Below are 72089 nucleotides of genomic sequence, written 5' to 3'. Positions count from 1 at the left end.
CCTGTGTCCCTTGCCTCCCTCAATATTCTGGGGTAGATCCCATCAGGCCCTGGGGACTTATCTACCTTAATCTACCTTTTCTACTTTTTCAGAAGCCCAGCACCTCCTCCTTTTTGATATCGACATGACCCAGATGATCTACACACCCTTCCCCAGACTCATCATCCACCAAGTTCTTCTCTTTGATGAATACTGAGACAAAGTACTCGTTTAGAACCTTGCCCATTTCCTCTGCCTCCACACATAGATTCCCTCCTCTAACCTGGAGTGGGCCAATCCTTTCCCTGGCTACCCTCTTGCTATTTATATATGTATAAATTGCCATGGGGTTCTCCTTAATCCTGTTTGCCAAGGATTTTTCATGACCCCCTTTAGTCCTCTTGACTCCTTGTTTAAGCTCCTTTCTACTTTCTTTATATTCTTCAAGGGCTTCATCATTTCCCAGCCTTTTACACGTTACTAATGCTTCCTTTTTCTTTTTGACTGGGTGACAATAATCCTCATTATCCAAGGTTCCCGAAACTTGCCATACTTATCCTTCATTCTCTCAGGAACATGCCAGTCCTGAATTCTAATCAACTGACATTTGAAAGACTCCAACATGTCAGATGTTGATTTACCCTCAAACAGCCGATCCCAATATGAAATTCTTCAGTTCCAGCCGAGTATTTCTGTAATTAGCTTTCCCGAAATATAGCCACTTCCAGAGGGAAAGAAAATGGAATGTTAGGCATCATTTCAAGGGGAATTGAGTTTTAAAATAGAGGAGTCGTGCTGAAACTGTACAAGGCATGAGTTAGATCACACCTGGAAGATTGAGAGCAGTTTTGGTGCCTTTATCTAAGGGCTGGCATTGAAGGCAGTTCCGAGATGGTTCACGGGTGTGTAGGGATCTTCTCATGAGGAGGGGGAGAGTAGATTGTGTCTGTACTCGTTGGAGTTTAGAATAATGTGGTGACCTTATTGAGACACATTGGATTCTCAGGGGTTTGCCAGGGTAGATGCTGAGAGGGTGTTGCCTCTTGTGGGAGAGTCTAGGACCAGAAGGCACAATCTCATCGTAAGGGATTGCTCATTTAAGACAGCAATGCAGAGAAATATCTTCTCTCAGAGGATAGTGAATCTGTGGAACTCTCTACTGCAAAGAGCTGTCAGGCTGGGTCGTTAAGTATGTTCAAGGTTGAGACGGACAGAGTTTTCATCAGGGTTATGGGATAAGGTGGGAAATTTGAGTTGAGGATTATCATTTCAGATCAGATGATCCCATTAAATGGCAGAGCAGACTTGATGTGCTGAATGGCCTACTTCTGCTCGTCGGTCTTACGGTCTTAAGGTATTGGGACCAATGTCCTTCCTGATTTAATAGCCTGGATTTAGTCACAAAGTTTGCAGATGATACAAGACTTGAAAGTGTATTGAACAGTGAGGAGGATCGGACCAGTCTTCAGAAAGAGATGAATAAACCGGTATATTGGGCTGACTATGACAGATGAAATTTAACACAAAGAGGTGTGAAGAAGATTTGCACTTTGAGTGGAAGAATGAGGGATGAATGTTCATCCGTCAATTTTATAGTGGGTGGAGGAATAGAGCAACCTGGGGATGTCCGTACATAATTCACCTGGGAATGTATGTACATGATTGACACTGAGGTGTAAATTATTATTTATGAAGGATCGATATTCCTCTGGCTTAAAATATCCAAAGACTCTGCTTCCCACCATTTGAGGAAGGCAGTTCCAAATACTAACTACCCTCTGAGAAAGAAATGTCTCCTCATCTCTTTCTTTATTGGGCAATTCACAATTTTGAAGAGAGACCCTTAGCTGATGACCCACTGCTCAACTCCACTTTCCTGACTGCCCTGCATAACACTTGACTCCCTTGTTCCACAGACACACAGTCTTCAGAGAAATAATGTCCTCACATCTGCCTTAAAAGGGAGACTTTAGGCCCGGTTTTACGGCGGTGTTGCGCTTAAGCAAGAGCGGGACTTTTATCTACAAAATTATGAGGGGCATGAACAGAGTGGACAGTCAGTGGCTTTTCCCCAGGGTAGAGGAGTCAATTACTCGGGGCATAGGTTTAAGGTACGAGGGGCAAGGTTAGAGGAGATGTACGAGGCAAGTTTTTTACACAGAGGGTAGTGGGTGCCTGGAACTCGCTGCCGGAGGAGGTGGTGGAAGCAGGGACGATAGTGACGTTTAAGGGGCATCTTGACAAATACGTGAATAGGATGGGAATAGAGGGATACAGACCCTGGAAGTGCAGAAGATTTTAGTTTCGACGGGCAGCATGGTCGGTGCAGGCTTGGAGGGCCGAAGGGCCTGTTAATTGTTCTTTGAGACAAGGCTGTTAAATGACAGGAGATGCAAAAATGAGAACCGCGCCGGGTGCCACTCTGTTTACGATCCAATCGCAATCTCTATATAATTAAAGCCAATCTCTGTATAATTAATGGGAGCAACCCTCTATCTAATGACCTCCCATGATCTAACCCCCTCCCCAGCAAGTGGTCACACAGGTACCCATTAGTATTTCATTTTAAAAATGTGAAGTTGGTAGAAGAGGTGCTGCGGGGACCCAGCGAGGTGAGTAACCAAATTCACTCACAGGCAGAGAACCTCAGTGCCCTGAGGGTGGGGGTCGGGAGTAGACCTCAGGCTCTCAGTCTCGGTCAGGGTGGGCTGCCATTGGTGGTGGGGCTTGTGGAGCGGGGATGGGGGTGGATAAAGAGATGTGTGACTCAGCACCCACGGGTCCACCATGCCAATCCCTGGATTGTGTGCCTTGTTCCGGGTGCATCCCTAGCCAAGCCTACCTGCCCGACCGACTATCCAAAACCCCCACTGACCACGGAGGCCTCAGTCTGTGCAGCTGAGGGCTATTGCAAATAGGGAATTGGCAATCGTAGTTAAGTGAGTATTTCATACCACCCAAGAAGACCCCTGTGGGTAGGCATGCCATGTAGCATCTGGGGGTTCTTGTCTAGTAACCCAATCAGACTGTGATGCCTGGACACTGTGCCTGGAAACTGTGGGAGGCAACACCCCTGTTTCAGCGGCCAATATCCAAGCACTCAGGGGCTGTGCACAGCACTGGGGATAGTTCAACGACCAGAGGGTGATGTGTGCACTGTGGAGGGGCCCAGTGCCAGGCCCAGATAACGTTATGTGCTGGTGCCTGGGTTCAGGGTCTGGGGCCTGATGAGCAGGGGCCCTTGCAGCGATCAGGGGTACACGGGCAGAATGTGTGAGATGACAGGGGACGGGGGAATGGAGGGACTCGGGTTAGAAGACACCACTGGTTATCAGTCTCATCTCCAATTCCTTGCAGCTATCAGACAGAATGGATGATATTTTGGACCCAGTGGAAGCTGCCCTTGTGATGCTGCTGGCAGTCTAGACAGCCAGACGCCGAAGGAAGCGGCAGCAGCAGCGTCGACAGACGTTCGAGGCAGCGGCCCATGTGCAGTGCCCCACCCCACACCTTGAGGACCTGGCCGCCCATCAGGCCAGGGAGGGACCCAGAGGGGGAAATCAGCAACTAGCCAAGGTGTACAGACACCGCTGGACATTCGAACAGATGGCCGACAGTGTGTGCCACAGGACCTGTGGGCATCTCACAAGCTACAGCCCACAAATGTGAGGTCACAGATGCCCTGTTTGCCCTGGGCAGTGAACTTTGTCATGAATCAGGCCCAGCAAGATGCCTGGGCAGCAGCATTCTCCATCATTGCTGGGATGCCCCAGGCCCAGATGGTAGTGGATAGCACGCATGCCGCCTTGCACTCGCCGTCTGGGAGTGCCCAACATCAACAGGAACACTTGCGACCAGTACTTGAAGATCATGCACGTGTGTGCACGCTTCCCAGAGAGTGTGCACAACAATTACATCCTGGGGCAGTCGGACATCCTCGGACTCTTTGAGGACCATCCGAGAATGACTGGTTGCCTCTTGGAGGATAAGTGCTACCCGCTGAGGACCTGGCTATTGATGCCAGTACGGGAGCCGGTGACCAAACGGAGACCCGATACAACGAGGCTTGTGTGACCATCCGGGCTGTCATTGAACGGTGCATCGGACTCCTCAATATGCGGTTTCGAAACCTCGGTGTTGCACTGCAGCACACACCCCTCTCACACCCAGAGGACCACCCGCTTTGTGGTGGTCTGCTGTTTCCTCCACAACCTGGCACAGCAGCAGGGCGACATGCTGGAGGTGGAAGGGGAGGAACATGTGGCCACCTCAGAGGAGGATGACAAGGATGAGGAGGAGGAGGCATCGGACCAGGAGGGGCTGGAGGACAAGCCTGTGGATGACCCACAGGACCAGTCTTAGGGTGGAGGTCAGACGGCAGCGGTGAGGGACCAGCAGACTGGGGAGGCCTCATCCTCGCACACTTCACATAGGACCTGGCTTTGTCCGGCCTCCCCACCCACCCCCCAAATGTTTGCCCACTCATTTAACCGTCCATATCTCTTTATAAACTTTTAAACTCTCCTTGGTAAACTGGTGGTTTCAGATAATTTAGCAACCATACATTTGGTCCCTTCATCTAAATCGTTGATATAGATTGTAAATAGTTGTGGCCCTGACAGTGATTCCAGCTTCACAATCCATCGAAGACTCATTTATCCCTCCTGAAGTCTGAAATGTTAGACACAGTCATAGGTGTATAAGGAGTACAGTGGGGGGGGGGGGGGGGGGGGGGGGGGGGGGGGGGGGGGGGCTGAGGACACAGCCTTGTGGGGCACCGGTGTTGTGGATGATCGTAGAGGAGGTCTTATTGCCTATCCTTACTGATTGTGGCCTGTGGGTTAGAAAGTTCAGGATCCAGTCGCAGAGGGAGGAGCCAAGGCCCAGGCCACGGAGTTTGGAGATGGGTTTTGTGGGAATAAAGCGTTAAAGGCTGAGCTGAAGTCAATGTGGTGATATAACCACTGTAGTTATGTGTACTTGCAGTAGGGGGATGTATGCCTGCACCTGTAATACAGGTTCCTCCGGTAAGCCCCTGCCGGCTAGCTCCGCCCACAGGGAGCTTGTGTATAAATATGCGTGCGAGTCACTCAGACCTTAGTCTACAGTTGCAGATGGAGGAATAGCATCGCACAGCAATAAAGCCTCTATTGTACTAGTCTCTCGTCTTTGAGTATAATTGTTAGCGCTACAATTTATTGCTGTGTGATTTTCCGTTCACCATGGACATCAGAATCAAGCCTGACCGTCTGCAGCTGGATCCGCAGTCGCCTCATGCCAGAAAATACTTTGTTCACTGGCTTACAGTCTTCGAGGCCTACATCTCTTCAGCGGACCCTCCCCCGACGGAGGCTCAGAAAAAGCAACTCCTGTACTCCAGACTTAGCTCAAGTGTCTTTCCGCTAATTCGAGATGCGACTGACTACACCACAGCAATGGAACTGCTCAACGAGAACGATGCACAGTCGGCGAACACCCTGTTTGCGAGGCATCAACTCTCTACTCACGTCCAGCAGCCGGGTGAGTCGATTGAGGACTTCTGGAGGGCCCTTATACCTCTGGTACGAGACTGCGACTGCCGGGCCCTCACAACCACAGAACACTCTGACTTACTCATGCGCGAAGCCTTTGTTACAGGCATTGCATCGGACCCCATCTGGCAACAACTGCTGGAAGGGGTCGCTCGCGGCCGCAAAGGCTCTGGCGCTTTCCATGACGGCCGCCTCCCGTAGTGCGCGATCTTACTCCGTTAGCTGCTCGGCCCACCCGTCCTACCCCTCGTGGACCCCGCAGACGGCCCCCGAGGCCCACCCGTGGTACCCCTCATGGACCCAGCAAATGGCCCCCCCCCCCCCCCCCAGCAGCCGCCCCCACGCACTATGCCTGTGCTGCCCGCCGCACTGCGCTCCCTGGGGGTCCCCACTGTTACTTCTGCGGTCAGCAGAAGCACCCTCGCTAACGCTGCCCGGCCCCGCACAGCGACCTGCAAAGCTTGTGGCAAGAAAGGCCACTTTGCAGCGGTGTGTCAGTCCCGGATGGTTGACGCTATCGCGCCCCCGGTCCCCTCGCATCAGCCGCTCGCTCAGTGGGCCCCGCCGTCCGCTTCCCCCGACCCCACGTGCGATCAGTGGGCGCCGTCATCTTTCGCCGCCCCCGCCATGTGCATTCCATGGGCGCCGCCATTTTGTCCAGACCCCACAATGTGCGCTCCATGGGCTCCGCCATTTTACCCACAGGTACTCCAGATGCCGCCATTTTGTCCTCCCCGGGACGGGGCCACAGGACACGGGTCGCTACCGCTCCTCGTCGGACTCATCTGACTCGACCGCCGATCGCCCGCTATGCGCCTCCGTTACGCTCAACCAGTCCCGTCCTCGCAACCTGGCACCCTCTTCCACATCGGTGCTGGTCAACGGCCACGTGACCGCGTGCCTCATCGACTCCGGGAGCACCGAGAGCTTCGTCCACCCGGACACGGTAAGGCGCTATTCCCTTGCGGTCCATCCCGCCGACCGGCAGATCTCCCTTGCCTCCGGTTCCCACTCTGTCCCGATCCGGGGTTTCTGCCTGGTTAAACTTACTGTACAGGGCGTGGAATTCGACTGTTTCCGTCTGTACATTCTCCCCAACCTCTGCACTTCACTCTTACTAGGCCTGGATTTCCAGTGCAATCTCCAGCGCCTCACCCTCAAATTCGGTGGACCCCTACCTCCCCTCACCGTTTGCGGCCTCGCGACCCTCAAGGTCGAGCCCCCCTCCCTCTTTGCCAATCTGACTGTGGATTGCAAGCCCGTCGTCACCAGGAGCAGACGGTACAGCACCCAGGACAAGGCCTTCATCAGGTCCGAAGTCCAGCGGCTGCTTCGGGAGGGTATCATCGAGGCCAGCAACAGCCCTTGGAGAGCCCAGGTGGTAGTGGTTAAGACCGGGGAGAAGCACAGGATGGTCATGGACTACAGCCAGACCATCAACCGGGACACGCAGCTCGACGCGTACCCCCTCCCCCGCATTTCTGATATGGTCAATCAGATTGCACAGTACCGGGTCTTCTCTCCTATTGACCTGAAATCCGCCTACCACCAGCTCCCTATCCGTAAATCGGACCGTCCCTACACTGCCTTCAAGGCAGACGGTCATCTGTACCAATTTAACATAGAACAGTACAGCACAGAACAGGCCCTTCGGCCCTCAATGTTGTGCCGAGCCATGATCACCCCACTCAAACCCACGTATCCACCCATAACCCAACAACCCACCCTCCCCCCCCCCAACCTTACTTTTATTAGGACACTACGGGCAATTTAGCATGGCCAATCCACCTAACCCGCACATCTTTGGACTGTGGGAGGAAACCGGAGCACCCGGAGGAAACCCACGCACACAGGGGGAGGACGTGCAGACTCCACACAGACAGTGACCCAGCCGGGAATCGAACCTGGGACCCTGGAGCTGTGAAGCATTTATGCTAACCACCATGCTACCCTGCTGCCCCTTCTTAGAGTTCCCTTCGGCGTCACGAATGGAGTCTCGGTATTTCAACGAGAAATGGACCGAATGGTTGACCAGTACGGATTGCAGGCCACCTTCCCGTACCTCGACAATGTCACCATCTGCGGTCATGACCAGCAGGACCATGATGCCAACCTTTCTAAATTCCTCCACACCGCATCTCTCCTTAATCTCACGTACAACAAGGAGAAGTGCGTGTTCCGCACAGACCGCTTAGCCATCCTCGGCTACGTAGTCCAAAACGGACTACTGGGGCCCGACCCCGACCGCATGCGCCCCCTCATGGAGCTCCCAGTCCCCCACTGCCCCAAGGCCCTCAAACGCTGCCTTGGGTTCTTTTCTTATTATGCCCAGTGGGTCCCGCAATACACGGACAAGGCCCGCCCACTTATCCAGTCCACACATTTTCCCCTCTCGGCCGAGGCACAACAGGCCTTCGCCCGCATTCGATCTGACATAGCCAGGGCGGGGATGCACGCAGTAGACAAGACACTGCCTTTCCAAGTAGAATGCGATGCTTCAAATGTCGCACTTGCCGCCACGCTGAATCAGGCAGGCAGACCCGTGGCATTCTTTTCACGCACCCTCCACGCCTCCGAAATTCGGCATTCCTCTGTTGAAAAGGAGGCCCAGGCAATCGTTGAAGTGGTGTGGCACTGGAGGCATTACCTGGCTGGCAGGAAATTCACTCTCCTCACTGACCAACAGTCGGTAGCCTTCATGTTCAACAACACGCAGCGGGGCAAGATCAAGAATGACAAAATCTTGCGGTGGAGAATCGAGCTCTCCACCTTTAACTACGAGATCTTGTATCGCCCCGGCAAGCTCAATGAGCCCCCAGAAGCCCTCTCCCGAGGTACATGTGCCAGCGCACAAGTGAACCAGTTCCGTGCCTTGCACGAGAGCCTTTGCCATCCGGGGGTCACTCGCTTGTACCATCTAACCAAAGCCCGCAATCTGCCCTTCTCCGTCGAGGAAGTACGGACAGTCACCAGAGACTGCCAGGTCTGTGCCGAGTGCAAGCCGCACTTCTACCGGCCAGATCGAGCGTGCCTGGTGAAAGTGCCCCACCCCTTTGAACACCCCAGCGTGGACTTCAAAGGGCCCCTCCCCTCCACCGCCCGCAACACCTACATCCTTAGTGTGGTCGATGAATTCTCTAGGTTCCCCTTCGCCATCCCATGCCCGGATGTGACGTCTGCCACCGTCATCAAGGCCCTGGATTCCATTTTTGTTCGGTTCGGTTTCCCCGACTACACCCACAGTGACAGGGGATCCTCATTCATGATCGATGAGCTGCGTCATTTCCTGCTCAGCAGAGGTATCGCCTCCAGCAGGACGACCAGCTACAACCCCCGGGGAAACGGGCAGGTAGAGAGGGAGAACGGGACGTATGGAGGGCCGTCCAGCTGGCCCTACGGTCCAGAAGCCTCCCAGCCGCTCGCTGGCAGCAGGTCCTCCCTGACGCGCTCCATTCCATTCGGTCGCTACTGTGCACCGCAACTAACAGTACACCCCATGAACGTGTTTTTGCCTTCCCTAGGAAGTCTACATCCGGGGTGTCGCTCCCGACGTGGCTTACAACTCCGGGCCCAGTCCTTCTCCGTAGGCATGTCCGGCACCACAAGGCGGAACCCCTGGTGGACAAAGTACGCCTTCTCCTCGCCAACCCTCAGTATGCCTACGTGGAGTTCCCCGACGGCCGCCAGGACACAGTCTCGCTCCGGGACCTGGCTCCCTCAGGTGCCGATCCCATGGACCTGTTGCAGCGGTAGATGAACTGCAGTGGATCAAGGCAAGAGTTGATTTGTGCCATGACTAACCTTTCGAGGCACTTCAAACCAGGGCAGCATGGTAGCGCAGTTAGCACTGGGGCTTCACAGCACCAGGGTCCCAGGTTCGATTCCTGGCTGGGACACTGTCCGTGCAGAGTCTGCACGTTCTCCCCGTGTCTGCGTGCTGTTAGGTAATTTGGACCTTCTGAATTTGCCCTCTGTTCACCTGACCAAGCGCCGAATGTGGTGACCAGGGGCTTTTCACAGTAACTTCATTGCAATGCAAGCCTACTTGTGACAATAAAGACTATTATTATATTGCACTACTGCTCAGGAGGAGATTCCAGCCTCTCATTTCTAAAATTGTCTTTGGTTATCTACTGATCTCTGTGAGGGGAAGTTGTCCTGGGACATATCGTGTCAGGAATGTCCCACCTTTAGCGGGCAGCACGGTGGCACAGTAGTTTGCACTGCTGCCTCGTGGCGCCGAGGTCCCGGGTTCGATCCCTGCTTTGGGTCACTGACCGTGTGGAGTTTGCACATTGTCCCCGTGTTTGTGTGGGTTTCACCCCCACAACCCAAAGCCGTGCCACACTGAATTGCCCCTCAATTGGAAAAAATGCATTTGGTACTCTAAATTTATAAAAAATAAAAGAATGTCCCACCTTTACTCTGCAGTCTGTGCTGACTTCTCTGATCTCAACCTGCTGGCAGCTGGGTCAACAACAGGTAGTTTATTCCTGGTCTGGGAAAGGGAAAATTAAAACAGCAACGTTCCTGCTCCTGGTGGAATCCACCATCCTCTGCTCCAAAAACACCATGGACGGAATTCTCCGCAAGGCCCGACGCCGTCGTGAAACCCGGAGAGGTTCACGACAGCGTCAGAGGCCGCTCCTTGCCCCCAATTCTCCCCCCCCCCCCCCACTTCCGGGGGGCTAGGAGGGCCGTGCCGTGAATCTCGGCTGCGGGGGCCTTGTCGCTGGCATCAAGGCCCGGCATGGCGAGAATGGCGCGGCCGGCGCGCCTAATGACGTCAGCCGCGCCTGCGCAGGTTGGCCGGCTCCAACCCGCGCATGCGCGGCTGATTCACGACGGCTGATGGCTCAAACCCGCGCATGCGCATTTGCCGTCTTCCCCTCCGCTGCCACGCAAGACGTGGCGGCTTGATGTTGTGCGGCGGCGGAGGGGAACGTGTGTGTCCCGTTGAGACGCCGGCCCGACGATCGGTGGGCACCGATCGTGGGCCAGTCCCCTCCCGAGCACGGTCGTGGTGCTCACTCCTCTCTCCGCCCCCCACAGCCACAAAACAGCTGCTGGCGCCATGTTCATGCCGGCAGCGACCAGGTGTGGTTGCCGCCGGTGTAAACCGGTCGGGAACGGCCGGCCGCTCGGCCCGTCCGGGTCAGAGAATCGCGGGTCGCCAGAGCGGCCCTCCGCGATTCTCCCACCCGGTGTGGGAGCGGAGGATCGCGCCCCATGTGTGGAGGTTAAATGAGGACAGGATTGGGATCAGCTGTGCCGGTATCTCAGCAACAAAGAACATTACAGCCCACCAAGCCTGCCCCGAATCAGATTCCTTATTTACACCTACTACTTATTGCCCAAACAATCTGTATCCCTCCATTCCCCACCTGTTCATGTGTCTATGAAGATACATCTTAAACATTGCCATTGTGCCTACCTCCACCACCTCCACTGGCAACGCATTCCAGGCAACCAGTACACCAATTTCTGTCACCTCCGACAGAACCCTACACCCACTAACCCCACAATGTAGGTACAGGGTGTGTGTGTGCGCAGGAATAAGGTTTGTTCGAGGTGAAAATATTCACACGTAGACCTGTTTGAGTAAGTAAAGAAGCAGTTTATAATTTCAGATCTGGGAGAAAGATTTGGAGATTTTCTCTTTCTCACTTGAGCTAAGGTTCGCAATGGGTTAATATGCAGATTCAAGGGGTGGAATTAGTTGTATTCTCATTTACATACAATCAATCAACTATATCCACGTCACAATTCATTACATTGAGTCAATCAATTTTCTTAGCATCCCAGTTATCACATATATGGTTAAAGTGGGTCAAGATACATCTTAAATATTGCTATTGTGCCTGCCTCTACCACCTCCAATGGCAACACGTCTTACCCGCCCTGAACCATGCAAAGGGGCTGCTTTAGCTCACTCAGCTAAATCGCTGGCTTTTAAAGCAGACAAAGCAGGCCAGCAGCACGGTTCGATTCCCGTACCAGCCTCCCCGGACAGGCGCCGTAATGTGGCGACTAGGGGCTTTTCACAGTAACTTCATTGAAGCCTACTCGTGACAATAAGCGATTTTCATTTTTCATTTCAAAAGTTACTCAAGACTAACATAAGGATATGTCCTGTCTGCAGCTGGGGCCCTTGAGCTTATTAAGGATACATTGCATTCCTTGTTCTGTGAAGCTGTTATCAGAAGCTGTTCAGATACTCCCAATACATAACCACGCCTGGTTCTCATGAGGTAGTTTACAGAGTTTGTCACTTATTGTTCAGGAATATGGCTGGTTCAGCCATTTTGTGTCCTTTCTGATATTAACAAGCATTGTGTATACACTATCTATTTCTACAAATTGCCTCTGCTAAACAGGCATCTAAGCCAATGAGTACTTTTGTCTCAGCAGAACTATTCAAAAGTAATATAGGAGCACAAATGTAGTTATGAAAAATGAAAATGAAATGAAAATCGCTTATTGTCACAAGTAGGCTTCAAATGAAGTTACGGTGAAAAGCCCCTAGTCGCCACATTCCGGCGCCTGTTCGGGAAGGTTGGAACGGGAAGGCTGGTTACAGAGCCACCTCTAATTTATATCATAGTCCAGTATCAGAAAATGTCCCACAACAGGTTGAAAGAGAAACTTATTGACTCGCTGTCGCTCCATTCCAGGCCAAACCCCATGTTAGCTTCACCAGCAGAGGTAGGCAGGGTCCCCTTGAACATTTAAATGCTGGGGTCCGGGGACATCTATTGGAGCCTGATGCTGGTTAACTGCCAACAGTGACAACGAGGCAGTGACACCATTTGTGAGATCAATAGGGGCAAGCCTCCCAGAAGTTATATTGTGGTTATATTGTGGCTGGGAGAAGGTCAGGTTTTACAACTTTTTAATGTTTTGAAAGGCACCTGTTGGGCAAAGAGGGCAGAACAGATAGTTCAACCCCTCCCGACTGTCTGTCCATTCAGGGTCCCCGGTCTATTCGAGTGTCACACAAGGACAACATCGAAACACTGGACCATCCTTTGGTACAGAATTCCCTTCACCTTACCAGCTGCAATAACGTCCAGATATTTTCCCTGCAACTTTTCCGATGCCAGGGGTCATTCCCTGCAGCCTCTGGTGGTGTCCTCACGCTGTGTGGAATCACACTCACACCCACCACCCACCTCCTCATTCCTGTTAGATTCTGGTTTGATAACAAGCTGTGTAACTAATCCCGGGAATAAAGAGTCAGGGAGAACTACAGGTACTTTTTGATGTCACGTTAGAAAATGTAAAGTTAGTTACATTCAGGAATTTAGTTTGTCCAGGTGCAGCTGAAGTCACTTTGATCTTGTGACTGTGTTTTTCTTCATCTCCCATGTGTTCAACATCAAAAGGTGCAAAGCACCATGTAAATGTTATTGTGAAGAGAGGCCAAGAGATGGTGTGGGACTCTGTCAATGCAAAGTAATCAAATCAGCTGAGTGCCTCACTGAAAAACAAGGTCATTGGAAATGTCGGTGAGATCTGGACCACCCAATGACCACTGAAGTAAAGCTGCCTCCAAAGGCAGATCTGAAACCTCATTTCAATTGTCCATCAGGACATTTACAAAGACCACATTTCAGAGCAATAGGTGGAGCTGATTTTTATATTTTAACTTGTTCCATTGCTCTTCAATCCTGTAGAAAAATGAAGCTGTAAAAAACTTTAATCAGGAACATATTTGGTTGAGCCATTGCAGATTGTGATCACATGGTATTTATTATTGCTTCTTGGGATGTGGGAGTTGTTGACAAGGTTGATATTTATTACCCTTTCCTTGGTGTCCCAGGTAAAGTCGCCATAGTCCCAGATGACCACAGGCTTCTTTCCCCTTTGAGGGGGGGAGAGCTGAGTGCTGGTGGTTTAACCTGAGGGTCACTGCACCTCAGACAAGGGCCGAGGTGGGGAAGGCGGGGCATTCATGATCAACCTCAGTGTCCTAACATGTTGGTGAGGTGGCAGCAGGGTAGCGCAATAGTTAGCACTGCTGCCTCACGATGCCGAGGACCCGTGTTTTATCCCAGCCCGGGTAACTGTTCGTGTGGGGTTTGAGCATTCTCACTGTGTCTGCATGGGTCTCACCCGCACAAACCAAATATCTGCAGGGTCAGTGGATTGGCCACGCTAAATTGCCTCTAAATTGGAATTTTTTTAAAAAATGGGTGAGCCCTCTTTTTGAACGCTGCATTCCATGTGGTGCAGGTAAACCAACATTGTTAAGTTGGCAGTTCCAGCATTTAAAGCCAGCGACAGTGAGAAAATGGAGATTGAGGTTTTAGAGGAGAACTTGGATTGTTCCCACTTCCCAGACCATAGAGTCAGAGAGGTTTACATTCTGAAAACAGGCCCCCCAGCCCAACTTGTCCATGCTGCCCAGTTTTGACCTCTAAGCTAATCCCAATTGCCCGCATTTGGCAAGTAGCCTGCTCCAGCCATCTTACCCATATAACTGTCTAAATGCTTTTTTAAAAGTCAAAATTGTGCCCACCTCTACTACTGCCTCTGGCAGCTCATTCCAGACACTCACCACCCTCTGTGTGAAAAAACTGCCCCTCTGGAACCTTTTGTATCTCTGCCCTCTCACCTTAAACCTATGCCCTCTAGAGTTAGACTCCCCGAGCTTTGGGAAAAGATGTTGACTATCTACCTTATCTATGCCTCTCATTATTTTATAGACCCCTATCAGGTCACCCCGAAGCCCCTTATGCTCCAGAAAAAAAAGTCCCAGTAGCATCCCAGTCAATCTTTTCTGCACTCTTTCTGGTTGAACAATATCCTTTCTACAATAGGGTGATCAGAACAGGACACAGTATTCCAAGTGTGGCCTTACTAATATCTTGCACAACTTCATCAAGACGTCAATGTTATGACCAGGAAGGTTAATCTGCCTGTTGTAGCCTCATTGACATCTAGATGTGATTGGATAATGTGGCGGCACAGTAGCACAGTGGGCAGCAATGTTGCTTCACAGCGCCAGGGTCCCAGGTTCGATTCCTGGCCTGGGTCACTGTCTGTGCGGAGTCTGCATGTTCTCCCCTTGTCTGCGTCTGTTTCCTCCAGGTGCTCTGGTTTTCGCTTAGAAGTACCGAAAGACGCTCTGTTTGGTGATTTGGACATTCTGAATTCTCCACTGTGTACCTGAGCAGGCGTCAGAGTGTGGCGACGAGGGGCTTTTCACAATAACTTCATTGCAGTGTTGATGGAAGCCTACTTGTGACATTCAGAAAGATTATTATTATTATAACTCAGTCGAGATTACAGCAGGTGTTTAAATTTATCTTGGACAGGAGCACAAAATGTGTGACCGTCACCAGCCACCGATTTGACCAGCTGAGATCCAATAACACAGCACAGGCTGGAGGTTAAACCAGGGACTGAAAACCATCCTGGGCAGCATTGACTCTGATGGAATGGATTGGAGTGTAAATCAGGTGCTGATCTGCTATTACCCAATCTGGCATACCGCCCAAAACAACTCGACTCATAATCCAGAGACCCACGGTAATGCTCTGGGGTCCCGGGTTCAAACCCCACTCTGGCAGAGGGTGAAATTTGAATTCAATAAAAATCTGGAATTAAAAACTGACCAGGAAATCATTGTTGATTGTCGTAATAACCCATCTGGTTCACTATTGTCCTTCATGGAAGGAAATCTGCCGTCCTTACCCGATTTGGCCTATGTCTGACTCCAGAGCCTGACAGCAATGTGGTTTCCTCTTTACTGCCCCCACTGTAAAACCCCAGCAAAAGTGGCCAAGCAAGCTGCTCAGTTCAAGGGCAATTAGTGATGGGTAAGAAATACTGGCCCAGCCAGCGACGCCCACATCCGAATAATGAATAAAAAGAGTGGAGCTGGAATAGATCAATCAGCCCCTCGAACCTGCTCCATCATTCCCGTACCAGCCTCCCCAGACAGGCGCCGGAATGTGGCGACTAGGGGCTTTTCACAGTAACTTCATTGAAGCCTACTCGTGACAATAAGCGATTTTCATTTTCATTTAATTTTCATCATTCGATTAGATCAAGACTGATCTGATTGTGGCCTTAACTCCACTTTCCTGCCTGTCCCCATCACCCTCGACTCCCTTTCGCATCAAAAATCTGTCCAACTCAGGCAGGGAGGTCAATCCTGATTGTGTGAACTGGAATCAGTAATGGAATGGCTGCCCTGAGCTGTTCAGATTGCCCAGAAACCAGCACTCACAGGGTTAATGATTTCTAAATTCAGGGCTGGCACCAAAAAACCTTTCCATAGTTAATTAGCTGGGGCATTTCTTCAACACCTGATGTTCCTGTGGCTAAACTTTATTCAAAATCATCTCCCAAAAACAGTATAAAAATCTCTGAGCTCTCTGCTCAAACTGCAGATCGAGCTGAAGGTGCTGAGAGTCATTCAGTGGATTCACCAGTGATCTGAGCCGACACCAAGATGCTGAGAATCTTCTTAACCGTGTCTGTCCTCTTCTGGAACCAACTCGCTGCACAGGATCCGGCAGAAGAGGTGATGAACGTCTGTACAGAAGATGACTGCATTCTACCCGCAGTAGTCATTAAGGACAAGGTCAGTATAGTTCAGAGTTTACTGCATTCTGTAATGTTTGAACAAGTGAAAATTATTTAATGCCTGTATTTTTGGGTCTCAAAAATTTTACTCTCTTTACTGTCGAAACTCTGTCTAACTCAGACAGGGAGGGTTGTCAATCCTGAGTGTGTGAACTGGAATAAATAGTGAAATAGCTGTCCCGGGCTGTTCAGACATCCCGGGAACCGGCACTCACAGAGTTAATGATTTCCAAATTCAAGGTTGGGACCAAGAAAGAATTCTGAGGGACAGAATATATCTGCACTTTAGACACGGATTAATCAGGGATAGTCAGCATGGATTTGTTAAGGGAAGGTCTTTCTTGACAAATACAATTGAATATTTTGAGGAGGTAACCAGGAGTGTTGATGAGGATAATACATTTGAAGTGGTCGATATGGACTTTAGCAAGGCTTTTGATAAGGTCCCTCGTGGCAGACTGATCAAGAAAGTCAGGGGTGATGGGATCCAAGGCAAAGTGACACATTGGATCCAAAACTGGCTGAGAGGCAGGAAGCTGAGGGTGATGGGAGAGGGATGATTCTGTGACTGGAAGGGCTGGATTCTCCGTCCCGGGATGCATGGAATGTGTTCTCTGAACGGATGGAGAATTGGGAGTCAGGGCAAAAGCGGGGATTGGTGGCAACGCAAACGCAATGCTCTGCCCCCCCCCCCCCCCCTCTCCCCCACTGGCAGCATGAACGCCGCACGCCAGGGGGAGCAAGTAAATAAATGTAAATGGATCGTAATGCCCCTGTGCTCCGCCCTCCCATGATTCCCTGGTCCCCGCAGCCGGGAACCACGTGGGCACGGTTCACTTGTGGCCTCTACCATCGTGGACATCACAATGGGCTAAGGGGGCAATGGTTGCCATGGCAGCCATTGATACCATTCGAGTATCTCGTGCCTGATCCGCCATTGAGAACTCGATTTAAATTGCACTTTGTCTGGTTCCTCCCACCCGACCTTATCATCATGGGTGACTCCCGGTGACATTGCTCTCGGGATTAATGGAATGTTCAAGCCTCTCCACCACGGCAAGGAGGCAATCCAAGGAAAAGAGAGCGAGAATCCTGGTGTCTTGTTCCAATTTCCCAAGTCTTTGCTGAGACCACACCTGGAGAATTGCAGGCAGTTTTCATCTCCTTGTGTAAATTTCTCTGATTCGCAGCAATGTAAACACGAACAGGGCCAGAGACTAGTCATCCAGCCAAAATCAAGGTCCACGTCCGGGGCCGATTCGGGGGGAATACTCCGCTCCTTCGCTGGTGGCGATTTACTGCAGGTATTTGCAAACGGGGACTGGGTGCCATGTCTGCTGTAGGGGAGAGAGAAAGTTAGCAAAGTTGGAAAAACTGTTCAACATTGTACCAATTGCTGGGGGGTGGAGGTGAGTAGTGGGAGTGACTTCCTGACAGCTCCGTGGATTCGGGGCGTCCCCCTCGGGATCGGGATGGCCTGGCTCAGGCTGCTATTGCTGCAGTATTTGTTTTAAACTCACCCATTTGGTACAAGTTCCAGGCCCCTGGCTGCTCACTCTGCTGACTGCTCACTCTGTCCTGTAAATGTTGGGCCACCCAGGCCACCCCGCTGGAAACCCTCAGACCCCAGCTGACCCGTCACCGGGATGGGCGTGGCCAAGCTCAATCAGTGTCACACCAGGTGCTGCCATTCCTCAGCGCCCTCATCAGAAGCTCAGCCCCACTGCAGGGGAAGCAGGGTAATAGCAGAGCTCACCCCAAACAAAGGACACATGCACCGTGGCCTTTTGTACCTTCCCTGGCACACTGACCCTCTCAGGGCAGAGCCCACACCAGTGACAGTATCAGCGAGCCCACTCTGCCGGCCAGCAGCGTCCCCAAGCCCTGCCTGCCCACCGCGCCCCTGCTGCCATCCATCCTGCCCCTGGACAGTTTGTCACAATCTGTGTGTCACACCCAGGACCCACATCACACGGCAGCTACACTCCCAGCAGACGCACACTTCCCTGCCTCACCCCCATCTGTAGGACCTGCCCACACACAAGCCTCTAACACGGAGGCAATCGAGGAGATGCTGGAATGACTGTGCCACCAAAGAATTTGGAAACCAAGGAGGCCATGGATCACTTGTGCTAGATGGATAAGCTGTCCTACAGGCAGCCTCACACTTCGGATTTTCGGGTGTCACACCCTGTTCTGCCCACTGCTCCAGTGTCAGGTAGACGGGGGATTCAGAAGTGCTGAGGAGTTCCAGCACATCCCATGCGGGAGGCTCCTGCATGGGCCCCAGGCTACTCCATGGGATAGAGATGAGGCCGGAGTAGGATCCGGAGGCTCCACCGTCATCTGGTGTTGCCAGTTCTGGAAGCCGCTCTCTTCTCATCCAGGATCTCACTGCCGTCAAAAATGGATCACAGAGAACAAAGAACAATACAGCACAGGAACAGGTCCTTCGGCCCGTCAAGCCCGATTCAGTCCCAACGTCAACGTTAGTCTCCCAAACGGAGAATTTCACACCTGATCGAAGGATGTCCATTCCTTGGAGATGATGCAGTGAAGATTCACTGGATTGATTCCTGGGTTACAGAGTTGCCCAATGCTGAAAGGAATCATATTGTTGCGTACTGTCTGAAATTTAGGAAAATGAGAATGATCTCATTGAAACATACATGATGACAAGGTAGGAAGGTTGTTTCCCCTGGCTGGGACATCGAGAACAGGGCAGCACAGATTCAGGAGAAAGAGTTAATAATAATAATAGCTTATTGTCACAAGTAGGCTTCAATGAAGTTACTGTGAAAAGCCCCCAGTCGCCACATTCCGGTGCCTGTTCGGGAATGCTGGAACGGGAATTGAACCCACGCTGCTGGTCTTGTTCTGCATTACGAGCCAGCTGTGTTAGCCCATTGTGCTAAACCAGCCCTTAATCAAACAGGACTGAGGTGGGGAGAAATTTCTTCGCACAAAGGGTTATGGAAGCTTCATCATTGAGTTTACTGAAGGCTAAGATAGCTGGAATGTAGGATTCTAGGTTCATCGCAGGTATAATATAATGGAGGATATTAGGAATAGTCCTGTGAAGGGTTAACCCTGTGATGTCATTGGAAGGAAGTGACATATACTCGTGATCTCAGAGTCTCGAAGAAAGCAACATGAAAAGAAGCTCATGTCGGGGAATGTTCTGATAACTGTAAATGTGTTACAATAGAGTTAGAATGTCTGCAGCCAGCAGTCTTTGGGAATTATGGAAACTTCTCCAACCCAACAACACAATATAACAGCTGGGGATTGTGTGGCAAGTAGAGTTGGGGTTAAAGGTGAGGCATGATCTTGTTGATTGGTGGAGCAGGCTTGAGGAGCTGTCAGGCCTACTCCAGTTCCTATTTCTTATGGTCCAATTACATTTTTTTTTCTTTTCATCCTGTATTAGTGCCTGGATACATAGAACATAGAACAGTACAGCACAGTACAGGCCCTTCAGCCCACGATGTTATGCCGACTATTTATCCTAATCTAAGATCGACCTAACCTCCACCTCTTCAATTTACTGCTGTCCATGTGCCTGTCCAAGAGTCACTTAAATGTCCCCAATGACTCATCCAAGTCATTAAACACAAAGAGCAGAAGTCCCAGGACAGATCCATGTGGGACACCACTGATCACCGACCTCCAGGCGGAATACTTTCCATCCACTACCACTCGCTGTCTTCTTTCGGCCAGCCAATTGTGTATCCAGACAGCCAGATTTCCCTGTATCCCATGCCCCCTGACTTTCTGAATGAGCCTACCATGGGGAATCTTATCAAATGCCTTACTGAAATCCATATAGGTCCAAAAAGGTTAGGTGAGGTTACGGGGATAGGTTGTAAGTGTGGGTACTCTTTCCAAGGGCCGGTGGGCTGAATGACTTCCATCTGAATGACTTGGTTCTCCACTCTGCAACTGGATCCTTGACTTTCTGACCAACAGACCACAGTCAGTAAGAATGAACACCAACACCTCCACAGTAGCCCTCAATACTTGTGCCCCGCAAGGCTGCGTACTTAGCCCCCTACTCTACTCCCTGTACACACACGACTGCGTGGCAAAACTTGGTTCCAACTCCATCTACAAGTTTGCTGACGATACGACCATAGTGGGCCGGATCTCGAATAACGACGAGTCCGAATACAGGAGGGAGATAGAGAACCTAGCGGAGTGGTGTAACGACAACAATCTCTCCCTCAATGCCAGCAAAACTAAAGAGCTGGTCATCGACTTCAGTAAGCAAAGTACTGTTCACACCCCTGTCAGCATCAACGGAGCCGAGGTGGAGATGGTTAGCAGTTTCAAATTCCTGGGGGTGCACATCACCAAAAATCTGTCCTGGTCCACTCACGTCGACGCTATCACCAAGAAAGCACAACAGCGCCTATACTTCCTCAGGAAACTAAGGAAATTCGGCATGTCCACATTAACCCTTACCAACTTTTACAGATGCACTATAGAAAGCATCCTATCGGGCTGCATCACAGCCTTGTATGGCAACTGCTCGGCCCAGGACCGCAAGGAACCTCAGAGAGTTGTGAATACCGCCCAGTCCATCACATGAACCTGCCTCCCATCCATTGATTCCATCTACACCTCCCACTGCCTGGGGAAAGCGGGCAGCATAATCAAGGATCCCTCCCACCTGCTTACGCACTTTTCCAACTTCTTCCATCGGGCAGGAGATACAGAAGTCTGAGAACACGCACGAACAGACTCAAAAACAGCTTCTTCCCCACTGTCACCAGACTCCTAAATGACCCTCTTGACTGACCTCATTAACACTACACCCTGTATGCTTCAACCGATGCCAATGCTTATGTAGTTACATTGTATATCTTGTGTTGCCCTATTATGTATTCTCATGTATTTTCTTGTATTTTCTTGAATTTTGTTTAATTCCCTTTTTTAATGATCTGTTGAGCTGATTGCAGAAAAATACTTTTCACTGTACCTCGGTACATGTGACAATAAACAAACTCAATCAAATCCAATCCAATCTGCACTGTAAATTCTCTGTGAACATTCTCTATATTTGTTTTAAATCAAAACCCAAGGAGAAGGAATGAGGCCCATCGTGCAGGACATCTCTAAAGTTGAAAGAGTGCATGAGAGGGTAAGGAAAATAAATCTGGAATAGGTGAAGCCTAGACTTCCATCAAAAACTCCAAACTCTTTAACAAGGTCAGTCCATCCAGGACATGAATACTGCTCCCACACCTGGGAACAGAGGACAGTCCTCTCAACACTGATGTGTTTTGGTGCTCGTTCAGTTGTGTCATTTGGTGATAGATTTTATTTTCTTGTTTCAGAATTACATTGAAATGGAATATAGATTTCACCGAAGGGTTGAAACTGAGGTTCATGCAGTGAATTTTCAAAGTGCGATAGAGATCGGCCTGGAGAAACTTTTCAATTATTCACGTTGTGGTAATGTTGCAGGTATGTCAGATGTTTCTTCAAAGTAACAACAGAATATAAAACAACCATTCACTCTTTAACCTGTCACGTTTGAACTTTCTGGACAGACTGACACAGGGGCTGGTTTAGCTCACTCGGCTAAATCGCTGGCTTTTAAAGCAGACCAAGCAGGCCAGCAGCACGGTTCGATTCCCGTACCAGCCTCCCCGGACAGGTGTCGGAATGTGGCGACTCGGGGCTTTTCACAGTAACTTCATTGAAGCCTACTCGTGACAATAAGCGACTTTCATTTCATTTCATTTCACACTGACCAAAGAATTCCACCATTGTCAATCCCAGAGCGTTCCTCGTTCACATGTGATTAGTGGGTTGAAGGGCCATTTGGGCTCCCATCCATTGGGAGGCCATTTGGGCAGCAGGGTAGCATGGTGGTTAGCATAAATGCTTCACAGCTCCAGGGTCCCAGGTTCGATTCCCGGCTGGGTCACTGTCTGTGTGGAGTCTGCACGTCCTCCCCCTGTGTGCGTGGGTTTCCTCCGGGTGCTCCGGTTTCCTCCCACAGTCCAAAGATGTGCGGGTTAGGTGGATTGGCCATGCTAAATTGCCCGTAGTGTCCTAATAAAAGTAAGGTTAAGGGGGGGTTGTTGGGTTACGGGTATAGGGTGGATACGTGGGTTTGAGTAGGGTGATCATGGCTCGGCACAACATTGAGGGCCGAAGGGCCTGTTCTGTGCTGTACTGTTCTATGTTCTATGTTCTGAGATACCTGCAGGATTTATGTTCCCAGAATCTGGGAAGGTTTCCCACGTGTGCTGGGAGTGAGATTCCAAACTCATGTTCTGACTCCAGCTGTGGCTGTTGAATTTTCCGAGTATAATAAAGGTTCTTTGTCAGGCATGAATCCCACTATTGGAGTCGACATGAACCCGTGTGGAAGCTGATAAACTACATCTCTCTCAGTTTACTGGATGCTGCGAGAATGCTGGCTCCTGGCTGAACATAGAGCATACAGTACAGAAGGAGGCCATTCAGCCCATCGAGTCTGCACCAACCCACTTAATCCCTCACTTCAACCCAATCCCCTTAACTCAATAATGCCTCCTAATCTTTTTTTTGGACACTGAGGGCAACTTAGATTGCCAATCCACCTAACCCGCACGTCTTTGGACTGTGGGAGGAAACCGGAGCACCCGGAGGAAACCCACGCAGATATGGGGAGAACGTGCAGACTCCGCACAGACAGTGACCCAGTGGGGAATCGAACCTGGGACCCTGGTGCTGTGAAGCAAGTGTGCTATCCACTATGCCACCATGCTGCCGTCTCCTGCTGAGACTCAGTGGCAGGAAATTCTGCTTGTTCAAGATGAATTGTGATTGAATAACTTCATCCAGATATTTAATGGTTTAAAGGGTGTACAGTTGATGTTATGTCTGTGCACTTTCAAAAGGTGTTTCACTAATTACTATATTTATAACAGACTGTTAACAAAATTGAAACTCATGCGATGGAAGGGATTGGCAGCATGGAGACAGAATGGATCCAGTGACAGAAAGCAGAGAATAGCGGAGATCAGTTGTTTTTCAGACTGGGGCAGTAGACAGTGATGAATTTCAATCATCTAGATTTGGGTCAGCAAGGTATAATGTCAACATATGCAGATAATCTCAGGGTTGTAATCTCAGGATTACTTCCTAAACTACGTGGCAGTGAGGTTAGAAATACGAGGATGGTGCAGCTAAATACGGGCTAAACTGGTAATATAGGAGGGAGAGTTTCAGATTTCTGGATCATTGGGATCTCTTCCGGGGCAGGTGGGACCTGTACAAGAAGGAAGGGCGACATCTAAACTGGAGGGGCACTGATATCTTGGCTGGGAGGTTTGCCAGAGTCACTCGGGAGGATTTAAACTAGTATGGGGGGGGGGGGGGGGGGGGGGGGAGGAGGGCGGGGGAGAGGAGGGGGGGGGTGGGGGGGACCAGAGGGTTAGCTTAGAAGGTGTAATAGAATTAGAATTAGAATTAGAACAGTACAGCACAGAACAGGCTCTTCGGCCCTCGATGTTGTGCCGAGCAATGATCACCCTACTCAAGCCCACGTATCCACCCTATACCAGTAACCCAACAACCCCCATTAATCTTATATTATTTAGGACACTAAGGGCAATTTAGCCTGGCCAATCCACCTAACCCGCACATCTTTGGACTGTGGGAGGAAACCGGAGCACCCGGAGGAAACCCACGCACACACGGGGAGGACGTGCAGACTCCGCACAGACAGTGACCCAGCCGGGAATCTAACCTGGGACCCTGGAGCTGTGAAGCATTGATGCTAACCACCATGCTACCCTGCTGCCCATTAGCTGAAGGGAAAATCAAGAACAAAAATAAGAGAACAACATCACCCTCAGCAGAGCCAAAAAGAAGGAAGGTGGTCAATGCAGGATTAAGGGTGTTGTACCTAAATGCGTGCAGTATAACGAACAAGTAAATGAGCTTGTTGCGGACATTGAAATTGGCACGTATGATGTTGTGGACATCACAGAGACATCACATTTGCAAGGGGATCAGGAATGGGATCTAAATATCCAAGGTTATGTGTCCGATCGAAAGGGCAGGCAGATGGGCAGAAGGGCGGTGTTGCATTGTTAGTAAGGAATGAAGTTAAATGGGGTGAGAAAAATATCAGCCACGATTGAATGGCGGAGCAGACTCGATCAGCCGAGTAGCTGAATTCTGCCTCTATGTCTTATGGTCTTATAAACCTAGCATGCAGGTGCAGCATGTAACAAAGAAAGCGAATGAAATGTTGGCATTTATAGCTACAGGAATTTAATTTAAAGGTAAGGCTGTGTTGTTGCAACTTGACAAAGCATTGGTGAGACCACACCTGGAGTATTGTGCACAGTTTTGGTCCTCTTAATTGAGGAAAGACATCGTGGCATTGGAGGCAGGTCAGAGGAGGTTCACTAGATTGATTCCAGAGATGATGGGTGGGATCCTCCATTGCTCGACGCTGAAATCGGGAACAGCAATCGGGCGGAGAATGGCTCCTGGTGCCAGGATCGGTTTGACGCCGGGTTGCAATGCTCCGCTCCTCCAAATTGGCCTCATCGGGATGCCCGCCGCGCGCAGTTGAAACCCCATTGGTATGTCATTAGCCGACCCATCCGTGATGCTCCGCCTCCGATGGCTGAGTTCCCGCCTGCGTGGGCTATGTGTAGTCTCAGCGATCGGGATCCTGGTATGCCAGCTGCGGAGAGAAAGGGTGTGCGGACGGTGTCTAACACTGTCGATTGGGCAGCACGGTAGCATAGTGGTTAGCACAAATGCTTCACAGCTCCAGGGTCCCAGGTTCGATTCCAGCTAGGGTCACTGTCTGTGTGGAGTCTGCACAACCTTCCCCGTGTGTGCGTGGGTTTCCTCCGGGTGCTCCGGTTTCCTCCCACAGTCCAAAGATGTGCAGGTTAGGTGGATTGGCCATGACAAATTGCCCTTAGTGTCCAAAATTGCCCTTAGTGTTGGGTGGGGTTGCTGGGTTATGGGGATAGGGTGGAGGTGTTGACCTTGGGTAGGGTGCTCTTTCCAAGAGCCGGTGCGGACTCGATGGGCTGAATGGCCTCCTTCTGCACTGTAAATTCTATGATATAACACCACCACACGCAGCCGCGATGCATGCCGCTGGCTGGGGGGGCTTCCGCCAGGGCTGGGGGGAGCAGTGAGAGGTGGCCAGGAGCTGGGCTGTGGGGTCGAAGTGGGTGGGCACGCGGTCCAGCATGGCCTACGCCATCTTTGCCGGTGTGATTAGTTTGTGTGTGGGAGGTGTAGGCGTACGTGGGGCTGCAGCCTGTCAGCCCTGAGCATGTGTAGCACGGTACCTGCGATTTCCCAGTTTTCCACATGTTCTGCAGGTTTTTCACGTGGCGCCGGTGCTAGCCCCTCACCGGTAGCAGAATCGGCAAGGGTTTGGCGCCAATTTTCTCATCGTGAAACGCCACCTGATCCTCCGTTGGCATCAGTACTTAGCCTCAGGAATGGAGAATCCAGCCCGAGGGGTTTGTCATATTAGAAGGCACTGAACATTTTAGGCCTATACTCTCGAGAGTTTAGAAGAATGAGAAGAGATTAAATTGAGACATACAAGATGCTAAAAGCTATGGAGAAAGTAGAAGTGTATCAGATGCTTCCTCGTGTGGGTCATTCTAGAAGGAGAGGTCATAGTCTCAGGATACGGGGTTGCAAATTTAAAACAAGGTTGAAGAGAAACTACTTCTCCAAAAGGGTTGTGAATCTGTGAAATTCATTACCCCAGAGTGCGGGGAATGCTGGGAGAGTGAGTAAATTTGAGGAGTGAGACAGATTTTTAAATTGGTAATGGGTTGAAGGGTTATGGAGAACGGGCAGGACAGTAGAGTTGAGGCCATGATGGGATGAGGCCATGATCACATTGAGGGTATTAGACTTGGGAGGATAAATTGCCTGCTCCTGCTCCTAGGCCATGTGTTCCAGGGAGGAGATGCTCTGGCTGATTTTGCCACCCAGCTCTTGGTCTGTAGCATTGTAGGTAACAGATATCAGCCATGATCGAAAGGCGGAGCAGACTCGATGGGCCGAATTTGGATCCAATTCACCATGTTACCCTATATCCCATGGGTATTTACATTTTTGGGACTACCACCGAGGTAAGACTAACCGGCCTATAATTGTTTGGCCTTTCCTTTGTAAACTTTTAAACAATGGAACCGCACTTGCATTCCTCTAGTCCCTTGGAATCTCCTCCATGTCCAGTGAATATTGTAAAATAATCCTCAGAACATCTGCAATTTCCTCCCTGACCTCTTTTTGATTTCCCTATTTCTATTTTTTCTTGACCCCCGTACTTTCGATCCTCTTGTGTTGAGTTTTTTGTCACTAACAGAAGCTTTTGTTTTCTGTTTATTCTTCTCCTGTATTTTTCTAGACAACCATGGGGGTCTAGATTTGGCAGCACAACTCTTATTTTTGGAGGGGCATATCTGCTTTGTACCCGAAAGATCTCACTTATTACTGCTTCCCACTGGTTTATCCTTTAGCAGTCTTGTCCAGTCCACCTCAGACAAAGGGTCATCTGGACTCGAAAGGTTAGCATTTTTCTCTCTCTACAACTGTTGCCAGACCTGCTGAGATTTTCCAGCATTTTCTCTTTGGTTTCAACCAAATCACTTCTCCGTTTTGTACACTTTGCCTCACCCAAGTTTAATATTTTTACTCCTGATTTATCTCTGTCCTTTTCCATAACAATTCTAAATCTATCTGAATCATGATGTGGAGATGCCGGCGTTGGACTGGGGTGAGCACAGTAAGAAGTCTTACAACACCAGGTTAAAGTCCAACAGGTTTGATTCAAACACGAGCTTTCGGAGCGCAGCTGAGGAAGGAGCTGCGCTCCGAAAGCTCGTGTTTGAATCAAACCTGTTGGACTTTAACCTGGTGTTGTAAGACTTCTTATTATCTGAATCATGGTCACGACCCCAGATATGAACACCCACTGTCACTTCACCTACCTGCCTATCTTAATTCCCAAGAGTAAATCCAGAATTATGTCTCCTCTCGTTGAGCTTGTCATGCATTGTTTTAAAATAATTCCTTGGATACAACACATGGAATTTTCACCCTCAGTCCCCGTTATATTATTTGAAAACCAGTTGATATTGGGATCGTTAACGTCTCCAACTATTATTGCCCTCTTATTCTTGCAGGTGGAAATTTGTCTACATATATCTTCTTCGATCTCCCTCTCACTATTTTGGGGTCTGTGGAATACTCCCAGCGGTGTGACCGCCCCCTTTTCTTATTCCTAAACTCAACCAATAAAGCCTCAATTGTTAACCTGTTTAATATATCATCTCTTCTCACAACTAATTGATTATTAAACCAATAATGCTTCCCACCCCACTCCCTTGTGTCACCCATTCAATCCTGCTGATAACGTAATATGCAAGGATATTGAGCTGTGAGATTTGCCTGTCCTTTAGCCAGGTTTCTGTTATAACAACCTCCTGCTGTTATGTACCAAGGCGTCAATCTGCCTTGTTTGTAATACTCCTTGCAATACTCCTTGGGGGAGGTGGTGTCGAAGTGGTATTGTCACTGGACAATAATCCAGAGACACAGAGTAATGCTCTGGGCTCCCCGGTTCAAATCCTACCACTGCACATGGTGACTTTTGAATTCAATATGTGACTACAGACCCACAGCAATGTGGTCGACTCTTAACTGCCTCCTCAAGGGCAACTAGGGATGGGCAACAAATGATGGCACAGCCAGCAATGCCCACACCCCATGAACTACTAAAAAAAATGTTGAACTGTGTCAATATCATAGAGTGGACATTTTTAACCCTTGTTTCTTTTGTCTTGCCGAGTGGCTGATGACGTCCAAATCTGCCCTATCTAAGCGTAGCCTTGGATTCCGATCCCCCTGTCACACCAGTTTAAAACCTCCCCAGCAGAACTAGCAGAAGCTCACGCGGTAAATTGGTCACAGCTCTCCCTCGGGTGAAACATTCACCTTCCCTAGAAATAGTCCCAATGCCTCAAAAATCAAAATTGTTGCGTGGTACACCATTTCTTCATCCACGCATTCATCTGATCTGTCCTCGTTTTTTTCTGTTCTCGCTAGCGCATGGTACTGAGTGTAATCCTCAGAATATGACATTTGAAGACCTGAATTTCAGCCTATCTCCTACCTTCCTATATTCAGCTTGCAGACCTTCATCCCTTTGTTTACCTATGTTGTTGGTAGCTATGTGTACCACAACCACTGGCTGTTGGTAGCTATGTGTACCACAACCACTGGCTGTTGGTAGCTATGTGTACCACAACCACTGGCTGTTGGTAGCTATGTGTACCACAACCACTGGCTGTTGGTAGCTATGTGTACCACAATCAATGTATCACAATCGTACCAGCCTCCCCAGACAGGCGCCGGAATGTGGCGACTAGGGGCTTTTCACAGTAACTTCATTGAGGCCGACTCGTGACAATAAGCGATTTTCATTTCAATCACTGGCTGTTGGTAGCTATGTGTACCACAACCACTGGCTGGTGGTAACTATGTGGACCATGACCACTGGCAGTTCACCCTGCCTCTCCAGAATGCCTTGCAGCAGCTCCATGACATCTCGGATCCTGGCACTGGAGAGGAAACATACCAACCTGGATTCACATCTCCGGTCACAGAAGGGCCTGTCTGTGCCCTTTGTTATTGATCCCCCATCACTATAGCCATGCCATTGGTTTAACTCCCTGTCTGTGCAGCAGAGCCACCTGAGGTGCCATGAACTTGGCTGTTGCTGCTTTTCCCTGAGAGGCCATGCCCAATAAATATCCAAATCAGCCTATCTGTTTGAGAGGGGACTGACCACAGGGGTCTCCTGCACTTCCTTCCTGACTCTTTTACTTTATCTGATGGTCACACATTCCCTTTATGCCTGTTAATCCTAACCTGCAGTGTGCCCCCCTTGCTGAACGTGCTATCCACGACATTCTCAGCATCGTGAATGTTCCACAGTAAGTCCATTGGCAGCTTCGGCCACGAAATGCGGTTAGCCAGTAGCAGCAGTCGGACACTCTTTCGGCACATGTGGTCACCAGGGACACTGGAAGCATCCAGTGTTTCCCACGTTGTGCAAGAGGAGGACACAATGGATCTCTCTAGATTAAATAATTTATGCCCTTTAATAGAATTTACTTGGCTAGGGACCTTCCTTCATTTCAAAACACTTCTATTATAATCCCTCCCTTTATGTAAGCTGATGTATTATACTTAAAAACAGTAAGAAAATACTCTGTATGTCTCTGTTGGGACCATGTCACTTTCTGAACTGTGCGTCACCTCCGAAAGCCGCTGTTGCTGGCCCCAAAGGCCCTCAATGCAAGGCCGCTGCCGTTCGCTGTTCTGAGGAAGGGTAGAAAATGAAAGGAGCATCTTCTCCCTCCTTACTGAACTCTGTCACTAAACCCCAACTTAAGCACTCTAATACAGCCCAAAGTAGCACTCCAGTGCCACTAAAGGCTATACAGCTTTCAGTCTCTCTTTAAATCTGTTTTTTCCCTTTTGTCTTTAATTCTATTGTTTATTCATCCCTTTGGAAATTTGCTTTCTCAGAACACACAGAAGGTTCATGTTTTTTTTAAATTGCTATTTATTTCGGGTGAAAATAAACGTAATACTTTACTTTGTGCATTTTTTTTCCATGTCCAATACTGGATATGCCTTGACATCCAGGGTTGTCCGGACTTATTGCTCCCACCCTTCACTATCATGGGAACTTTAGCTTTACTTTTGGAATCATTGCTCCTATTTATAAAGTCTAGAAGGCTGTGTTCTTTATTAACTGTTCTCTCAGCCCGCCCTTCAATAACTTATACAGATATATCACACACATCGGCCCATAAGACCATAAGACCATAAGACATAGGAGCGGAAGTAAGGCCATTCGGCCCATCGAGTCCACTCCACCATTCAATCATGGTTGATTTCAACTCCATTTCAACTCCATTTACCCGCTGTCTCCCCATAGCCCTTAATTCCTCGAGGCCCCTCTGCTCCTGCCCCACTTTAGAACTGTTCCTTTTATTTATATTGTCTCTCTGCTGGGTGAAAAATCATGAAATTCCCTTCCTAACAGCAGCATGGGTGTACCTACACCACACGGATCACAGCCGATCAAGATGGCGGCTTTCCATCCTCCTCCCAGGGACAATCAGGAATGGACAACAAATCTGGTCCAGTCACCAACACCCAGATCCCGGGAAAGGTTTTTTTTTTTAACTAATACCATCCATTCCTCCCTCTTTGGCCTTCCACCCTCAACCCTTTGGCCATTTAATCTCTCCTGTCTTCCCCCTCTCCCAGCCTTACTTTCTGTTCTTTCACCCACCCTGTCCCCCTCACACTTATCATCTCTAACATTACCCTGTTCTGATGAAAGATCATTGATCTAAAACATTGGCCGGCAGGGGTCAGAATCCCGTCAGAGACCAAAAACGAGAATCTTTCCAATGGGATCCCCATCCCGCCATTGACAGAATGAGGTCCCTGCCCAGGAAGTTTGGGGACCAGATTTAAATCTATATAAATCTCATTGGCCGGCGTCCCCCAGTGTCGTCCCCACACATTGGGATTCCCCCCTCCCCCCTCTCTGTTGTGAGATCACAGTGTCGAGGTTGACAATAGGTCTGGAGCAATGTGAATCAGGTGAAGGGATAAGGGGTGTAAGTACAGCCCCAAGAAGAGGGACATGCCAGGCAGCACCTTGACAGTGACCTGGCAATGCCCCCCAACAGAGGAGGTGGTGTCACATTATTGATCAAGGAGTCAATTACTGCAGTGAGGACGGATGATATTGTTGGCCGAGGCTCTGCTGCTCGATCTATTATGGGCTGCATGATAGCACAGTGGATAGCACTGTTGCCTCACAGCGCCAGGGTCCCAGGTTCAATTCCCGGCTTGGGTCACTGCCTGTGTGGAGTCTGCACAATCTCTCCGTGTCTGCGTGGGTTTCCTCCGGGTGCTCCGGTTTCCTTCCACAAGTCCCGAAAGACGTGCTGTTCGGTAATTTGGACATTCTGAATTCTCACTATTGCTATTTGATCTTTCAACATATTAAGATATGTTTCACAAATAAGCAACATTTATTTCCCAAAAAAAGATCAGTGAGTAAAATCCAAGTCACTCTGGCCAGGCGGCGCTAACAGGGCTCGACTCCCATTGCTGCGGTCTCTGGGCTCCAGCTCACCGTCTCCGGGGCTTCAAGCTCAGGATTCTTCTTCCCTCTTTATCAGATTGTTATTCCTGAGTGGTCGCTGCCAGTGTTCTGCAACCAGCATATTTATACCTTATTTCTCAAGGAGGTGTGTGGCTCGGTTCCTGGATTCCTGCATGAAGCAAGTCACCAAATCCTAACTTCTGATGCAGCTGCAATCATGGAGTAGGCTCTAAGGGCCGAATGGCCTATTTGTTATGGGCCAGGGTTTAGAAAACTCCAATATACACCACCTGACCTACAACTGTTTATTGAATGTGGCTGGGATGAGCACAAGGGCCTGCCATTCGGGTGTTATTGCCATTCGGGTGTTATTCAACAGAGTTCTTTGGCGCTTTTAATCAAAAAAACAAACTTTATTCTACGAATTTAGTTAACATTCGTATGACCACACACATGCAAGAATTTTTATCAAATACAAATATAAATACCCCACACAGCGAGAGTAATCTATTTATAACCCTTAATGAATCCCCCTTAACTGTTCCAATTTAATAACAAGATCCAAATCAAAACCAGAAACCCCTTTTCAAAGGTGTGGCCCTGCACTCTTACTGGTAAAAGCTGTGGTATGGATACTCTTGTTTCATTTCCAAACAGCAGGTTTGAATTCCTTTCAGAAAACAATTATTTCTTTTAAGTTATCTGGAAACAGCTTTTAAACTGAAGATAGAGAAATCCTTCTTTCAACCTGTGCAGTACGAACCAGTCCAAACTCAAAGCGAAAGTAAAAGTCAAAAATGAATGTAAACTACAGAGCCACAGCCCAGCTCCACCTATACAATGACATCACTGAAGTCATATCATAAGACAAAAAACATTTCTCTCGGGGACACTCACATGACATCCTCTAGCTCCTGTTTTCTATATTTCAAGCGCCTGCCATGACCCGTTGTCTGTTGTACCAGTCGATGGTTCTGCCCATATTTGGTTAGAGCCTCAGAGTTGACCACTTTCCACCAGCATGCAACTCGATCTGGTTACAATGGGGGCGATTCTCCGAGCCCCGCGCCGGGCCGTAGAATCGCCATAACCGCGCCACACGCCCTGACACCGGCGCGCGATTTTCCGAGGTGCAGAGAATTTGCGCCGGTGCGTTTGGCGTGGCACCGGCTGTGGGCCACTGGAATCGGTGGGGCATCGATTCTCCGGCCCAGATGGGCCAGGCGGTTGCGCTGATACGACAGAGTCCTGCCGGCACCGTTCACCCATGGTCGCTGCTGGCGGGAACTTGTGCGAATGGTCATGCTGCAGCCTGTGGGGGAGGGGGGGAGGGGAGGGGGACTTCTTCACCGGGGGGGGGGGGGGGGCTTCCAATGGGGTATGGCCTGCGATCGGGGCCCACCAATCGGCGGGTGGCCTCTCACTCCCCACTGGGCCTTATTTATGACACGCCCTACCCCTGAACAACAACAACATCTTGAGTCGGCGCGCTAAAGTAGTCGCCCGCGCATGCACAGGTTGGCGTGGCTCAACTGCGCATGCACAGGTTGGCACGGCGCCCATTTGGGGGCCAGAATTGGTCGTACCCGGGCCCGGTTCGCGCCGAACACTTGGCCTCCAAATGGAGAATCGCCCCCAATATCTTTGTGGGCTCCTCAGTTGAGGTCAAACATAAAAACAAAAAGGGAACAATTACTTAGCTGGGAGTGTACTTTAGGTAGCACTGCAGTACAAGTGGATAGCACTGTGATTTCACTGCGCCAGGGTCCCAGGTTCAATTCCCCACTGGGTCACTGCCTGTGCGGAGTCTGCATGTTCTCCCCGTGTCTGCGTGGGTTTCCTCCAGGAGCTCCGGTTTCCTCCCACAGTCCAAAGTCGCGCAGTTTAGGTGGATTGTCCATGATAAATTTCCCTAAGTGACCAAAAAGGTTACATGGAGCTATTGTGTTCCGGGGATAGGGTGGAAGTGAAGGTTTAAGTGGGTCGGTGCAGACTCAATGGGACGAATGGTCTTCTGTCACAATATACATCCATATATGTGATGGAGTGCAGACAGGCAGTGATTGACACGCAGGATGACCAGTGAGAACACAGAACACAGCAGCCAATCACCAGACAGGGCACGACCACTATAAAGCCAGAGGGCACCAGTTTTCCCGCTCTCTCGGGATCCAGCCTCTGAGACAGTCAGAGCTCGTGAGCAGCATCGGGTACAAACATCATGTGGTAGTCAGTTAGCCTGGTCAGGTTAGCCTCAGGTCTCCAGTCAAGTCAGCATAGTGTCAACCCACAGTTAAGCATGTAATATAGTTAGTTGTTCAATAAAATCGTGTTGCATCTCATCAAGTGTTGGAAGCCTGTCTCTCTCTGCACAGCATCAAACGCAGTCCACATAGGCCCAGCCTTCCCAACACATCACCTTCTGCACTGTATGTTTTATGTTCTATGTTCTAAGTCAGCAAAAGGTAGTAAAACAGTTATGTAAGAAATCTTTAGAGAAGTGTAAAAGTTAAAGGGTAATATAAGCAGGGTATTTCAACTTCCCCAATATTAATTGGCTGAGTAAAAGTGTAAAAAGCTTAGAGAGGACAGAATTCTTAAAATTATTTTTTCAAATTCCTTTACGGGATATGGGCCCTGCTGATTATTGCCCATCCCTAGTTGCTATTCAGAAGGTGGTGGTGAGTTCTCTTCTTGAACCGCTGCAGTGCCTGAGGTGCAGCTATACCCACTGTGCTGTGAGGGAGGGAGTTCCAGGATGTTACCCCAGAGACAGTGAAGGAACACCGACCTATTTCCAAGTCAGGGTGGTGAGTGACTTTGAGGGGAACCTCCAGGTGGTGGGGCTCCCAGGTATCTGCTGCTCTTGTCCTTATAGATGGTAATGGCCGTGAGTTTGGAAAGTGCTGCCTCAGGAACCTGGCTGAGTTACTGCATCTTGTCGATGGTACACACGGCTGCCACTGTTCATCAGTGGTAGACAGTTTGAATGGTTGTGGAAAGGGGAGCAATCAAACGGGCTGCTTTGTCCTGAAAGGTGATCCAGGAGAGCTTTTTGAGTTAGCATTTAGAAACTCTTGCAAAAGAGGAGATGTACTGGACTTAATTTTTAAAAATGAAGTCAAAGGGGTCGGGGCAGGTCAATGGGGTGTCAGATTTCAGAGGGGTGGATGTTGGGGGGGTCAAAAGTCGGCTTTGGGTTGTCAGAGGTGTGGAAGTCGGAGGTCGGGAGGTGTAGATGGAAGTTTGAACATCGGGAATGTGGGGGTCCGAGTGTTAGCACTCAGGTTGCGGGATTGTGTTGGAGCTCCATCCATGGTGGGGGTTGGGATTGGATTGGATTTGTTTCTTGTCACGTGAACGGAGTATTGTGAAACGTGAAAAGTAAACAGTATTGTTCTGCATACAGCTCAGATTGATCATTTTGTACATGAAAAGAAAATACATAGAGCAAACATGAAATACACAGCGTAAACACATGGACACAGGCATCGGTTGAAGCATACGGAGTGCAATACTATTCAGTAGAGAAGATGTGTCAAGAGATCAGTTCAGTTCACAAGATGGTCATTCGGGAATCTGGTAACAGAGAAGAAGAAGCTGTTTATGAATCTGTTATTGCATGTTCTCAGACTTCTGTATCTCCTGCCCGCTGGAAGAAATTGGAAGAGTGAATAAGCCGGGTGGGAGAGGTGTTTGATTATGCTGCCCACTTTCCCCAGGCAGCGGGAGGTGTAGACAGTCAATGGATGGGAGGTGGGTTTGTGTGATTGAGTGGATGGAGTTCACAACTCTCTGTAGTTTCTTAGTCTTGGGCGAAGCAGTTGCCATACCAGGCTGTGATGCAGCCAGATAGAATGCTTTCTATGGTGCATCTGTAAAAATTGATAAGAGTCAATGTGGACATGCTGAAGTTCCTTAATTTCCTGAGAAAGTATAGATGCTGTTGTGCTTTCTTGGTGGTAGCGTCGATGTGGGTGAACCAGGACAGATTGTTGTTGATGTGCACCAGGGATGAGAGTCATGCTTTGGTTGTTGAGCAGTGAATCACTTCAGGAGGGGAGAGGGGGAAACCGGCGTTAATGGGGGTTCAGGGGGTTGAATCTCCTTGAGGTGGATGGAGGAGGGTGGCACCACAGATATGGGGGGGTTTTGGGATATGGGAGGTGCAGGGAGTATCGGCGATATTGGTGTGTGGGGTTTTGGGAGTATGGGGAATTTTGGGAATGTCGGGAATATAGGGGATGCCGGGGGTACAGGGGATGTCGGGGATATAGGGGATGCTGGGGATATTGGGAATGTCGGGGATATGGGGAATGTCGGGGATATGGGGGATGTCGGGGATATGGGGATGTCAGGAGAAGGGGGTTGTCGGAGCGTGGGGGGTGTCCCATGCTGGGAACAATCGTGTTGTTTAAAATAGTTACGCAGAAGTTAGAAAAGGTTTTATTAAAACTGAGCATTTCGAAGTTCCTATTTTCACGGGGAGGTGGTATTATCACTGGACTAGTAATCACAGGACTCAGGGTCATGTTCTGGGGAGCCGGAGTCAAGTCCCACCACAACAGATGGTGTAAAAAAGACTGAGATTTAAAGTTTAATGATGGCCATGAAACTGTTATAAACACATCTGGTTAACTATATCCCTGTTTAAATCGCTTTATCGAACAGCTCACAGCTTAGAAACGCGTCCAGCCAATTGCAAATGCTTACTTGGGAAGTTCCGAGAGTCATTCCCCAGCATATGTTTGGAGTATGCTCTCCAAATCCGCCTCTGGGGAGAACGGAAGACACGGCAACGATCTGGAATGTTCTACTTGAACTGGAAGCAAATGTCAGACTAAATTTCAAAAGAGAAATGTTTAACTAATAGGGAAAGTGTGTCGGTCTGTGGGAAAAGAGTGGGTCAGTGCAATTAAATGGATAAATCCAATCGAGGAATGAGACCAACCTCACACACAGCTCTGTTAAACTAGGGACACAATTCTCCCAATTCTCTTAGTGTCGGGCGGATGTGGTGAATCTGGTGGGAGGCAAAAGGTCGAACACCCGGTGGTGTAAAATTACGTGATAATTCTCCCAATGGCGGGTTCATGGCAGCTCAGACAACCACTGGCAGGTGGAGGAAATGTAAATTCTCCCAATGGAACACTGCCATAGTGCTGCGCTGCTCCTGATGCACTGATCACCACTCTGCCGGGGCAGACCAGTTCCTGCCCTCCATCTCCATGCCGAGCTGGTCTCCATGGACAGCACCGTGCTGCTGGGCCCATGGACACTCCTGTGTCACCGTTTCCGGGTCAGTACTGCGGCTGTGCTTGGCGAGTACAGGGGTCTCCTTCTGTCCTCACGCCCCCTTCCACCGGTGCCACACACCAGTGTCTATCTGGACAGTTCTGTGCTGCGGGACTCATGCAGCCAATGCAGCAAAGATACAGGGCGCGATTCTCCCAGACAGGGAGAAATCGTAAGGCTGGCGTCAAACCCGCCCGGATTTCTCCCAATGGCCGTGGTACTGCCGTGCCAATCGGTGCCATGGTTTTCAAAATCGGGTCTTTACGGCCGTTTTTACAAACGGCCAGACCAGGTGTGTTTGCCGTTCGTAAAAACAGCCGTAAAGGGCTTGGACTTCGGCCCATCGGCCAGCTGAGAATCGCTGCTGGCCGTAAAAAAACAGCGGCAGCGATTCGTGTCGGGAGTCCGGCGTGGGGGGGGGGGGGGGGGGGGGAGAATAGCGGGAGGGCGTCAGACTAGCGTGGCCATAAAAATTTACGAACCCCGCTATTCTCCGCACCGTCGTGAGTGCGGAGAATTGCGCCCCCAATGTTTGACCAGGGGTGGAGTGCACAGTGAGCTGTGGGGTCAGGGGGGTGTTTTGATGGCTTGACGAAGGCAAAACGGGCAATATGGAAGGAGGGTTATGCAAGGGTTGGGGGGGCTAGTGGGACGGCTGATGATTTCAGGTGGAGAAACAAGGAGGTGGATGAATATAATTATCAATGGAAGGCAGAGGGAAGACCAAGGGGAAGGAACCTGGAGCCTGATCAGGCTGCCTGAGAAGCTGACAAACAATGGGGTCAAAGGGATACCACACAATTTACTGGAAGGCACAAAGATGCCAGAGGCTGTGGGTGGAGATCCATGTGGGGCATGGGCACCTGACAGGTGATGGGCTCGGGGGGGAGGCTGGTTGAATTGAGGAACAGACTTTCTCTTGAGGCTGCTAGACTTTTCCAACTGTGTTGTTAACATGCTGCACAGTTTGGTGAAGGGAGGTGGGCCGCAGAGAGTGATCTGAGTCTGCTGGACTGATATTTAGATATGGTGTTGGGACACACACTACGAGTGTGACTGTGCTGGTCACATGCTGCTCTACATCCTGGCTACTTGGTCATTTGCATGTTCCCTTAAAGTGATGTCACAACTTTTCGACCTCTCAGCAAAGTCACCCTGTCCACTCACCTGCAACTTTTGACTCCCCATCAGTTGATCACCTAGTTAAATGCTGTAACGGATGTTTCTCTGCCTACAGGTACCGTTGTTCCTATCTCCGCACCTTGGGGTGTTTTTGGATACTTGGAAAATGGCAAAATACAACAGAGATTCAGAGTGTATCTAGAGATATTGCCTGAAGTCATCAATCCGCCTGAACCAACAGATCCAACAGTTGAAACAGTATTCACACCTCCTGTTTGGTTCTTTGCCAGGTGAGTTTAGTGACTGATATATTGTGATTAATGTTTCTTTCTGTCAGCTCTTGGATCAACATCACTCAACCTGGGCCGGAATTCTCCCATTTTGAGACTAAGTGCTGCGGTGTGGGCGGGAACATGGAGTGTTTTCCACTGCAGCGGCTTGCCGGAAAACACTCCGAATCTTCCCACCCTTCCTCATTAATGGGTGTTCGACGCTGTTTTCAGTAGTGAGTCAGGCCTGGATGGTGTGTAGTCCGCCACATGTCCGGGTTTTATATTAAAAAGATATCCATCAACACTGACCCACTGTTGAAAAAAGAAGGTGGACCTCCTGAAAATGAAGATCGATCTCCAGGAACATTGAGGCCGAAGGATGGACTCCCTCCAGGACACCAAATCTGGAAGGTCCAAGTTCACATGCTCCCCAAACCCACTGCTGTGGTGTTCCAGGGTCCAGGGTTGTGGCCGCGCGGTATCCATCCTGAGCTCTGTAGGCAGGTTTCCAAACAGGTTTTATCAGGAAGAATAAAATTTTAATCCCTCTGTTCTTAATTATGTTCCAGGGCTTTTAACAAGAAAGTTGATGAACAACAAATTGAAGAACGTGTGACTCAATTACTGAAGGACTTGGAACAAGACAATCAACCCCTCAAACCGACATTTTTTCTCATTGCTTTTTATAATACACATGGGCTAATGGGAATAGCTTTTGAAAAGGCAGGAGAATGAAGGCTTTCTGGAAGGTTCTGTTACCTTTCCAGACATCAAACAGTGAGATGCGCTTAACTACTTTGAAACTGTTTAACTTTCCATTGGATTTAACCTGGAAAACTGAGCATAGTTTTTTTTATAAATTTAGAGTATTCAATTCATTTTTTCCAATTAAGGGGCAATTTAGCATGGCCAATCCACCTACCCTGCACAGTTTTGGGCTGTGTGGGTGAAACCCACTCAAACACAGGGAAATTGTGCAAACTCCACACGAGAAGTGACCCAGATCCGGGATCGAACCTAGGATCTCGGTGCCGTGAGACAGCAGTGCTAAGCACTCTGCCACCCTGCTGCCCTTTAGTTTTAATCTCCTTACCTCAATAAGGATATATTTACCTTTGAGGGAACGCAATGTCTGTTCATCGGACAGATTACGTGTATATTGGGATTCTTCCAATAATTTCACCAATATCCCATCGTCAAATCCCTGTGACTCTGTTTATAAATATTGCCCTCTACTGGCAGTTAGTAATTTTGACTCCCACACACACTGCAGCATTTAATCAGATTCAAAATTGTTCAGCCACATTAATATCAACAGTGGACATTTCTTCTTCATTTACACACTCTGTTCCCATTGATTGTTTAGCTCAATAATTCTAAACAATGCTTTTTTCTAGATGTTCAGGTCAGTTTGTCTCCACATTGTCCTGTGACAGACAGATCGTGCTTCTCACCAGGGGCTGGACCTTGTTGTCTTTCCCAAAATTAAATAAAACAGAGACTCTTCAAGTCCGCTCCACCATTCAGTAAGATCATGGCTGATCTTCGACTTTAACTCCACTTTCCCACTCTGTCTCTCAAGTATGTAATCTGTCTAATAAACAGGTAATGCAGTCCCACTAAAGTCGGTTCATCCATCCTTAATGAAATGAAATGAAAATCGCTTATTGTCACAAGTAGGCTTCAAATGAAGTTACTGTGAAAAGCCCCTAGTCGCCACATTCCACCGCCTGTTCGGGGAGCTTGGTGCAGGAATTGAACCGTGCTGCTGGCCTGCCTTGTTCTGCTTTCAAAGTGAGCAATTTAGCACTGTGTTAAACCAGCCCCTAACTAAGGAGACCAAACATCACTGCATCATATTCTACCTGTTATGTTCTTAACCACTCACTGAACCAACTAAGCATGATCATCCACCCACATGTTAACCATCCATGTGACTCCAGCCCTGACATATTTGAATGTCCCTGAGTCCTGGCTGCTCTTTTTCCTTTAATATTGTTTGTAATGAGGTTTCCCGTCAACATCTCAAATTCATTGCTGAACACGTCTCCACACTGCACATATACAGGGCAAAACTCAATTGTACAGGATGGTGGGTAACGGGGATTAATCACTGCAGTAATTCGCTTTTTCTGTAATCTTGCTTTAAATGAATTGTGAACAGACTGAGACTGAGATGGTCCGAGTGACAGACATAGGGCGGGATTCTTCCCTACCCAGCGGGACGGGCCTTACCGGCGTCGGGGAGTGGCGTGAACCACTCCGGCGTCGAGCTGCCAGGAAGGTGCGGAATCCTCCGCACCTTCAGGGGCTAGGCTGGCACCGAAAGGCTTGGCGCCACGCCAACCGGTGCCGAAGGGCCTCCACCGGCCGGCGCGAGTTGGTGCATGCGTTGGAGCATCCCGCTCAGAGTTCTGGAATTTTCTATCTTTACACAGCGATGGAATATGTTCATATTTATCCATCATACTGACCAGAATGTTTAAAGTTGATGTGATAATAGTTAATTGAAATTGGGATTTGTTACAGATTACAGAGTATTGAAGCTGTTCAATGTGAAATCATGAGGTGTTCAGATGTGGGATTATTCCTGGGGTCTCTCACTCGGAGTTAGTTCCAGATAGAATTATTTAATTACAAGGGAATATTTAAACTGACAAGAGACAGTGTGTTAACCATTTGTAAAACACTGTGGGCGCAATTCTCCGCACTCACGACGGTGTGGAGAATAGCGGGGTTCGTAAATTTTTACGGCCACGCTAGTCCGACGCCCTACCGCTATTCTCTCCCCCCCCCCCCCCCCCACGCCCGACTCCCGACACGAATCGCTGCCGCCGTTTTTTTACGGCCAGCAGCGATTCTCAGCTGGCCGATGGGCCGAAGTCCAAGCCCTTTACGGCTGTTTTTACGAACGGCAAACACACCTGGTCTGGCCGTTCGTAAAAACGGCCGTAAAGACCCGATTTTGAAAACCATGGCACCGATTGGCACGGCAGTACCACGGCCGTGCCAAGGGTGCCGTGGGCCCGCGATCGGTGGGCACCGATCGTGGGCAGCGGGTCCGATTCCCGCGCACTCTTTGTCCTTCCGCCGCCCCGCTGTATCATTTCGCGGGGCGGCTGAGGGGCATCCCGGCCCGCGCATGTGCGGGTTTCGCGCAAATGCGCGATGACGACATCCGCGCATGCACGGGTTGGAGTCTTCCAATCTGCGCATGCGTGGCTGACGTCATGTGACGCGTCAGCCGGCGCAAACTCTGGCAAGCGGGCTTAACAAAATTCGTTAAGCCCACGATACCGGAGTTCACGGCCGCGGCATACTAGCCCCGACCGGGGACCAGAATCGGTTCCCGGTTGGGGAGGGGGAGGCCTGCGTCAAACCCGCCCGGATTTGACGCCAGCCTTACGATTTCTCCCTGTCTGGGAGAATCGCGCCCTGAGATTTTCATCACATCATCTGGAAGAATTGCCTTCAATGTTTGAATAGTTCTGTCTCCTGTGCTGTGAAATATAATGGGAATGGACCATTTCACAGACTGTGTGGAATAGACACTGTACACTGTAGGAAGAACACGACACTCACTGGAGAAACCTGCTAATGGGGACTCCCTGTGTGGGGAGTAAAGTATTCCCTGTTCCTGTCATTCCTGATAATCAAACACTGGACATTGTGTTGGGGATGATGGAAAAGGTTGTTTCTCAATCCAGTTTGGTCTGACTCAGACCAGTCCAGGTTCAGGAAACAGATGGGCCCAGGTCAGGAAAGTGAAGTGGGAGTTTTGTGACTCAGGTGTGAAGCAGCTTAAAACTGGTCCTTAAACCGGAGAAAGAATCTAAACTTAGAATCCAGAGACTGAAGATGGAATAAAGTTTCAATTCAGATCTCCTCAAACCCACACTGGGAGCTGACGTTGGGAATATTGACAGACTGAATCTGTGATTGAGAAAATGATCTATTCAGATCTGACTCTTGTTAACAGGTGACCCATTCACAGGTTTCGCTTGTGGAGTAAATAAGCCATCGTCTTCTAGTCTTTGTTTGTCTTTTGTTTTTCAAACTGCTGGGAATGTCTTCTCACTGTGAAATAAAGAGGGTGATGCATTTACACATTTGGTCTCGTGTTAGATTCTTCCTCAGAAATAAATCTGGGTCAATGATCACATCACTCGTTTCATATTAGATAAACTCTCCACATTTCAGTGAAATGATTCTGTTAAAACATTGAGGTATAAAATTAAAGAATGAGTAAGAATGAATAGATGGAGGGTAATTTATTGATCAGGTGACAGCTCACATCCCCGTGCAGCCTGACACTTCAATTTGTCAAACTCCACTCTGAACAGTCTTCCTAACTCTGTCAATGGGATATCAGTAGGGGCCAACACTCAACAATTCATGGGTCAGTCATCCACCTGGTGTTAGGATTTTCTTCCCTGCTTGGAAAATCTCACCAATCAGGGTGGGTGGGGGAGGAATTTGGGTTGGGATTTAGTGCATAGAATGCCGACATAGAAACATACATAGACACAGGAGGAGGGCCTTATAATAAAAATGTTTATTAGTGTCACATGTAAGCTTACATTCACACTTCAATAAAGTTACTGTGAAAATCCCATAGTCACCACACTCTGACTGTTTGGTTACACTGAGGAAGAATTCAGAATGTCCAATTCTCCTAACATCTTTCGGGACTCATGGGCAGAAACTGGAGCACCCAGAGGAAACCCACGCAGGCACGAGGACAACCTGCAGACTCGGGACAGACAGTGACCCAAGCCGGGAATCAAACTGTGTACCTGGCTCTGTCAAGGAACAGTACGAACCTCTGTTCTACTTTGACGCCCGATTCTGCCCTTTGAGGCTGCTCCACCAATCATTTTGAACATGATTGATCATCAAGTTCAACTTTGAGCCTGCTCTGCCAATCATTTTGATCATGGCTGATCATCAAGTTCAATATCCTGATCCCGCCTTCCCCCCATATCCTTTGATCCCTTGAGCCCCAAGAGCTATATCCAATTGCTACTTGAAAAGAAAATTTGAAAATTTAGAGTACCCAATTATTCACTGGGTTACAGTGATAGGGTGGAGGCATCGGCTTAAGTAGGGTGATCTTTCCAAGGGACTCAATGGGCCGAATGGCCTCCTTCTGCACTGTAAATTCTATGATTCTATCTAACCTCTCTTCATAACTTAAATGTTGTATCCCAGCCAACATCCTGGTGAATCACTGCTGTAGCCCCTCCAGTGCAATCACATCCTTCGTATAATGTAGCGACCAGAATTACACACAATATTCCAGCTGTGGCCTCACTAAAGCTCTATACAACTCCAACATGACCTCCCTGCTTTTGTAATCTATGCCTCGATTGATAAAAGCAAGTGTCCCAAATGTCTATTTCACCACCCTATTAATCTGCCCTTCTGCCTTCAGAGATCTATCGACAAAGATGCCAAGGTCCCTTTGTACCTCGGAACATCCCAGTGTCGGGCCATTCATTTATTATTTCCTTGTCACATTACTCCTCCCAAAGTGTCTCACCTCACACTTTTCAGAGTTATTTTCCATCTGCCACTTTTCTGACCATTTGACCATCCTGACTATATCTTCCTGCCACCCAGCACACTCAACCTCACTGATAACCACCCTGTGTCATCCCCACATTTACTGGTCCTACCCTCCAAATAATCATATGTTGTTTATATAAATGACAAACAATGGGGGACCCAGCACTGATCCCTGTGGTACACCACTGGACGCTTCCAGTCACTAAAGCAGCCACCTGTCATCACCCTCTGTGTCTTACAGCTGAGCCAATTTTGAATAAAGCTTATCAAGTTACCCTGTATACCTTCTTTATAAGCTGAGCTATATTGAACTGAAGAGAATGTGCCATCGATGCAGGACAGTCCAAAGATGTTCAGGTTAAGTAGATTGGCCATGCTAAATTGTCCCTTAGCGTCCAAAGATCTGTAGGTTAGATCAGGCTACGGCAATAGGGCCGCAGAGTGGGCCAAAGTAAGATGCTCTTTCAGAGGGCTGGTGCAGATGTGATGGGCCGAATGCTTCATTATGCATTGTAGGAACACTATACTTCTGGTATTGGGGAATGAGCCCGGCCAGGTGGTAGAATTTTCAGTAGGGGAGCATTTCGGGAACAGTGACCACAATTCAGTAAGTTTTAAAGTGCTGGTGGACAAGGATAAAAGTGGTCCAAGGGTGAATGTGCTAAATTGGGGGAAGGCTAATTATAACAATATTAGGCACGAACTGAGGAACCTACATTGGGGCAGATGTTTGTGGGTAAATCAAGATCTGACATGTGGAAGGCTTTCAAATGTCAGTTGAAAGGAATTCAGGACTGGCATGTTCCTCTGAGGAAGAAGGATAAATGCGGCAAATTTCGGGAACCTTGGATAACGACAGATATTTTAGGCCTCGTCAAAAAGACAAAGGATACATTTGTCAGGGCTAGAAGGCTGGGAACAGATGTATCCTGTGTGGAATATAAGGAAAGTAGGAAGGAACTTGAGCAAGGAGTCAGGAGGACTAAAAGGGGTCAGGAAAAGTCATTGGCAAATAGGGTTAAGGTAAATCCCAAAGCTTTTTACACGTACATAAAAAGCAAGAGGGTAGCCAGGGGAAGGGTAGCCAGGGGAAGGGTGGGCCCACTGAACTTCAGGGGAGGGAATCTATGTGTGGAGCCAGAGGAAATGGGCGATGTACTAAATGAATATGTTGCAACAGTATTCACCAAAGAGAAGGAATTGGTGGATGTTGAGTCTGGAGAAGGGTGTGTAGATAGCCGGGGTCACATTGCGATCCAAAAATATGAGGTGTTGGGCATCTTGAAATATATTAAGGTGGATAATTCCCCAGGACCTGATGGGATCTACCCCAGAATACTGAAGGAGGCAAGAGAGGAAATTGCTGAGATCTTGACAGAAATTTTTGGATCCTCACTGTCTTCAGGTGATGTCCCGGGGGACTGGAGAATAGCCAATGTTGTTCCTTTGTTTGAGAAGGGTAGCAAGGATAATCCAGGGAACTACAGGCCGGTGAGCCTTACGTCAGTGGTAGAGAAATTACTAGAGAGAATTCTTCGAGACAGGATCTACTCCCATTTGGAAGCAAGTGGACGTATTAGCGAGAGGCAGCACGATTTGATGAAGGGGAGTGTGTATTACTAACTATTCGAGGAGGTCACAAAGATGGTTGATGCAGGTAGGGCAGTGTATGTTGTCCATCTGGACTTCAGTAAGGCCTTTGACAAGGTCCCTCATGGCAGACTGGTACAAAAGGTGAAGTCACACGGGATCAAAATGAGCTGGCAAGGTGGATACAGAACTGGCTAGGTCATAGAAGGCAGAGAGTAGCAATGGAAGGGTGCTTTTCTGATTGGAGGGCTGTGACTAGCGGTGTTCTGCAGGGTTCAGTGCTGGGACCTTTGCTGTTCGTAGTATATATAAATGATTTGGAGGAAATGTAACTGGTCTGATTAATAAGTTTGCGGATGGCACAAAGGTTGGTGGAATTGCTGACAGCGATGAGGACTGTCAGAGGAGATAGCAGGATTTAGATCGGTTGGAGACTTGGGTGGAGAGATGGCAGATGGAGTTTATCCGGACAAATGGGAGGTAATGCATTTGGGAAGGTCTAATACACGTAGGGAATATACAGGGAATGGTAGATCCCTCAAGGGTATTGACTGTCAGAGAGATCTAGGTGTACAGGTCCACAGGTCACTGAAAGGGGCAACACAGGTGGAGAAGGTAGTCAAGAAGGCATACGGCATGGATGCCTTCATTGGCCGGGGCATTGAGTATAAGAATTGGGAAGTCATGTTACAGCTGTATAGAACCTTAGTTCGGCCACACTTGGAGTATAGTTTTCAATTCTGGTTGCCACACTACCAGAAGGATGTGGAAGCTTGAGAGAGGGTGCAGATGAGATTTACCAGGATGTTGCCTGGTATGGAGAGCATATCCTTTGAACCCTTGAGTGCCAAGAGCTATATCTAATTGCTTCTTGAAAAGATATTTTCTCTAAGATATAAAGTACCCAAGTATTTACTGGGTTAAGGTGATAGGGTGGAGGAGCGGGCTTAAGTCGGGCTATCTTTCCAAGGGCTGGTGCAGACTTGATGGGCCAAATGGCCTCCTTCTACACTGTAAATTCTATGATTGTATTCAACCTCTCTTCATAACTTAAATGTTGCATCCTCGGCAACATCTGGTGAATCGTTTATGCACCCTCTCCAGTGCAATCACATCCTTCATATAATGTGGCGACCAGAATTGCATACAGAATTACATCCAGCTGTGGCCTCACAAAAGCTCGAGGCAACTCCAACATGACCTCCCTGCTTTTGTAATCTATGCCTCAATTGATAAAGGCAAGTGTCCCAAATGCCTACTTCACCACCCTATTAATCTGCCCTTCTTCAGAGATCTATGGACAAACATAGTTATAGAGTCATAGAATTTACAGTGCAGAAGGAGGCCATTCAGCCCATCGAGTCTGCACCAGACCTTACAAAAAGCACTCTACTCAAGCCCACATATCGACCCTATCCCCGTAACCCAGTAACCCCCACTTAACCGTTTTGGACACTAAGGGCAATGTGGTATGGCCAAACCACCTAAACCGCACATCTTTGGACTGTGGGAGGAAACCGGAGCACCCGGAGGAAACCCACGCAGACACGGGGGGAACGTGCAAACTCCGCACAGACAGTGAACCGAGCCGGGAATCGAACCTGGGACCTAGAGCTGTGAAGCAACTGTGCTAACCACTATGCTACCGTGCTGCCCCAACATGCCAAGGTCCCTTTGTACCTCGGAACTTCCCAGTATCGGGCCATTCATTTAATATTTCCTTGTCACATTACTCCTCCCAAAGTGTCTCACCTCACACTTTTCAGGGTTATATTCCATCTGCCACTTTTCTGACCATTTGACCATCCTGACTATATCTTCCTGCCACCCAGCACACTCAACCTCACTGATAACCACCCTGTGTCATCCCCACATTTACTGATCCTACCCTCCAAATAATCATCTATGTTGTTTATATAAATGGCAAACAATGGGGGCCATCACAGATCCCTGTGGTACACCACTGGACACTGGCTTCCAGTCACTAAAGCAGCCACGTGTCATCACCCTCTGTCTCCTGCAGCTAAGCCAATTTTGAATCCAGCGAATCAAGCTACAGTGTATCCCATGTGCATTTACCTTCTTTATAAGTTGCCTATGTGGGACCTGACAGCTGAGGTATATTGAACTGAAGAGAATGCACCATAGAGGCAAGACAGTCCAAAAATGTGCAGGTTAGGTGGATTGGCCATACTAAATTGCCCCTTAGTGCCCAAAGATGTGCAGGTTGGATGGGGTTACGGCGATAGAACCGCAGAGTGGCCCAAGTAAGATGCTCTTTCAGAGGGTCGGTGCAGACTCAATGGGCCGAATGCTTCTTTCTGCACTATAGGAATTCTATAGTTCTTTGGCTTCGGGCCCAACAAACCTCTGTTCTGAATGAGCCTCTTTAATTCCATTTTCATTGAAAGACGACAAGACCATAAGATATAGGTACTGAATTAGGCCACTCGGCCCATCGAGTCTTCTCCGCCATTCAATCATGGCTGATATTTTCTCATCCCCATTCTCCTGCTTTCTCCCAATAACCCTGATCCCCTTATTAATCAAGAACCTATCTATCTCTGTCTTAAAGACACTCAGTGATTTGGCCTCCACAGCCTTCTGCAGCAAAGAGTTCCACAGATTCACCCCCCTTTGGCTGAAGAAAATCCTCCTCATCTCTGTTTTAAAAGATCGTCCCTTTAATTTGAGATTGTGTCCTCTGGTGTCGTTTGTCCTACAAGTGGAAACGTCGTCTCCACGTCCACTCTATCCAGGCCTCGCAATATCCTGCAAGATTCAATAAGATCCCCCATAACCTTCTAAACTCCAACGAGTACAGACCCAGAGTTTTCAACCGTTCCTCATACGACAAGCTCTTCATTCCAGACATCATTCTTGTGAACCTCCTCTGGACCTTTTACAAGACCAGCTCATCTTTCCTCAGATAAGGGGCCTAAAACTGCTCACAATACTCCAAATGGGGTCTGACCAGAGCCTTATACAGCCTCAAAAGTACATCCCTGGGCTTGCATTCTAGCCCTCCTGACATGAATGCCAACATTGCATTTGCCTTCCTAACTGCCGACTGAACCTGCACGTTAACCTTAAGAGAATTGTGAACAAGGACTCCCAAGTCCCTTTGTGTTTCTGATTTTCTAAGCATTTCCCCATTGAAAGGTACTGGCTATTTCTGATTGGTAAAAGGGTAATTGATTTAGCCATTTTAACGTAAATACTAAAGCCCAGTTTAAAATCTATTTTCAAATGGATTTCATCATATAAGTTACAAACACACACGGCTTGCAGAATGTGCAATGGCAAAAGACAGGATCTGAAACATTCAAAGAAACTAACTAGTGTTTATGCAACATTTGTACTGATATCATAAACTGACCATTGTTTTAAATATCAAAAGCTATGCAGCCATACCCAAGGTCGCCATGACTACATGAACACACCATTGTTCAGAATTCAGATAAAAGCACCGTCAGCAATAAACCAGACAAAACTAGAATTGATTAAGATGATATATCACATTCCAACACACACAAAAATCTACAAATGCAACATATCCGAATATATGTTGCATATTGATGATTGACAACTAACCATCCAACCAAATGTATTTGAAACCCATCCAAGCCAATCAGCACATTGCAGGGGTAGGGATAAATGGAGTTAGACTGATAACATTTTTCATCCAGGATCACTCTGTACCTTTGATCTAACTACTCAATATCTTTATTTCGTATTTTCATTTTTCCACTCTAACTCTTGAAGTTCGCGCAAGCTGTTTTGCTTTAAGCTAAGAACCGTTTCTGTATTTTTCAAAGTTAAATCTATTGTAAACCATTAAACCAATTATTTATCTTAAAGTCTTTTTCTGGCAAGGGCTTTTTGGGAATATTTGATTTGTAACCACAAGAAGATCCTAGTCTCTCAATTATAATCAATAGACACTATAAAAGATTTTTCTTTCGCATCCGAGAAGTGTAACTTAAATTCTACTGAGTTTTGAAGTGTATACGAGACTACACTTGAACTGTACGGTAGACTACTACACCTATTTAGAAAATAGTCTATGCCTCCATTTCTCCTTCAAAAGTTCATACATCACACTTTTCCACATTGCATTTCTCTGCCACTTCATTGCCCACTCTCCTAGCTTTATCCTTCTGAAATCCTTATGCAGCCTCGCTCCTTGTTCAATTCTACCTGTCCCTCTACAGATCATTGTATCATCACAAACCCTGCAACAGTGCCTTCAGTTCCTTCTTCCAGATGATTAATGTATATTGTGAAAAGTTGTGGTCCCAGCACCGACCCCTGAGGCACACCAATAGTCACCGGCTGCCATCCTGAAAAAGGCCCCTTTATCCTCACTCTCTGCCTTCTACCAGTCAACCAATCCTCTATCCATGCCAGGATCTTACCCTTAACACCATGGGTTCTTAACTTATTTAACAGTCCTCTGTGCAGCACTTTGTCAAAGGCCTTCTGGAAATCTAAATAAATCATGTCCACTGCTTCTCCTTTGCCTAACTTCCATGTTATCTCCTCAAAGAACTCTAACAGATTTGTCAAACATGACCTACACTTGACGAGGCCGTGCTGACTCAGTCCTATTTTATCATGCACTTCCAAGTATTCTGTGATCTCATCTTTAATAATGGACTCCAAATTTTGACCAATGAACTGAAGTCAGGCTAACCGGCCTATAATTTCCTATCTTCTGCCTCCCTCCCTTCTTAAACAACTATGTTACATTAGCCACTTTTCAGTCCTCTGGGGCCCTTCCTGTCTCCAGTGATTCCTGAAAGATTACCACCAATGCCTCCATAATCTCCTCAAATAACTCTTTTAGAACCCTGGGGTGCAGTCCATCCAGTCCAGGTGGTTTATCCACCTTCAGACCTTTCAGTTTCCCCAGAACCTTCTCCTAAGTGATGGCCACTGCACTCACCTCTGCCCCCTGGTTCTCCTGGAGCTCTGGCATCCCACTGGTGTCTTCCACCGTGAAGAATGATGCAAAGTAACTATTCAGTTCATCTGCCATTTCTTTGTTTCCTATTATTACTTCTCCAGCCACATTTTCCAGTGGTCCAATGTCTATTTTTGATTTTCTTACATTTACATATTGAAAGAAACTCTTCCTATCTTCTTTCATGTTACTAGCTAGCTTGCACTCATATTTAATCTTCTCCCCCCCCCCCCCCCCCCTTATTGCTTTTTTAGTTGTCCTCTGCTCGCTTTTCAAGGCTTCCCAATCCACTGGCTTCCCACTAATCCTTGCCATGCTCTTTGTATGCTTCTTTGTATGCTTTTTCTTTAGCTTTTATGCTGTCCTTGACTTCCCTCATCAGCCATGGATGCCTTGTTCTCCCCTTAGCATGTTTTTTCTTCCTTGGGATGAATTTCTGTTGTGCGTCCCTCATAACCCACAAAAACTCCTGCCATTGCTGTTCCACAGTCTTCCCTGCTAGGCTCATTTTCCAATCAACTCTGGCCAGGTCCTCCGTCATGTCTTTGTAGTTACCCTTATTTAATTGTAATACTGTTACATCTTATTGCAGCTTCTCCCTCTCAAACTGCAGGGTAAATTCTATCATATTGTGCTTACTGCTCCCTAAGGGTTCCTTCACCTTAAGTTCCCTAATCAAGTCTACCTCATTGCACATCACCAAATCCAGAATTGCCTGTTCCCTAGTAGCACCTGTTACAAGCTGCTCCAAAAAAACATCTTAGATTTTCCACAAATTCTTTTTCTTGGGATCCACTCCCAACCTAATTTTCCCAGTCCATCTGCATATTGAAGTCCCCCATGATTATTGTACATTTACATTGTAACAATTATTATTTTTTACAGCCCTTTTCTATCTCCTGATTTATTTTCTGCCCCACATCCTGACTATTGCTAGGGGACCTGTACATAATCCTATCAGGGACTTTTAACATTTTCAATTCCTCAACTCTACCCACAGAGATTCTATGCCTTCTGATCCTGTATCGCTTGAAGGGGCTGGTTTAGCACAGGGCTAAATCGCTGGTTTTGAAAGCAGACCAAGGCAAGCCAGCAGCACGGTTCACTCCCTGAACAGGCACCGGAATGTGGCGACTAGGGGCTTTTCACAGTAACTTCATTTGAAGCTTACTTGTGACACTGAGCAATTTTCTTTTCACTTTGTTTCATTTCCTTGCTATCGATTTAACTTCATTCCTTACTACCAATGCAACCCCCCTCCTTTGCCCATTTGCCTGTCCTTTCAATAGGACACGTATCCTTGTAAATTTAGATCCCAGCCTTGATCCCCTTCCAGCCACACCTCTGTACCGGCCAATTTCATTGTGTGCAACAAGCTCATTTACCTTGTTCTGTATACTGTGCGCATTAAACTCTCTAATATCCCTCTATTCCTTTCTCCCTCATGTGATTTTTATTGTGTCACGGGATGTAGGCATCGTTGGCTAACCCAGCATTTATTGTCCAACCCTAATTGCCCTCGAGAAGGTGATGGTGAGCTGTCTTCTTGAACGCTGCAATCCCTGTGGTGCAGGAACACACACAGTGGGATGAGGAAGGGAGTTGCTGGATTTTGACCCAGCAACAGTGAAGAAACGGTAATATATTTCCAAGTCAGGAGGGTGTGTGACTCGATGGGGAACTTGCAGGTGGTGGTGTTCCCCAGTACCTGCTGCCCTTGTCCTTCTAAATGATAGAGGTCATTGTGTATTTGGAAGGTTGTGTCTATGGAGCACCGCTTGCTCCCAAAGCTTGTCTATCATCTACAAGGCATAAGTCAGGAGTCTGGTGGAAGATTCTCCACTTGCCTGGATGAGTGCAGCTCCAACAACATTCAGGAAGCTCGACACTAGCTAAGCTCCTCTTTCCAGTAAGTAACTCAAGCATCTTGTGTGTGGAGACTTGAGTTCAGAGCAACCCTGAGACAGGACCCAATGCTCAGCTGGGCATTAGTTTCCAAAATAACACCCCTTCAATACAATGAACGGCAAGTTAATATGGGGAAACAGCCCTGAGACATCAGCTGTGATCGGATACTCAACAGCTCTGTCTCACTCGCTCCACACTCCTGAAATGAAAAATGAAATGAAAATCGCTTATTGTCACGAGTTGGCTTCAATTAAGTTACTGTGAAAAGCCCCTAGTCGCCACATTCCGGGACCTGTTCGGGGAGGCTGGTACGGGAATCGTACCGTGCTGCTGGCCTGCTTGCTGGCCAACAATTTAGCCGAGTGAGCTAAACCAGCATCCTTCAGATGAGATGGCATTTTGAAATGAAAACATTGAACAATATAATTCTGGACAATATAATTTATGAATAATTCTAACAAACTGCTTAAATTCACAATCTGAACATGAAGGAGGAAACCTCAACAACAGAAGATGTCAAATATCTGACATTATTGTGCTTGTTACAGAATGGGAAATACAGGGTGTGATTCGGCCACCCCGTTACACACGACATGGATATCGGGGCACAATGGGTGATTCACGCAAGAGCCCCAAATCGGACTCCACGCCGGGACAATCTTCAGTCAAACGACAGGCTGCACCCTCGCTGGGCGAGATCCAGATCTGCATATTCAAATGAGCCCAGTGGTTGATTTAAATACCCAGACGCCGGAATTTCCTGGCGCCTGGGACACAATGGCCGCACCTGTGGCACCTCGCCATGGTTATGATTAGTTCTGGCCCACACAAGCGTGGACCAGGTGAAGTCTGGCAGGCCATTGGAGACCCACAGTTGATTGGGGGCAGAAGCATTCAGTTTGGCAATGTCACTAAACCTGGTACTGACAGGTGTCCATGTCACACTACCAGGCTGCCAGGCTGGCATTGCCTGGGTCAGGCCAGGAGGGTGGGGTGGGGGGGGGGGGTGATTTGCCAATTGGAGGAGCTGAGTGTTTTCAGGGGCATTGACACGTTTTGGGGCTGAGGGGGGTGGGGGGGGGGGGCAAAAAGCGAAGTCGGGTGGGAAATATGGGTTGCCGGTCAAAATGGCGCCACAATCTGCAATGAACATTTTGTGCTGGCGAGATCAGCTAAACATTAACGGCCTTGGTGGAGAATTACTCCCGAGGCCAAAAAAACATCAAAATGCCGTTGATACGTGGTGTGATTCTCGACACTGCAACCACCAAGAGACACCCACAAAATGTGCCCGAAAATGGACTTAGTTTTAAGTCCACTGAATCTCCCCCACAGTGAATGTCCTCCAGCTTTAATATCAGGGATAAGGACAACATCATCTACAGCAGCAGGCTGGATAACAAGATGTCCCTTCACCCAGGTCCATCACCTCTCACGCTTCTCCATCCCCACTCTCTGACTTCCTCTCCCTCTCGGACTGTGTCTGTCCTCTTCCCCTTTCTTTCCCTATCTTCCCCTCCCCATCTCCGTCTCCTTTCCCCCCCCCCAATCCTCACCAGCGTCTCCTTCCCCTCTCCACGCACCCATCCACTGCCCTCCTTCCCAACCCAACCGACACACTCCTCCCCACCCACCAACCCACCCTCTCCCCTCCCTCCCTCCACCCACCCTTCCTCCCTCCCCCTTCCCCACCCACCCTCCCTCCTCTACACACACCCACCTAAGGGCTTCCTCCCCCCACCCACCCACCCTCCCTCCCCCCAACCACCCCTCTCCCGCCCCACCGACGCTCCCATCTTCCCACCCTCCCTCTCCCCGCCCAACATCTCCCTCACCCCACCCACCCTGCCTCCCCCCCAACCACCCTCCCTCCACCCATCCACCCTCTCCCCCACCCACCCACCCTCCCTCCCTCCACACCCCCATCCAACTCCTCCCTCCCCACTTTGTTTTTTGTTTTCAGGCCCAGGTTGGCTTTACCAGTTAGGGGAGTGTTAAAGGGGTGTGCCCAGGGACCTGGCCAAGATTGGGGAGGGGAGGGGGGGGGCGGCTGGTAAAAAACAGAGAAGCATGAAAGTAGAGTTGGCGGGAGGGGGGGGGGTAATATCGGGGGCAGTCTTTCAAAATTAAATTACATTAAATGACAATCACTTATTGTCACGAGTAGGCTTCAATGAAGTTACTGTGAAAAGCCCCTAGTCGCCACATTCCAGCGCCTGTTCAGGGAGGCTGGTACGGGAATTGAACCCGCGCTGCTGGCCTGCTTGGTCTGCTTTAAAAGCCAGCGATTTAGCCCAGTGAGCTAAACCAGCCCCTTATCCCCCATATCCCTCCTCCCCCATATCCCCCTCCCCCATATCCCTATATCCCTTCTCCCCTATATCCCCCATATCCTCCCCCATATCCCCCATATCCCTCCTCCCCTATATCACCCATATCCTCCCCCCATATCCCCCATATTCTCCACCCATATCCCCCCTCCCCCATATCCTCCATATCCCCCATATCCCCCCTTCCCCATATCCCCCCCTCCCCCATACAGAACATAGAATATTACAGCGCAGTACGGGCCCTTCGGCCCTCGATGCTGCGCCGACCTGTGAAACCATCTGAAGCCTATCTGACCTACACTATTCCATTTTCATCCATATGTCTATCCAGCGACCACTTAAATGCCCTTAAATTTCGTGAGTATAGAACATATTCCCCCATATCCTCCCCCCACCATATCCCACGATCACCGCCCGCGTGTCTAACCATGCATGCTGTATTGTGTATTGCAGGACCAAACGTCGAGGCCACAATGCCGACCGCCCCAGGACGATCCAGGGCGGCCACGAGACAGGGAGAGGCCCGGAGCAACACGGAGACGACACACCCGTCTCATGCGAGTGCGGTGACGCAGGCGAGTGACACCCAGCGACGAGGGGAGCAGCCACAGGCCCCCGTCGCAGCCGACCCAGGACCGCCCTACCCAGGACAGGCCTACCCAGGATAGCCCTACCCAGGCCACCCCTACCCAGGGCAGCCCTACCAGGGACAGCCCTACCCAGGACCACCCCTACCCAGGATAGCCCTACACAAGACAGCCCTACCCAGGACAGCCCTACCCAGTACAGCCCTACCCAGGCCACCCCTACCCAGTATAGCCCTACCCAGGACACCCCTACCCAGGATAGCCCTACCCAGGCCAGCCCTACCCAGTACAGCCCTACCCAGGACACCACTACCCAGGACACTCCTACCCAGGACCACCCGTACCCAGGACTGCCCTACCCAGGACAGCCCTACCCAGGACACCCCTACCCAGGATAGCCCTACCCAGGACAGCTCTACCCAGGACAGCCCTATGCAGGACACCTTTACCCAGGACAGCCCTACCCAGGGCAGCCCTACCCAGGACACCCCTACCCAGGACAGCCCTACCCAGGACAGCCCTACCCAGGACAGCCCTACCCAGGACAGCCCTACCCAGGCAGCCCTACCCAGGACAGCCCTACCCAGGGCAGCCCTACCCAGGACAGCCGTACCCAGGACTCCCCTACCCAGGCCACCCCTACCCAGGCCACCCCTACCCAGGCCACCCCTACCCAGGCCACCCCTACCCAGGACAGCCCTACCCAGGATAGTCCTACCCAGGACAGCCCTACCCAGGACAGCCCTACCCAGGGCAGCCCTACCCAGGACACCCCTACCCAGGACACCCCTACCCAGGACAGCCCTACCCAGGACAGCCCTACCCAGGAGTGCCCTACCCAGGACAGCCCTACCCAGGACAGCCCTACCCAGGACAGCCCTACCCAGGATAGCCCTACCCAGGACACTCCTACCCAGGACACCCCTACCCAGGACAGCCCTACCCAGGACAGCCCTACCCAGGACAGCCCTACCCAGGATAGCCCTACCCAGGGCAGCCCTACCCAGGGCAGCCCTACCCAGGGTAGCCCTACCCAGGACAGCCCTACCTAGGACAGCCCTACCCAAGACAGCCCCACCCAGGACAGCCCTACCCAGGATAACACTACCCAGGACAGCCCTACCCAGGACAGCCCTACCCAGGACAGCCCTACCCAGGACAGCCCTACCCAGGACAGCCCTACCCAGGATATCCCTACCCAGGACAGCCCTACCCAGGATAACACTATCCAGGACAGCCCTACCCAGGACAGCCCTACCCAGGACAGCCCTACCCAGGACAGCCCTACCCAGGATAGCCCTACCCGGGGCAGCCCTACCCAAGATAGCCCTACCCTGGACAGCCCTACCCAGGACAGCCCTACCCAGGACAGCCCTACCCGGGACAGCCCTACCCAGGACAGCCCTACCCAGGACAGCCTTACCCGGGACAGCCCTACCCAGGACAGCCCTACCCAGGACAGCCCTACCCAGGACAGTCCTACCCAGGACAGCCCTACCCAGGACAGCCCTACCCAGGACAGCCTTACCCGGGACAGCCCTATCCGGGACAGCCCTACCCGGGACACCGACACACATGACACCAACACAGAGGACACTGACACACAGGGGACGGGTGGACAGAAACCGCCACCCCAGAGGACCATGGATTCTGGGTCAGACGATGCTCACGACACAATGCCACTGCTATCTCCAACACCCTCCACCATCGCAGAGACACTCATTTCGGTTGGCCACTTTAGCGATGAAGCGTCTGGTATACTCACAGGTGCGCACAACACAGCCGTACCGGTACAGCAGGTGGAGTTAGGAGCAGCCGAGGGGCCGGGAGGTCAGAGGGCATCCTGGCGCCAGCAAACATCTGCCGCCCAGACAGGTCTCGGGTTCCTGGAGTTAACACAGCCACCCATAAACCCGATGCAGCCACGGAACCAGGGACGATCAAAGGGGGTGATGGCTGGCTTGCGGCGGCTGCAGACGCAGGTGGAGGAGTCCACCCGGGTCCAGGAGCTGGAAGTGGTGCCGGCCATGCGTGCCACAACAAATAAATAACTGATGCATGTAGAAGTGGTACGGCAATTATGGGGAATTTAATCTATACGACGATTGGTCAAAACAGGTCGGTCAAGGCATTCTTGAGGAGAGGTTCATAGAGTGTACCAGCGATAGTTTCTTCGAACAGTATGTAATGGAATCTATGAGAGAACAAGCGGTCCTAGATCTGGTCCTGTGTAATGAGACAGGAATAATGAATGATCTTGTAGTTAGGGATCCTCTCGGAAAGAGCGATAATAGAATGGTTGAATTTAAAATACAGATGGAGTGTGAGAAGGTAAAATCCAATACCAGTGTCTTGTGCTTAAACAAAGGAGACTACAGTGGGCTGAGGGAGGAGTTGGCTAGGGTAGATTGGGAGCAAAGACATTGTGGTGGGACAATTGAGGAACAGTGGAGGACTTTCAAAGAGATTTTTCACAGTGCTCAGCAAAAGTATATACCAAGGGAGGACTGTCAGAAAAAGGATAATCAGCCATGGGTCTCTCAGGAAATAAAGGAGGGTATCAAATTGAATGCAAAGGCACACAAAGTAAAAAAAATAAGCGGGAAACTAGAGGATTGGGAAATCTTTAAAAGTCAACAGAAAGCCACAAAAAAAGTTACAAAGAAAAGTAAGATAGATTACGAGAGTAAACTAGTTCAGAATATAGTAACAGATTGTAAAAGTTCCTACAAATGTATGAAACAAAGAATTGTAGCTACTGTAAACATTGGTCCTTTTGAGGATGAGAGGGGGATTTAATAATGGGAAATGAGGAACTGGCTGAGGTATTGAACTGCAATTTTGTGTCGGTCTTCACAGTGGAAGATACAAATAACATGCCGATAATTGTTGGCAAGGAGGCGATGGCAGATGAGGACCTAGAAACAATTAGTATCACTAAGGAGGTTGTAGTGGGCAAGCTAATGAGATTAAAGGTAGATAAGTCTCCTGGCCCTGATGGAATGCATCCCAGGGTTCTAAAAGAGTGGACGGGGATATCGCAAATGGACACGTGGTAATTTGCCAAACTTTGCTGGACTCTGGGGTGGTTCTGGCAGATTAGAAAACAACAAATATGATGTGACTGTTTAAAAAAGGACATAGACAAAAAGCACGTAAATGTAGACCGGTTAGCTTAACCTCTATGGTGGGGAAAATGCTTGAGTCGATCGTTAAGAAAGAAATAGCGAGACACCTGGATAGAAATTGGCCTATTGGGCAGATGCAGCATGAGTTAGGGCAGCTCGGCAGCACCGTGGTTAACACAGTTGCTTCACAGCTCCAGGGTCCCAGGTTCGATTCCCGGCTTGGGTCACTGTCTGTGCAGACTCTCCACGTTCTCCCCATGTCTGCGTGGGTTTTCTACGGGTGCTCTGGTTTCCTGCCACAGTCTAAAGATGTGCAGGTTAAGTGGATTGGCCATGATAAATTGCTCTTAGTGTCCATAAAGGTTGGGTGGGGTTACTGGGTTACAGGGATAGGATGGAAGTACGGGCTTAAGTGGGGTGCTCTTTCTAAAGGGCGGGTGCAGACTCAATGGGCCGAATGGCTTCCATCTGCACTGAAAATTCTATGATTCTGTGAATTCATGAAAGGCAGATCATGACTGACGTATTTAGTGGAATTCTGTGAGGACATTAGAAGCACGGTGGACAACGGAGAACTGGTAGATGTGATATATTTGGATTTCCAGAAGGCATTCGACAAGGTGCCGCACAAAAGGCTGCTGCATAAGATTAAGGCATATGGCGTTATGGGTAAGGTATTAGCATGGATAGAGGATTGGTTAACTGACAGAAAACAAAGAGTGGGTACAAATGGGTGTTTATCTGATTGGCGATCAGTTGCTGGTGGTGTGCCTCGGGGATCAGTGTTGGATCTGCAACTGTTCACAATTTATATAGATGATTTGGAATTGGGGACCACGTGCAATGTATCAAAGTTTTCAGATGACACTAATTTGAGTGGTAGACCCAAATGTGCAGAGGACACTGAAAGTCTGCAAAGGGATATAGATAGTTTAAGTGAGTGGGTAAGGGTATGGCAGATGGAGCTCAATGTTAATAAATGTGAAGTCATCCATTTTGGTAGGAATAACAGCAAAAGGAACTATTATTTAAATGATAAAAATTGCAACATGTTGCTGTGCAGAGGGACCTGGGTGTCCTTGTGCATGAATCGCAAAACATTGGCAAATGAAATTTTGTCCCTCATTGCCAGAGGGATGCAGTTTAAGATCAGGGAGACTCTCTACTAATATCCATTATAAGCCCACTGACTCCCACAGCTATCTGAACTACAGCTCTTCGCGCCCTACATACACCCTGTAAGGACTCCATCCCTTTCTCTCAGCTCCTTCGTGTCCGTTACATTTGTTCCGATATTGCCACTTTCCAAAGTGGTGTTTCGAAAACGTGTTCCTTCTTCCTCAACCGTGATTTCCCACCTACATCGTGCGACAATCACCAGGCAGGAATGTTCCCTTCCAGTCGGGGAACACTTCAGCAGTCAAGGGCATTCAGCCTCAGATCTCCGGGTAAGCGTTCTCCAAGGCGGTATTCAGGACATGCGACAACGCAGAATTGCCGAGCAAAAACTTATAGCTAAGTTCCGCACGCATGAGTGCGGCCTCAACCGGGATCTTCGATTCATGTTGCATTACATCCACCCCCCACCATCTGGCCTGGACTTGCAAAATCCTCCCAACTGTTCTGGCTTGAGACAATTCACACCTCTTTAACCTGTGATTATCCCTATCTCTGGATTGTAACGATTTGATTACCTGCAAATGCTCGCATTCCAAGCATTGTCCAGCATCTCTGACTTTGTCTATATAAATGTTTCTGGAACATACCTCGCCATTCACTTGAGGAAGGAGCAGTGCTCTGAAAGCTCGTGTTTGAAACAAACCTGTTGGACTTTAACCTGGTATTGTAAGACTTCTTACTGTGCTCACCCCAGTCCAACGCCGGCATCTCCACATCATTCCCACCTACAGTTATTGACAGGGCCCTCAACAGTGTGTGGTCCATCTCCCGTGCTACTTCCCTCGCCCCCTCCACTCCCTCCCAGAACAAGGAGAGAGTCCCCCTCGTTCTTACATTTCACCCCACCAGCCTCCGTATGCAAAACATAATCCTCCGCCATTTTCGCCAACTCCAGCGTGATGCCACCACCAAACACATCTTCCCTTCACTCCCTCTATCAGCATTCTGCAGAGACCATTCCCTCCAAGATAATCTTGTTCACTCTGCCACCAAACAACTTTTATAGATCCATAAAGGACAAAAGAGTGACTACGGAAGGGTAGGGCCTCTTAAGGATAAACAGGGTCATCTATGTGTGGATCCACAAGGGATGGGAGAGGTCCTAAATGAATATTTCTTGTCAGTATTTACTGTTGAGAAAAGCATGAATGTTAGCAATATTGGGGAAATAAAAAGTGATATCTTGAGGAGTGTACATATTGCAGAGAAGGAGGTACTGGAGGTATCAAACTGCATCAAGATAGATAAATCCCCGGGACCAGATGAAATGTATCTCAGGACATTGTGGGAGGCTAGGGAGGAAATTGCCGGGCCCTTGGCTGAGATATTTTTTAAAAATAAATTTAGATTACCCAATTATGTTTTCCAATTAAGGGGCAATTTAGAGTGACCAATCCACCTACCCTGCACATTTTTGGGTTGTGGGGGCAAAACCCACGCAGACAAGGGGAGAATGTGCAAACTCCACACAGACAGTGACCCAGAGCTGTCTGGGACCTCAGTGCCATGAGGAAGCAGGGCTAACCCACTGTGCCACCATGTTACCCTCTTAGCTGAGATATTTGAATCATCAACATCCACAGGAGGGGTGCCTGAAGATTGGAGGGTAGCAAATGTTGTGCCCTTGTTTAAGAAGGGTTGTATGGATAAGCCTGGGAACTATCGACCAGTGAGTCTAACTTCTGTAGTTGGTAAATTGTTAGAAGGTATTCTGAGGGACTACAGGATCTGCAGGCATTTAGACAGGCAAGGGCTAATTAGGGAAAGTCAGCATGGCTTTATAAGGGGAAAGTCATGTCTCACAAATTTGATTGAGTTTTTTGAAGGGGTAACAATGAAGGTAGATGAGGGCAGTGCAGCCAACATTGCCTACATGGACTTTAGCAAGGTACCACATGGTAGATTGTTGCAACACGTTAAATCTCATGGAATCCAGGGAGAGATAGCCAATTGGATACAAAATTGGCTTGCCGACCAAAGCCAAAGGGTGGTTGTGGAGGGTATTTTTTCAAACTGGAGGCCTGTGACCAGCGGTGTGCCTCAATGATCGGTGCTGGGTCCACTGTTATTTGTGAATTATATAAATGATTTGGATGAAAATGTAGGAGGCATGGTTAGTAAGTTTGAAAATGGCACCAAGATTGGTGGCATAGTGGATAGTGAAGAAGGTTATATAAGATTGCAAAATCAATTAACCAATTGGGCCAGGGGGCAGATGAATGTTTATGGTGGTTAATTTGGATAAATGTGAGGTGATGCATTTTGGTAGATCAAATCAAGGCATGACCTACTCAGTTACTGGTGGGTTGAGGAGAGTTACAGAACAAAGTGATCCAGGAATACAGGTTCAAAGCTCCTTGAAGGTGGAATCACAGGTGGACAGGGTGGGGAAGAGGTCATTCAGCATGCTGGGTTTTATTGGTCAGAATATTGAATACAGGAGTTGGGATGTCTTGTCGAAGTTGTACAAGACATTGGTAAGATCACACATTGAATATGTGTTCAGTTCCGGTCACCCTATTTGTAGGAAGGATATTGTTATACTAGAAAGAGCGCTGAAGAGATTTACGAGGATGCTACCAGGACTTGATGCTTTGAGTTATAAGGAGAGGCTGGATCGGCTGGGACATTTTTCCCTGCAGCATAGGACGCTTAAGGGTGATCTTATTGTAATGACATAGGCCAGGCCTTTGAGATTGGCCAATTAGATTATGAATTCCCTGATTAGTGGCCCAATCATGGAACCCCTATCTGTGTATATAACAGGGAGTGTAATATCCTCCGCACTCCCGGTGTAGACAGCAAGCTGAATGGTCATGGTTGTTCAGCTGTTGGGTTTGTAAAATAAAAGGAATTCTTGTGAAGGGACCTCTGCCTCTGTGAATTTATTGCACTTAAAGAGGTTTTTAAAATAATGAGGAGCATCGATAAGGTAAATAGTCTACATCTTTTCCCAAAGGTGGAGGAGCACAGGTTTAAGGGGAGAGGGGAGAGATACAAAAAGACTACAGAGGAAATTTCTTCACACAGAGGGTGGTGAGCATCTGGAACGAGCTGCCAGAGGCAGTGGTAGAGGCGGGTACAATTTTGTCCTTTAAAAATCAGTTAAACAGTTACATGGACAGGGTGGGTATAGAGGGATATGGGCCAAATGCAGGCAGGTGGCACTAGCTTAGTGATAGAAACTGGGCGGCATGGACTAGCTGGGTCGAACGGCATGTTTTCATGTTGTAAACATCTATGACTCTATGACTCATATCCAACACCTCTAGTCCTTCTCATCCAATCACAGAAGGTATAACACCTGCCCCTTTGTCTCTTCTCCACACCTTCCCCTAAACAACCACAGGTAATGGTTAGAATAATGCTGGATTAAGGGAGAAGAGGGGGAGGAATTGCTGATGTGTGTTCAGGAGAGTATTGTGGTGATATGAGTGGGAGCACTGCCATTGGTGCAGAGCATTGGTTTCCCATTGGCTCTGGCTGGTCATGTGCCTCTCGTCTGATTGGCTGGAACTAGTCATGTGACTGCTCACCAATTGGTCGAGAGGCAAGTAGACCCCGCCTCCAAGGTGGGGTATAAGTACCCAGGGTTCCCGGCCATCGGCCTTTCTCTGTAGTCGACCACCGGGCTAACAACTAGCTGATTAAAGCCACAGTTTGGATCTTCATCGTGTCTCGCGTCCAATTGATGGTACATCAATTTAATCAGCTAGAATTTTGGAATGGAGCTACGCATCAAGCCTGACAGCCTCTGCACCAGCCCGCATGCCTCAAATGCGCCTGCAATCTTTAAACATTGGCAGGCGTGTTACAACAGTTACCTGACTGCAGCCAGCAAACCCACCAAGGAGCAGAAACTCCACATCCTCCACTCGTGCGTGGGCACGGTGGTATATTCAATGATTGAGGACGAAAGTGATTATGACGCGGCAATGGATATTCTGAGAGGACACTTTCCCCGGCCGGTCAGCAAAGTATACGCATGGCATCTCCTGACTACTAGAAAGCAGTTCCATGGTGAGTCACTTGACGAGTTCTACCAGGCCCTCACAGCTCTGGGGAGAAATTGCGCCTGTCCCCAAGTTTCTGCGACTGAGCACATGGAACTTTTAATTAGAGGCGCTTATGTTGCCGGCATGCAATCCTCCTCTATCCGCCAACGATTGCTGGAGAAGAACGCCCTCAGCTTAGCTGAGGCACGGAACCTCGCAACCTCCCTGGAGGTCGCCGACCTGAACGCCCGCGCATACGCCCCCGGCCGCGCAGCAACCCCCTGGACTTCATGGCACGCGCCACCCCCGTCCTCTGGTGACCCCGACCACCCCCCCCCCCCCCCCCCCCGGCCTGCGCTGCGGGATGCTCCGACAAGCTAGCGGGGCCCCGCTGCTATTTTTGTGGCCTCTCCAAACACCCCCGCCCACGCTGCCCGGCCCACTCCGCTCTGTGTAAGAGCTGCAGTAAGAAGGGCCACTACACGGTGGTCTACCAGACCAAGTCATTCGCTGCTGTTCCGCGCAGCGACCGCGCATCCCCCCCCCCCCCGCCCCCGGGACCCCCCCCCTCCCAGGGCCCCGCACTGCGCATCGACCTCCCGGCCCCCGCAACAGGCCCACGGTCCTCCCAACCCCCGCTCCCGGCTGCCCTGACCGGCCCGCAGATGCAGCTGACACTGGCCCCAGCTGCCACGAGGTTCCCACAGGCGCCGCCATCTTGGGTCTCGGACGCCATGTGCGGGTCATGTGCGCCGCCATCTTGGGGCCCTGGCTCATGTGCTGGTGCTGGGCGCCGCCATCTTGGGCCAACACGGAAGGCCCTGTCAGCGATTACTCTGCCATCGAGGATGACCTGGAACTCTCACCACGACTTGCTTCCATCACACTCGACCAGTCGCGACCACGCACGCTCGCCAAGACTACGACAACGATCCAGCTCAACGGACATAAGACAAAATGTCTACTGGACTCCGGGAGCACGGAAAGTTTCGTCCACCCCGACATGGTAAGACACTGCGCGCTCCCCATCCACCCAGTTAAGCATAAGATCGAATTGGCCTCGGGTTCGCACTCCGTCCAAATCACCGGGTGCTGCATAGCGGACCTCACGGTCCAGGGGAGGGTTTCAAAAACTTCAAACTCCTCATTCTCCCCCGTCTATGCACTCCGGCACTCTTGGGCCTGGATTTCCAGTGCAACCTGCAGAGCTTGACCTTCCAATTTGACGGCCCTATTCCCCCCTTACTGTCTGCAGCCTCGCGTCCCTCAAAATGGACCCTCCCTTCCTTGTTTGCTAATCTCACCCCAGATTGTAAACCTGTCGCCACTCGGAGCAGACGATACAGTGCCCAGGACCGGACCTTCATCGGGTCCAAGGTCCAGAGGCTCATTAAGGAAGGAGTTACATCTTCTCCCTGTTCGGTTACCCCGCGTACATCCACAGCGACCGGGGGTCCTCCTTTATGAGTGACGAACTGCGTCAATTCCTGCTCAGCAGGGGCATTGCCTCTAGCAGGACGACCAGTTATAACCTCCGGGGTAACGGTCAGGTCGAACGGGAGTTTATCCCCATTGGCAAGAGGTCATCCCCGACGCCCTTCATTCAATCCCGTCTCTCCTCTGTACTACCACTAATCAAACACCTCATGAACGTCTTCTTGCTTTCCCTAGGAAGTCATCCTAGGCTGGCCACTCCAGGGCCCATCTTGCTCCGGAAGCATGTGCGGGTGCACAAGTCTGACCCGTTGGTTGAGCGAGTCCAGTTACTCCACGCCAACCAGCAGTATGCGTACGTGGAGTATCCCGAAGGTCGGCAGGATACGGTCTTGCTTCGGAACCTGGCACCCGCCGGCGTGCGGCCTCTTACATCAACACCTTCCCCCCAACCACAATTCCGCCCAGCGCACCCCGCGCCCCCACGACCCAGCGCACATACCCCCTCTTCCCCGATTACAGCCTTTCCACCACCGGCCCGGGGTACGGAGACACATTTACGACCGACGCTCCCGGACGCAAGGACGACCATCGGCCCGACGTCACCGGCTCCATTGCGCCGGTCCACCAGAACACCACGGGCACCTGACAGGCTGATCGTCTCCATCTAATGCGGCCATGGGATTTATTGGACTCTATTGTGATTTTGTTTGCATCCTAATGTAGTATTTAGTATTGTTTATTTTGCCACGAGCCAGTGGGCAGCCCACATCTTCTCGATTATCTCTACTCATACCACCAGTCCTCGGACCCCCCCCCTCTCTTTCTTCCCCTCACACCCCACCCCCGCCTTCTTTTTTAACAAGGGGTGAATGTGGTGATATGAGTTGGAGCACTGCCATTGGTGCAGAGCATTGGTTTCCCATTGGCTCTGGCTGGTCATGTGCCTCTCGTCTGATTGGCTGGGACTAGTCATGTGACTGCTCACCAATTGGTCGAAAGGCAAGTAGACCCCGCCTCCGAGGCAGGGTATAAGTACCCAGGGTTCCCGGCGGTCGGATTTTCTCTGTAGTCGACCACCGGGCTAACAACTAGCTGATTAAAGCCACAGTTTGGATCTTCATCGTGTCTCACATCCAATTGATGGTACATCAAGTATGAAATGAAAAATGAAATGAAAATCGCTTACTGTCACAAGTAGGCTTCAATGAAGCTACTCTGAAAAGCAACCTAGTCGCCACATTCCGCGCCTGTCCGGGGAGGCTGGTATGTTCTCAGTCCAACTAGGAAGGGGGCCTTGCTGGATTTGGTGCTGGGGAATGAGTTGGGCCTGTGACCTAAGTGTCTGTAAGGGACACACAGGTCAGAATGTGCCTCGTATCACAAAGTTCAGATAAGTAATGGAGAAGAGAAAAGTACAATCAAAAGCAGAATTTCTCAATTGGAAGAGAGCTTATTTCAAAGGGATCAGGGTGATTCTAATCAGGGAAAATTGGAAGCGACAACAACCTGTAATGGAACACTGACATATCTTTAAGAAAGAGATATTTCACGGAGTTATAGAGGTCTGCAGCACAGAAAAGACCCTTTGGCCCACCACGTCTGCGCTGGCCGAAAAACAACCACCTAATTGTTCCAATCCAATTTTCCAGCAGTTGGCCCACAGCCTTATCTGCACTGCAATCGCAACTGCACATCGAAAAACTTCAATGTTAGGAGGGTCTCTGCCTCCACCACCCTTTCAGGCAGCGAGTTCCATCTCCCACCCCCCTCTGGGTGAAAAGGTTTTTGCTCACATCCCCTCCAAACCTCCTGCCCCTTACCATAAATCTATGCCCCCTGATCAATGATGACTCCACCAAGGGAAATGTTCCTTCCTGTCTGCTCTATCTATCCCCCTCATAATTTTATGCATCTCAATCCTGTCCCCTCTCAGTCTCCTCTGCTCCAAGGAAAACATCCCCTGTCTATCAAATCTCTCTTCATAACTAAAACTCTCCAGCCCAGGCACATCCTGGTAAATCTCCTCTGTACCCTTTCCAGTGCTATCACATCCTTCCTGTAATGTGGATTCCAGAACTACACAAATACTGTAGCTGTGGCCAAACCGTTTTTTATAGATCCAGCATGACCTCCCTGCTCTTAAAATAATAATAATAATCTTTATTGTCACAAGTAGGCAATGAAGTTACTGCAAAAATCCCCTAGTCGCCACATTCCGGCGCCTGTTCGGGTACACAGAGGGAGAATTCAGAATATCCAATTCACCTAACAGCACGTCTTTCGGGACTTGTGGGAGGAAACCGGAGCACCCGGAGGAAACCCACGCAGACACGGGGAGAACTGCAGACTTCACACAGTGACCCAAGCCGGGAATCGAACCTGGACCCTCCGCTGTGAAGCAAAAGTGCGACACACTGCGCTACCATGCCACCTCTATCAGCATTCACCTGAAGAAGGAGCCGTGCTCCGAAAGCTCGTGTTTGAAACAAACCTGTTGGACTTTAACCTGGTGTTGTAAGACTTCTTACTGACCTCTATCTATACCTCAGCTATACCCCTATCTATACCTCGGCTAAAATAAGGCAAGTATGCCATCTGCATGGCCTACTTAACCACTTCATCCACCTGCCCTGCTACGTTATGGGACCAGTGTACATGCACGATAATATCCCTCTGATCCTCGATGATTCCCAGGATCCTGCCGTTCACCATTTAATCCCTTGCCTTTTTCGTCCTGTCCAAAGGCATCACCTCACACTTATCTGAATTAAATTCCATTTGCCACTGATCAGCCTATCTGGCCAGCCCGTTTATATCCTCCTCTAGACGAAGGCTCAAAGAACCTGATCTACGTCCCCTGGCTCCACACACAAAATACCACCGTGGTCCTTAATGGGCCCTACTCTTTCCCTAGTTATTCTTTTACCCTGAATGTACTTGTAAAACAACTGAGCATTTCCCTTTATTTTACCTGCCAGAATCCTTTCATGTCCTCCTTTGATCTCCTCATTTCCTTTCCAAGTTTCCTCATGCACATTCTATAAACCTCCAGGGCTTCTGCTGTTTTGAGCCTCGATATCTGCCATAAGCCTGCCCTTTTCTCTTGTTGTATATTGTCCAATGTTGTATATACCCCAATATCTCGTGTTCACTGGATTAATTGGTCCCACACTTTTTCTTTATTGGAACAAATTGACTCTGAACTCTCCCTATTTCCTTCTTGAATGTGTCCCGCTGTTCTGTCACCTAAAAGTGTCCACTCCCATCCTCTCTGGCCAACTCATATCTGAGCTTATTAGAATCGGCCTTGCTGCAGTTTAGAATTTGCTTTCCAGCCCATCCTTGTCATTCTCCATAACAAACCTGATTGTAACAGAGTTATGATCGCTGTCTGCAAAATCCTTCCCCAATGACACATCAACCACTTGCCTGGATTTGTTACCGAAACTTAAACCCAGGACCACCCCCACCTTTTGTTGGGCTTCACACAGTGTTTAAAAAGTTCTCCTGGTCTCATTTTAAGAATTCTGCTCCCTCAAAACCTTTCATTCTATGACCAACCCAATTCATGTTGGGGAAGTCAAAATCCCCACTATCACATCACTTTTACACTTCTCTGAGATTTGCCCACATATCTGTTCTCTATTACTCTTGGAATGTTAGGGGGCTACAGAACACTTTCAGCAATGTGATTGTACCTCTTTGGTTTTCAAGTTTTATCCATATGTCTTCATTTGAAGTTCCAGGTAGAGGCTAGTTCCGGGTACAGGCTAGTTCCAGGTAGAGGTTAGTTCCAATACAGGCTAGTTCCAGGTGCAGGCTAGTTCCAGGTACAGGCTAGTTCCAGGTACAGGCTAGTTCCAGGTACAGGCTAGTTCCAGGTACAGGCTAGTTCCAGGTACAGGCTAGTTCCAGGTAGAGGCTAGTTCCAGGTACAGGCTAGTTCCAGGTACAGGCTAGTTCCAGGTACAGGGTAGTTTCAGGTACAGGGTAGTTTCAGGTACAGGCTAGTTCCAGTTACAGGCTAGTTCCAGGTACAGGCTAGTTCCAGTACAGGCTAGTTCCAGGTACAGGGTAGTTCCAGGTACAGGGTAGTTCCAGGTACAGGGTAGTTTCAGGTACAGGCTAGTTCCAGGTACAGGGTAGTTTCAGGTAGAGGCTAGTTCCAGGTACAGACTAGTTCCAGGTACAGGGTAGTTTCAGGTACAGGCTAGTTCCGGGTACAGGCTAGTTCCAGGTACAGACTAGTTCCAGGTACAGGGTAGTTTCAGGTACAGGCTAGTTTCGGGCACAGGCTAGTTCCGGGTACAGACTAGTTCCAGGTACAGACTAGTTCCAGGTACAGGCTAGTTTCAGGTACAGGCTAGTTCCAGGTACAGGCTAGTTCCAGGTGCAGGCTAGTTCCAGGTACAGGCTAGTTCCAGGTAGAGGCTAGTTCCAGGTAGAGGTTAGTTCCAGGTACAGGCTAGTTCCAGGTACAGGGTAGTTTCAGGTACAGGCTAGTTTCGGGCACAGGCTAGTTCCGGGTACAGGCTAGTTCCGAATACAGGCTAGTTCCGGGTACAGGCTAGTTCCGGGTACAGACTAGTTCCAGGTACAGACTAGTTCCAGGTACAGGCTAGTTCCAGGTACAGGCTAGTTTCAGGTACAGGCTAGTTCCAGGTACAGGCTAGTTCCAGGTGCAGGCTAGTTCCAGGTAGAGGCTAGTTCCAGGTAGAGGTTAGTTCCAGGTACAGGCTAGTTCCAGTACAGGCTAGTTCCAGGTACAGGCTAGTTCCAGGTACAGGCTAGTTCCAGGTACAGGCTAGTTTCAGGTACAGGCTAGTTCCAGGTACAGGCTAGTTTCAGGCACAGGCTAGTTCCAGGTACAGGCTAGTTCCAGGTACAGGCTAGTTCCAGGTACAGGCTAGTTCCAGGTGCAGGCTAGTTCCAGGTAGAGGCTAGTTCCAGGTAGAGGTTAGTTCCAGGTACAGGCTAGTTCCAGTACAGGCTAGTTCCAGGTACAGGCTAGTTCCAGTACAGGCTAGTTCCAGGTACAGGCTAGTTCCAGGTGCAGGCTAGTTCCAGGTACAGGCTAGTTCCAGGTACAGGCTAGTTCCGGGTACAGGCTAGTTCCAGTACAGGCTAGTTCCAGGTACAGGCTAGTTCCAGGTACAGGCTAGTTTCAGGTACAGGCTAGTTCCAGGTACAGGCTAGTTCCAGGTACAGGCTAGTTCCGGGTACAGGCTAGTTCCAGGTACAGGCTAGTTCCAGGTGCAGGCTAGTTCCAGGTAGAGGCTAGTTCCAGGTAGAGGTTAGTTCCAGTTACAGGCTAGTTTCGGGCACAGGCTAGTTCCAGGTACAGGCTAGTTTCGGGCACAGGCTAGTTCCAGGTACAGGGTAGTTCCAGGCACAGGCTAGTTCCAGTACAGACTAGTTCCAGGTACAGGCTAGTTCCAGGTACAGGCTAGTTTCTGGTACAGGTTAGTTCCAGGTACAGGCTAGTTTCAGGTACAGGCTAGTTCCAGTTACAGGCTAGTTCCAGGTACAGGCTAGTTCCAGTACAGGCTAGTTCCAGGTACAGGGTAGTTCCAGGTACAGGGTAGTTCCAGGTACAGGGTAGTTTCAGGTACAGGCTAGTTCCAGGTACAGGGTAGTTTCAGGTAGAGGCTAGTTCCAGGTACAGACTAGTTCCAGGTACAGGGTAGTTTCAGGTACAGGCTAGTTCCGGGTACAGGCTAGTTCCAGGTACAGACTAGTTCCAGGTACAGGGTAGTTTCAGGTACAGGCTAGTTTCGGGCACAGGCTAGTTCCGGGTACAGACTAGTTCCAGGTACAGACTAGTTCCAGGTACAGGCTAGTTTCAGGTACAGGCTAGTTCCAGGTACAGGCTAGTTCCAGGTGCAGGCTAGTTCCAGGTACAGGCTAGTTCCAGGTAGAGGCTAGTTCCAGGTAGAGGTTAGTTCCAGGTACAGGCTAGTTCCAGGTACAGGGTAGTTTCAGGTACAGGCTAGTTTCGGGCACAGGCTAGTTCCGGGTACAGGCTAGTTCCGAATACAGGCTAGTTCCGGGTACAGGCTAGTTCCGGGTACAGACTAGTTCCAGGTACAGACTAGTTCCAGGTACAGGCTAGTTCCAGGTACAGGCTAGTTTCAGGTACAGGCTAGTTCCAGGTACAGGCTAGTTCCAGGTGCAGGCTAGTTCCAGGTAGAGGCTAGTTCCAGGTAGAGGTTAGTTCCAGGTACAGGCTAGTTCCAGTACAGGCTAGTTCCAGGTACAGGCTAGTTCCAGGTACAGGCTAGTTCCAGGTACAGGCTAGTTTCAGGTACAGGCTAGTTCCAGGTACAGGCTAGTTTCAGGCACAGGCTAGTTCCAGGTACAGGCTAGTTCCAGGTACAGGCTAGTTCCAGGTACAGGCTAGTTCCAGGTGCAGGCTAGTTCCAGGTAGAGGCTAGTTCCAGGTAGAGGTTAGTTCCAGGTACAGGCTAGTTCCAGTACAGGCTAGTTCCAGGTACAGGCTAGTTCCAGTACAGGCTAGTTCCAGGTACAGGCTAGTTCCAGGTGCAGGCTAGTTCCAGGTACAGGCTAGTTCCAGGTACAGGCTAGTTCCGGGTACAGGCTAGTTCCAGTACAGGCTAGTTCCAGGTACAGGCTAGTTCCAGGTACAGGCTAGTTTCAGGTACAGGCTAGTTCCAGGTACAGGCTAGTTCCAGGTACAGGCTAGTTCCGGGTACAGGCTAGTTCCAGGTACAGGCTAGTTCCAGGTGCAGGCTAGTTCCAGGTAGAGGCTAGTTCCAGGTAGAGGTTAGTTCCAGTTACAGGCTAGTTTCGGGCACAGGCTAGTTCCAGGTACAGGCTAGTTTCGGGCACAGGCTAGTTCCAGGTACAGGGTAGTTCCAGGCACAGGCTAGTTCCAGTACAGACTAGTTCCAGGTACAGGCTAGTTCCAGGTACAGGCTAGTTTCTGGTACAGGTTAGTTCCAGGTACAGGCTAGTTTCAGGTACAGGCTAGTTCCAGGCACAGGCTAGTTCCAGGTACAGGGTAGTTCCAGGCACAGGCTAGTTCCAGTACAGACTAGTTCCAGGTACAGGCTAGTTCCAGTTACAGGCTAGTTCCAGCACACTAAACTGTGCACACTAGCTACCACTGTTGCAGGAAATGGCTGTTTAAACTCATGACTAGGGACCCTGTCAGGTCAGGCCTTATTTCTGGGTATTAGAGTCATGGAGTCATTTGAGCTTCCTGAGTGTTGTTGGAGCTGTACCTATCCAGGCAAGTACAGCATATCCCATAATACTCCTGAAGTGTTCGCTATCTTTTATTGATTGATTGATATTTATTGGCACATGTACCGAAGTACAGTGAAAAGTATTTTTCTGCAGCCAAGGGAACGTACACAGTGCGTACATAGTGGACAAAAGAATAATCAA

General features: G+C 49.3%; 1 protein-coding gene across 2 annotated transcripts; it reads left to right on the top strand.

The window, feature by feature from the left end:
* The first annotated feature begins 15874 nt into the window (after window positions 1-15874).
* On the top strand, window positions 15875-38857 carry LOC119966787. 2 transcript variants are annotated; one of them, XM_038798764.1, is made up of 5 exons: window positions 15875-16104; window positions 17297-17410; window positions 21446-21575; window positions 37835-38009; window positions 38561-38857. In XM_038798764.1, exons 1-5 carry the CDS (start codon window positions 15973-15975, stop codon window positions 38724-38726), a joined length of 717 nt encoding a protein of 238 aa, XP_038654692.1. In that variant the 5' UTR covers window positions 15875-15972; the 3' UTR covers window positions 38727-38857. The 2 variants fall into 2 exon arrangements, with proteins under 2 accessions (XP_038654692.1, XP_038654693.1); XM_038798765.1 differs by lacking the exon at window positions 17297-17410.
* The last annotated feature ends 33232 nt before the right edge of the window (window positions 38858-72089 follow it).

The sequence above is a fragment of the Scyliorhinus canicula genome, chromosome 6 (assembly GCF_902713615.1).
Source record: "Scyliorhinus canicula chromosome 6, sScyCan1.1, whole genome shotgun sequence".
NCBI lineage: Eukaryota > Metazoa > Chordata > Chondrichthyes > Carcharhiniformes > Scyliorhinidae > Scyliorhinus > Scyliorhinus canicula.
This window is presented reverse-complemented; position numbering and strand designations above follow the sequence as displayed.

What these genes read in the sequence shown, in the direction of transcription:
- LOC119966787 (XM_038798764.1), top strand. Translation starts at nt 15,973, where the DNA reads ATGCTGAGAATCTTCTTAACCGTGTCTGTCCTCTTCTGGAACCAACTC. An exon ending in CAGTAGTCATTAAGGACAAG is followed by an intron (nt 16,105 to 17,296) that starts GTCAGTATAGTT and finishes TCTGATTCGCAG; the next exon opens with CAATGTAAACACGAACAGGG. An exon ending in CTGGTGGCGATTTACTGCAG is followed by an intron (nt 17,411 to 21,445) that starts GTATTTGCAAAC and finishes TTCTTGTTTCAG; the next exon opens with AATTACATTGAAATGGAATA.